The 72089-nt window shown below is 35.5% G+C and overlaps 5 protein-coding genes across 10 annotated transcripts; 3 read left to right on the top strand and 2 right to left on the bottom strand.

The window, feature by feature from the left end:
* Positions 1–25333: 25333 nt before the first annotated feature.
* Positions 25334–27391, top strand: LOC136222679 (glucan endo-1,3-beta-glucosidase 14). The gene is made up of 3 exons (XM_066010408.1): positions 25334–25516; positions 25737–26773; positions 27033–27391. Exons 1-3 carry the CDS (start codon positions 25456–25458, stop codon positions 27096–27098), a joined length of 1164 nt encoding a protein of 387 aa, XP_065866480.1. The 5' UTR covers positions 25334–25455; the 3' UTR covers positions 27099–27391.
* A 12290-nt stretch (positions 27392–39681) lies between these two features.
* Positions 39682–43525, bottom strand: LOC136221863 (uncharacterized). 2 transcript variants are annotated; one of them, XM_066009326.1, is made up of 3 exons: positions 43402–43525; positions 43028–43270; positions 39682–40194 (listed from the first exon to the last, which is right to left on the bottom strand). In XM_066009326.1, exons 2-3 carry the CDS (start codon positions 43193–43195, stop codon positions 40003–40005), a joined length of 360 nt encoding a protein of 119 aa, XP_065865398.1. In that variant the 5' UTR covers positions 43196–43270; positions 43402–43525; the 3' UTR covers positions 39682–40002. The 2 variants fall into 2 exon arrangements, with proteins under 2 accessions (XP_065865398.1, XP_065865399.1); XM_066009327.1 differs by having other exon boundaries at positions 43361–43458.
* A 1222-nt stretch (positions 43526–44747) lies between these two features.
* Positions 44748–47564, top strand: LOC136223489 (DNA polymerase II subunit B4). The gene is made up of 3 exons (XM_066011515.1): positions 44748–45066; positions 45163–45281; positions 47167–47564. Exons 1-3 carry the CDS (start codon positions 44849–44851, stop codon positions 47355–47357), a joined length of 528 nt encoding a protein of 175 aa, XP_065867587.1. The 5' UTR covers positions 44748–44848; the 3' UTR covers positions 47358–47564.
* Positions 47565–50228: 2664 nt separating this feature from the next.
* On the top strand, positions 50229–52435 carry LOC136223519 (receptor protein kinase CLAVATA1-like). 2 transcript variants are annotated; one of them, XM_066011559.1, is made up of 2 exons: positions 50229–50524; positions 50597–52435. In XM_066011559.1, the coding sequence occupies exons 1-2, from the start codon at positions 50272–50274 to the stop codon at positions 52249–52251; spliced, it is 1908 nt and encodes a 635-aa protein (XP_065867631.1). In that variant the 5' UTR covers positions 50229–50271; the 3' UTR covers positions 52252–52435. The 2 variants fall into 2 exon arrangements, with proteins under 2 accessions (XP_065867631.1, XP_065867632.1); XM_066011560.1 differs by having other exon boundaries at positions 50229–51926; positions 52040–52173.
* A 2064-nt stretch (positions 52436–54499) lies between these two features.
* LOC136222371 (heterogeneous nuclear ribonucleoprotein Q-like) lies at positions 54500–60995 on the bottom strand. 4 transcript variants are annotated; one of them, XM_066010080.1, is made up of 10 exons: positions 60835–60986; positions 59395–59492; positions 58733–59195; positions 58530–58649; positions 57854–57994; positions 57523–57693; positions 56694–56901; positions 56424–56599; positions 55870–55955; positions 54500–54830 (listed from the first exon to the last, which is right to left on the bottom strand). In XM_066010080.1, the coding sequence occupies exons 3-10, from the start codon at positions 59159–59161 to the stop codon at positions 54635–54637; spliced, it is 1527 nt and encodes a 508-aa protein (XP_065866152.1). In that variant the 5' UTR covers positions 59162–59195; positions 59395–59492; positions 60835–60986; the 3' UTR covers positions 54500–54634. The 4 variants fall into 4 exon arrangements, with proteins under 4 accessions (XP_065866152.1, XP_065866151.1, XP_065866153.1 ...); XM_066010079.1 differs by lacking the exon at positions 59395–59492 and adding an exon at positions 59815–59830 and having other exon boundaries at positions 60835–60976; XM_066010081.1 differs by lacking the exon at positions 59395–59492 and having other exon boundaries at positions 58530–58646; positions 60835–60995.
* Between the last annotated feature and the right edge of the window lie 11094 nt (positions 60996–72089).

Here is a 72089-nt window from a genome sequence, read left to right as displayed (position 1 = left end):
AATACCAATGAGATGAACAGTTGACAAGGATGAATCTACCCATCCTGTTATCTCAAGTCGGATCCCCAATCCTAATGAACAACGTTTCACCGGATCTATGTAACTGTCCAGATATCTATATATGTGAAGCTTGTGAGATCAGCTTTCTGTCGGACAGAAGACATTGTTACATACAAGTCTCAACTGTGATATATCAATCCTAAATATATCACTTGACTTGGGGTGGTTTTAAGTTTATTAGTTTATTATAAAGTTTTGTCTCACTTCATGCTTGTATGAACACTTTATAATCACTTTAAACAAACTTACGGATTTCCTTTTATTAGACTTTATTTAGTGCTTAAAAGGGATTGCCTTTATATAGTTATAAAACATATATCTCATTAAAACAAATGATATAAAGAACAATTCATTTACAATAAGTTTGTATCCTGCAACAATTGACTATAGGACACAAAACCCCAACATGAAGACGCCCGAGATGTGCCAAGGACGCATAGGATGCGTCCCAACACACAGGCACGACAAGGCAAAGACGTATGGAATACGTCACGACATAACTGGTATGCCTCTCGATGAACACGCGACGCTGGGGTCGACTCTTTCTCACATTCCTAACAAACACCTCCTAAGTCTACAAAACCTAGAATGGCTGCACGCAGTTCGGTTAGCATGCGACACTCTATATGGTATGAATGTAATGATTTGTTAAGCATAGGATGCATTATGACTTAAATCTGACTTGACTGATGTACAAACAGATAGAAATCCATACGAACAAACTAGTTAGCAAAAATCGTACATAATGCGTAATTAGATTGCAATGAGAAAACGTTAGATAACAATCACAATCATCACATCATCTCTCTTCCATCCTTATTCCTCCACACACTCGTTGGTCCAAGTCTCTTTCCTAGGATTTTGGTATGGGCTCACATCGTGGTCCAGAGGACGCGTGATGCCGTCGATTATTGCGGAAAAATAAATCATTCACCAAACAATACAATTCGTTTTAACGCATCAGCGTTCAGTGACTAAGATATCGACCAAATCGGATTGTCCTTTCGAATAACTCGTCTTTCGTTATTTCGCGAGATGCATTTGTTCGGGTTTTGACTCCTTTTTTAGCGTATCTCGGATTTTAGACGTGGTACGAGTTATTCTTCTGGTCCAATCGTTCGTTATTGACAATGACTCGTCCCCCTTTTATTCGCGTGGGTTCGTGTCTCGATTTTTAGATTACGACGGGATCTTTTAGATCTATCGAGAGACGTAATCACATGTTTGTTTAGTGATGATATCACTTTATTTTAGGGAACAAACTCATCGCGTAACGTGTTTGCTTTCAGCATCAAGAATCCGTTTGCTCGTTTTGGTTACGTGAAAAGACGGCGAGTCTTATTCGAGCTTACGATAATCTTTCGGCTATTAACAATTTTTATTTCTTCCAATTTACGGGATATACCATCCTAGCGTGGTTATAGAAAATCAACGTTTCGTTGAATCGCATGCTTATTCGAAGCAGGGATATTACCGTTCTTTTCATTCAGGCACGAGTTAAGCAAACATGCAGATCGGGCCATATTTCTTGTAGTTTGGGTAACGATCGAAATGATCGAGCCATTAGTCAAACCCACAGTCTCGTCCATATGGTGCAATCATGCGGTTTCTTAATTTGGCTTTATGATTTTAAGCGGCGTATATACCAGTTCGAGGCACGTATTTAACGATATTGGTTCATTTTCTTTAACTACTCTCGGGATTGACATATATCGTAGATACAGAATGATTTTGGTCGTTTCATTTTCTTTTATTTTTTAGTCACTTTCGTGGATACATCCATTTCTCTTAAGAACAACACAAAGTGTAACGTAAAAGTTCTTTTTTATTCGGAAGGGACGGGCCAAGTTCATGAAACCCTTTACGTTACAACGGAGTTGTACAAAACAGAAATGTTCTTCGTTTTCGTTTTGTCATAATCTCGTTTTATCCCAACGTATTTAAAGAATGTGAATAACGGCTATCGTTAATATAGTCTTTTGAATCGAGATACGACTATCCTTAATATCAAATCGATTTGTACTAATACGTGCTTACGTCACAACGTGTTTCCTGAACATGTGCCTTCTTCGGGACACGGAAAGGGACCAGGCGGGTCGCACAAGTTCACTCACACGAGATGACTAAGTCGTCTTTAGTTCGAATCATTTCGATGCTTTGGGGTAGTTTATATATCGGTTTAAGAGTATATATTAACGCATCGTTTCATTTCCTTTACATACTTTAGGATTAGACACGTATCATGGCAATTTGAAAACACGAACTGATTCATTCATCACATCAAAAATGGTAACGGGTAATCCTATGGCAACTTCTAAGGCTACTATATGCTGACACGGCTGACCGCGGGACCTCACATGACCGCACAAATTCGCCCCTAACGAATGGATGGGGACCCTTTGGCGCCTTACTGTAAGGGGGAACTTACACTAGCCTCTTTCGAGCGACGAATGGACTCTCGCTAGAGGTTTCGCAGAAATTACCCAAAAGGTTTGCAATAATGCGTATGAATGCATACGAAAAGAAATAATACGATCCGTCCCCATTAAGGGCTTAATACACGCCTTCCGGAATCAAATTTCTCGCTTCCCCAGCAGAGTCGCCACTTGTTAGACAAGGTGCCGAACGGCCTCGCCCGGGCGGACCGGGGGGTGGACACCTCATGGCGACGTAAGCGGTGATTGGCGCCGAAAGCAACCAATCATGGAATCAAGCTGCTCGGCAGGACCGGAGCCTGGAGTATGGAAGAGTCGCCACCCACGAATGGAAAAATGAACACTGATCCCTTGCGGGAGACCGGTGTGGGTTCGGGAAACTTAGGTACGAGCCGAGAAGGCTAGCTCCTTTTCGGAGAAAGGCTACTAGACACCCCGACATCGTCTGGTTATGAACCACCGGCCTCCTACTTAGCGTGTTAGGCGATAACGGACTAATCGCATATTTCTTTAAGTTTAAAATTCATTTGAAACCTTTTCTTTCTCTCTTTGAAAACCGTTTTGAGCATGTCATTAAAAGCCATTTTAGTAAAGAATCACCCATTTTGCATAAATTAAAAATACATAGGAGAGAGAGGGGGAGAAGAAAGAATTGATTTATTCACAGTGTGATTTTACGCTTTAGATCATACGCTAACTATAAGCTAATCTCATTCCCCAAAAACGAGTTTATTTACATGGTTCGTACCTTAATCGCTGTTGGAATGATTTAGGTACGTTTCAAAATCCCGTTAATGATGTTCACTCGAATTGCCGTTGGAACGACTCGAGCGTTTGAAAACGTCGAGCAAACAACTTTAATCTAAAAACGTGATTAAGCATACAAGTCAATTTATTTTGTACAAAATCATTTAGTTAGGAAACAATTCAAAACTTCATTATTTACAACGAAACAATTTACAATGTTCGCTTAATCCGTCGTTGGAACGGATTAAGGTTTCAACACGTGACGTTTTGGAAACGGTTTAAAATGACAAAAATCTTTTATTTACATTTGAAGAATATCTAGAAAAGCTTTAATTTAAACAAACAACTTGAAATCTCTTTTTATCTTTTATTTTCCCTTTTTCACTCAATTATCCTTCATTTGAACATAGTGATAACAATTAATAAATTAAATTGAAATTCACCCAATCAAAACATTTTCCCAAATAATATATACATATAGGAAGCTTAAAAGGAAAAGAAGAAAGATGTACATATATATATATTTTTGATAGAAATGATAATTATACATATACATTTAAAAGAAAAGGTAAATAATAAAGACTATGATTAATAGATAAAAATGACACTAATATTCACAAATGATAAGAAATTAACTTTTAACCCCAAAATAACTATTATGACAAGTATATATAGAAAATAACCCTTAATAATCCTAAAATGACAAATATGTATAGTTTAAATAAATTTAAAGGAAAAACTATATATATACATATAATTTTATCAAATCAAATTAATGAAAAAGTAATATCTAAACATGTTGAATAAATATATATACAAAATAATTAAAAATAATTTGAATGCATATATTACATAATTATACATATATATATATATATAAAGGACCAAAAGTCTAAAAGTTGAGAAAGAATGACCAAAATAGCATTTTTTACATTTCAGCAGCTTTACCGACGGAAATTCCGTGTAAACCGCCCTTTGTGACAGAAAATGGAAAATTACAGAAACAGTCCAACAGTTTCTAGATTTATTCAAAAGGCTTTAGACTTAATCTATTCTATCGTTTTGGATCTCCGAACTACCAAAATTGGATCATAGTCTATAACGGAGAATCCTAAAACGATGTTTTATTTTTAAAACGTTAATAAAAAATATTTTCAAAACCTTATAATTACAACGTTTCTTAATCCCGAACTACCTTTGAATCGGATCACGGTTCATATTGGGATGTTAAAACGAGGTTTTTTATTTCAAAACAAAACCAAACGTTTATTTAATACGAGACAAAAATTAAATAAATACGGAAGATTAAATAAAACGTGATAAATAAATAATTAACTAAATAAATAAAATTATAACATAAAAATAAATAAAGAAAGAAAATAAATAAAATAAAATAAAACGAGTCTAGTCCTCGGATAATACCTCAAGATCGGTATTGACAGTTGAAGTCGGTTGATTCCACGAGTTGCGTTTTTTGTGTTTTTCAGGTTTTTTAGTAAAAATTTAACTTTTAGGAAATTCGGACTTTTTGAGGAAAAAAAATATTTTCCTCAAAAAAATTCACTTTCTCTCTCTAAAAATGTCTAGAGTGAGAAAGCTCTCCAAAAAAATCCTTCCCCAAATGCATGGGGATCCGTGCCTATGGGGGACGCCCGACTAAAGTTGGGCGTCGCACAAAGTAGGTTGGGCGAACGCCCAACCTTAGTTGGGCGAACGCCCAACTTGGTTAGGCGTACGCCCAACTTCTGTTGGGTGCGCGCCCAACAGGCGTTGGGCGAACGCCCAACTTGGTTGCGCGTTACGCCCAACTTCTGTTGGGTGCGCGCCCAACGCAGGTTGGGCGTTCGCCCAACGTCGTTGGGCGTTTGCCCAACGGATGTTGGGCGTCCGCCCAACGGACGTTGGGCGCTTGCTCCACCTACGTCGGGCGCTCGTCGCACGTCGTTGGGCGCTCGTCCAGAGGCTGTCAGGCGTGCGCCCAGCAGCCGTCGGGCGTGCGTCCCGCGCTGTTGGGCGCGCGCACCCAGCGGTCGTCAGGCGTGCGCCCCGTACTGGCGGGCGTGCGTCCAACTGTCGTCGGACGCGCGCCGACTGCCGCTAGGCGCTCGCACCACGTCGCCGAGCACTCGTGAGCCGTCCACTCGACGATCGCAACTCTTACTGACCTCTCGTTTTTTTTATTATATTTTTGCTTTAAAAACTTCCAGAACCAACTGCTTCAACCGTCTCGTTATAGGTTTTTGTCATAGGTCCTCCGACTCGGTGTCTACAACAGCCTTTTCATCTTCCTGGTGAACATAGCTATCTCCTCATCATCTGTTGAGCTTCCATCAGTGGAGTCAGGTTTCATGACAAGGGACTTCTGCTTCTTGTCCTCAGACTTTTCCTTCACCTCGAAGTTTTTCATTGATATCTCATGGGTCAGCAGCGAGCCGATGAGTTCATCATATTTGTAGGTGGTTAAGTCCTGAGCTTCCTCAACAGCGGTCTTCTTTGCTTGCCAGTCTTTAGGAAGACTCCTGAGTATCTTCTTGACTTGTTCTTCCTCAGTGAAGATCTTCCCAAGTCTCTTGAGCTCATTGATTATGTTTGTAAACCTTGCATTCATGTCGGATATACCCTCATCATTGTTCATTTCGAACAGCTCATACAGTCTCGTTTGCTGGTTCACCTTGGACTCCTTTACTTTATTGGTTCCTTCATAGGTGACTTCCAGCTTCTTCCAGATCTCTTGCACCGACTCACAACCTGAAATTTTATTATATTCTGCAGCATCGAGCGCACAGTGAAGCATGTTTATAGCCGAAGCATGATTTTGTAGCTTCTTGAGATCATCCTCTGTCCATTTGGCCTCAGCTTTAACAACTGTTTGGCCAGCCACAACTTCGACAGGTATAAATGGACTTTGGACTATGGATAGCCAGGCACTCATATTTGTAGCCTGAATGAAATTTTTCATCCTATTCTTCCAGAAGGTATAGTTAGACCCGAAGAATAGGGGAGGCCGAGTAATGGACAGCCCCTCAGGTAAGATCTGAGTTGTCTGGTTTCCTGGGAGAAATCGAGTGCTGTTTTCAGACATAGTGGGGATCAGCTCAAGGTAGTTAAACCTTTAACGGTGAGCTTTTAGGCTCTGATACCACTTGTTGGTCCCTTATAACGTTACAAGTATAGTTCCAAGGGGGGGTTAGGAACTATTTAAACTTTTTGCCGTTAAGTCTGACTTCTTTTTCTATGAAAGGATTTGGACAGCGCGCTGAGTGAATTAAGACACTAGCTTAGTCAACTGGTGACTAAGTCAGCTTCTTTCGTTGAGTCAGGAGATAGCACTTAGAGTCTATTCCTGAACTCAGATACTCAGTATGCACAACTCAGCGTGACCTCTTTACTATATCAGTTTTGTTTTAAGCAAGCAATTTATATATTAAGGAGTTTAAGGTTAGAAAGATGTTACTCAGCAGATTTATCCAGGTTCGGCCTCTAAGCCTACGTCCTGTCCCCGGAACACGTTCCGAGCTTTTGAATCCTCTACTGAGCTCTTTAAAGGTAGAGCCTCAAACCTTTTACAACTTAGAAACTGAGTATGACAAGAGTACCTTCCTCTATACCTCTACTCAATCCTAATCTCACGCTGAGTACTATAACCAAGTACTCAACCTCTCCTTTCTAATCTCTAGAAATGATAAGTGTTTGTCCTAAACAACAATTGCTAAGACACTTTAAACGATTGAATAATCACTCTAGACTTTTACACAAAAGATATGAAATTTAGTGTAAGAATTTGCTTTGCTTTTCTTGCAGAACTTTGCGTAGAATTTTGGTCAGCGTAATGGCTTGATCAAGTTCTGTGTTGTTGAATGAAGCAACTGAAGGGCTCTATTTATAGAGACATCTGAGGCATCGGTCATTTCGAATTTTGAAATAACCGTTGGAGGGAAACGGCTTCCTGTCGTTGTCATCCTGTCTTGCTCAGAGCTCTCGGCCAATCAGATTTGAGTATCTTCTGTCCTCGGTCAGCTTTTGGTCAGCTCGACAGAATGTCTCTCCATTTATGGTAAGGTCAACTAGACAGCATTCTGTGTCTTCTGAACTTACACAAAGTGGAAACACTTTGTCTGGAAGTTGTTCTTGCTCAGCTGCTGTCTTGTACTCTTTGTCGAATCAACTCAGCAGCTTCGTCCCGAAGTTGTTCTATGAAGGTCTTCTAGATCCTTCTTCCGATGAGCTATGTTTTGTACAGAACGGCAGTGTTTTGACATACGCGGGCCGAGTGATCTTTGAACTGTTTGACTTGGGCTTTTTACTTCCGTATTGGGCCTTGGGCCTTTTAATCTTTGTGTCTTATAAACAATTTAACTCAACATTGAACAAACACATTAGTAGAATAAATCAAAGCATTTAAACTTAGTGTGTTTAGAATATATTTAATTTTACTTATATAATTTTGTCAAATCAAAATCATGTGGAAAGGTGTTTCAACACTGAGAACAACACTCGTTTCCTTCTAGGGAACCAAACAACACAGATACACCCTGATGGATTATCAATTAGTCGGCCTCCCCTATTCTTTGGATCTAATTATACGTTCTAGAAGAATAGGATGAAGAACTTCATTCAAGCCACAAACATGAGTGCATGGCTTGCAATAGTTCAAGACCCATATGTGCCATATAAAACTGTTGACAATGAGAAAATTGTTAAGAGTGAAACTGAGTGGTCAGAAGATGACCTTAAAAAATTACAAAACAATGCTTCGACTATCAATATGCTTCACTGTGCGTTAGATGCTGCAGAATACAATAAGATTTCAGGTTGCGAGTCAGCACAGGAGATTTGGAAAAAGCTTGAAGTAACCTATGAAGGTACAAGCAAGGTCAAGGAGTCAAAGGTGAACCAACATATGAGATTATACGAGCTGTTCGAGATGAACGACGATGAGGACATCTCAGGAATGAATGCCATATTCACCAACATCATAAATGAGCTAAAGAGGCTCGACAAGAACTTCACTGAAGAAGAGCAGGTGAAGAAAATTCTGAGAAGCTTACCAAAGAGCTGGCAAGCTAAGAAAACTGTCATAGAGGAAGCTCAAGACTTGACCACATATAAATATGACGAGCTGATCGGATCTCTGCTGACTCATGAGATCTCTATGAAAAATTTTGAAGCAAAAGAAAAGTCAGAAGACAAGAAACAAAATCACTTGTCATGAAAGTTGACTCAAGTGAAGCTGACTCATCAGATGATGAGGAAATGGCCATGTTCACAAGGAAGATGAAGAAGCTGTTCAGAAAGAATGAAAAGAACAGCAAGAGGCCATTCAGAAGAGGTGATAGGTACAAAGCTGAGTCCAGTGACAAATACAAAAAGGATAGCTCTAAGCCTGTCATGTGCTTTGAGTGCCATCAAACTGGGCACATTAAGTCAAGCTGTCCTAATCTAAAGAAAGACAAGAAGGGAAGCAAAAAGGCAATGGTGGCCACATAGAGTGACAGCGACGACTCAACATCATCTGAAGCTGATGCCACCGAGTCAGCAAACATATGCTTCATGGCCGATGACGCTGCTGACCACACTCGATCTGAGCAAGCTGACCTCTCTGAAGAATCTGAACAGGAGGAATACTCAAATGAGGTAACATCCTTACACTTGCTTAGAAATGAAATGATTAACGCCCTGAGTGATTTATATACACTGACTAAAAAGTGTAACAAGAAAATAAAGGCACTCAGCAGGCGATGTGACGAGATTGAAGAGGTCAAACTTAGTGACATTCGATATCTTCTCCAAGACAACTCAGCTTTGCATAGTAACATGGAAATTATGCACAAGTTCATCTTGGAGGTCCAATCAGATTCAAAGAAACTGAAAAAGGATGTCACATACCTACGGAGCCAAACTAAAGGCTCAAACAAAAATAAATCTCATGCTGAGTACTCAGGTACTAGTCAGCATAGACAGTTTACTCAAATGTGTGTTGGTATAACAAGCGGATTGTCCAATGTGACTTCTGTGGAAAGAAAGGGCATACCACTAAGGTATGTTGGCATGCTCAACACAATGGTGCTGACCAAAAACAAAGTCATCCCAAGAGGGTAACATTCTGTGACTTCTGTGGTAAAGCTGGCCACACAATAAAAGTATGCCGTCACAAGTTAAAACATGACTTTGCACCTGTTTATGCTAACCCACGAGGACCCAAAAAGAATTGGGTACCTAAAGATGAATGATCTAAAATGCAGGTGAGCCTGAGATGAGTGGAAAAATCGAAACTATGGTATATTGATAGCGCATGCTCGAGGCACATGACTGGTGATGAAACTCAGTTCATCACACTTGAGCTTAAACGAGGTGGAAACGTAAGCTTTGGACAAAATAAGAAGGGTAGAATAGTAGGATCAGGTACTATCGGAGGTAACCCCACCATTGAGTCAGTCTCCTTAGTTAAAGGTCTCAAATATAACCTATTGAGCGTAGCTCAGCTTTGTGATAGCGGTAGACAGGTTATATTTGCTGCTACTCAGTGTCGGATACTCGAGGAAAAAACAAACAATTTGATTTTAACTGCCCCTCGAGTTGACAATGTATACATGTTGAGTTTAGAAAAACAGTTTTCAAAAAATATATGCTTAGTATCTAAAGAGGATAACTCCTGGCTATGGTATAGGAGAATTGTTCATGTAAGCATGTACCTCCTTGCCAAATTAGCTAGAAAGCAACTAGTTGAGGGATTGCCCAAATTGAAATTTGAAAAAGATCAATTATGTAATGCTTGTCAGCAAGGTAAACAAAAGAAAAAGTCTTTTCAAAGTAAAAACGTTGTCTCAACTAAGAGACCATTGGAATTACTACATTTGGACCTTTTTGGACCTGTCCAGCCACTCAGCTTGGGCGGTAAGAAATTCTCCTTAGTCATTGTAGATGATTTCTCTCGGTATACTTGGATCATCTTGCTGAGTAGCAAGGATGAAACTTTTGAGATGTTCACAACATTGATTAAAAAGCTTGAAAATGACAAAGACCTAAAAGTAGCTCATATTAGAAGAGACAATGGTGGAGAATTCAAAAACCAACAGTTTGACGAATTCTGTGAAACCAGTGGTATTGACCATAATTTCTCTGCCCCTAGAACTCCTCAACAAAATGGGGTTGTTGAAAGAAAGAACAGAACAATTATCGAAATTGCTAGGACAATGCTGAGCGAAAATAGGCTTCCAAAGTATTTCTGGGGTGAAGCTGTCCACACAGCATGCTACATACTGAATAGGGCTTTAGTTAGACCTATATTCAAGAAAACCCCTTATGAACTTTGGAAATGACGAAAGCCCAACATCGGCTACTTTCGTGCCTTTGGGTGTAAATGTTTTATACTCAATACAAAAGATAACCTTGCAAAATTTGATGCTAAAGCTGACGAAGCGATCTTTTTAGGGTACTCAACTAACAGTAAAGCATATAGAGTGTATAATAAACGAACTCAAGTTGTTGAAGAGTCTGTCCATATAGAGTTCGATGAAACTGGCCTTGCAGGAAAGACAACTCAGTCCGCCGAAGATGAACCGAGCTCAGCTTCCGCTGACCAAACTGGAGCCACTGAGTCATCAGTACAAGGGCTGACCAAAGGTATTGCTGACCAATCTATTCCTGCAGATATTGTAGAAACACCTATTCCAGACAACTCAACATTACCTAAAGAAATAAAAATTCAAAGAGGACATTCGGAGAAGTCCATTCTTGATGCCGCTGCCAACAAGCTGATGACAAGAGATCAGCTTAGAAAGTATCTCGGGAATGTTGCATTCGTCTCAGTAAATGAGCCAAAGAACTTCGCCGATGCTGAGCATGATGAATATTGGATTAATGCTATGCAAGAAGAGCTTGATCAATTCACAAGAAATGAGGTATGGGATTTAGTACCAAAACCTAGGAATCAAAAGACCATAGGAACTAAGTGGGTCTTTAGAAATAAACTAGATGAGCAAGGCAACGTAGTTAGAAATAAAGCCCGACTTGTAGCTCAAGGCTATAGTTAGCAAGAGGGCATTGACTATGGTGAAACCTTTGCACTTGTTGCTAGGTTAGAGGCTATACGTATATTGTGTGCATATGCTAGCTATATGAACTTTAAATTATATCAAATGGATGTTAAAAGTGCTTTTCTTAATGGCTTTATAAACGAAGAGGTATATGTTAGTCAGCCTCCAGGGTTTGAAGATCCAAAATTTCCAAACCACGTTTATAAACTCAAAAAGGCCTTATATGGCCTGAAACAAGCTCCAAGAGCTTGGTATGAAAGGTTGACCAACTTCCTGCTGACCAGGAATTATGTCAGAGGCAAAGCTGACACAACCTTGTTCATTAAGAAAAAGGGTAAACATATCCTGCTGGCACAAATTTACGTAGACGATGTAATCTTTAGTGCTACTGATGAATCCTTGTGCAAAGAGTTTAGTAAACAGATGCAAACTGAGTTCGAGATGTCTATGATGGGCCAACTCAACTTCTTCCTTGGACTTCAAATCAAGCAAGGTAAGAATGGCATCTTCATTAGTCAGTCCAAATACGCCAAAGAAATGCTAAAGAAATTCAATATGGAAGATTGTAAACCCATATCAACCCCAATGGGTACTGACACTGTCCTATGCAAAGATGAGAAAGGTAAATCTGTAGATAGCAAGCTATATCGAGGTATGATTGGCTCTCTACTTTACCTTACCGCTAGTAGATCTGATATTCAGTACTCAGTATGTTATTATGCAAGATATCAATCTGACCCCAGGGAATCTCACCTTATAGCTGTAAAAAGAATTTTTAGATATTTGCAGAGCTCAGTTAATGCAGGTTTATGGTATCCAACCTCAAATGACTTCACACTCATTGGATACACTGATGTTGACTATGGACGAGATAAGCTTGAACGTAAGAGTACTTCGGGAGGATGTCACTTCCTTGGAAGCTGTGTAGTATCTTGGTTTAGCAAGAAGCAGTTATTAGTTGCCCTGTCTATAACTGAAGCTGAGTATGTAGCTGCTGGAAGCTGTGTTGCACAAGTCCTATGGATTAAGCAACAGCTTGAGGATTACGGAGTTAAAACAGAAACAATTGAAGTCAAATGCGACAACAAAAGCGCCATTGACCTATCTAAAAATCCAATCCAACACAGCAGGATGAAGCATGTCAGCATAAGGCATCACTTCATTAGGGATCATGTACTCAAGAGTGAGATCAAGCTGACCTACGTTCCAACAGATGAACAGCTTGCGGATATCTTCACCAAGCCTTTGGCTCGTGAACAATTCAACATACTAAGGGAAGCTATCGGTATGTCTAATCCTCTTCAATAATACTATGTGCTTAATTGAATGATGAGTGATTACCATGCTGAGTGATTATCTTAGGCTGAGTTACTAAAGCAGTATGAAAACCCTCTAAGTAAAACTGTGCACTCAGTACCACAAAACATTCAGTATACTAACAAACTGAGTAAAATTCACTTGCCCAATTAATGCTAGCACACGTGCCATAAATAGCCACCTAGGGTGACGTAATTGCAATAATGAAGAAAATGAACGCGCCGAACATGTCATAAATGCCAGGATCTTTGTCGATTGATCATCTCAAGGTAAAACGGCTAGTTCAAACGTTTAGGATCAATTCGAACTTCTATAAATAGTGGAAGAATTCCCACTTATCACTCTTTACACTCAAAATCCTTGGCAAATAGCTTTTCATCCCTCTCACTCTCCAAATCCCAAAACCTCTCAAAAATCTCTGAGAAAATCATGTCAGACTCTCAGAATATCTCCGGTGGTGATTACGACAGAAATCACTCCGATGAAAATCCTAAGTCTCCTCCTCAGCAGGAATATAGCGAGACTCCCACCAAAGGACAAGGTCAGCATAACCAAACTCCAAGCAAGAGCCCTCAAGCTGACCTCGCAACCTCTTCGAAAAAGAAGAAGAAAAAGAAGGACAAGCAGCCCAATGAAAAGATTTTCCTCCAAGTCTATAAAAGCGTTAAGAACCATGAGGTACTTCACTGTCGGTGGTTCTCTCCGAGCTTCGTAACGGCTGAGCAACCGTTCTGTGAGTGGATCTCGAAGAATGAATGGACTGGACTCTTCTCCCTTCCTGGTAAAACCTACCCTAGGTTAGTAAGGGAATTCTACTCCAACCTCTATGTTGACAGAGAAGATGCTGACCATCTGGTAACCCATGTCAAAAACTAGAAGATAACGATTATCCCATCTTATCTAGCAACCCTGCTAAACCTGCCAGTCAAAGGGAAAGAATTCAGGACTACCAAGGAGAAACTTGACCACACAGTGACGTTTTGTAAGCCGGCAGACCATAAAGGGGAAATATCTAGTACATGCATGGGTGAGAATCAAAAGATGGCTCACTACATCCTGAATAACTTTATCTTCCCAAAAATCAACTCAGCATCATCTGCTTCAAACTTCGAGCAGTGCTTCATCTGGCACATGCTGACCTATCAACCACTCAACATGCCCGTGTTTCTTATCGGTGCACTTCAATGAAGCACTAGGAAACTCAAGATGGGGTCCCTCATTACCAGAATACTTGAAGATCATCAAATAGACCTGATTAATGAAACAGAGACTTGGGGAACTGAAATCACAGCAGCGTTGCTGTTTGGGTTAGTATACAACCAACCCCTCAAGCCTAAGAAGGGAAAAGGGGTCATTGAGGAAAATGAGGAAGAAGTCGATGATGTATAGGATGTGCAACCCAAGGAATGGAAGAACGCCATGGCTGAACCTGCTGACCAAACTAAGCGAGAGAAGAAGAGGAAAGCCATTCAAACTTGTTCCAAAGATGTTGATGCTGTTCCGAAGAAAATCAGGTTTGTGTCAAAGGGGAAGAAAGTTGATGCTGAGCAAACGCAGGACACACCTAAGTCAGTAGAGAAGCGAGAAAGGCAAGATGAGCCTGAAGAAGAGAGTGAGGAAACTCCAAAGCAACCACTGCAGAAAAATTAAAAGAAATCTTCGGAGTTAAGTCCTATTGATGCTGCCCCTCTGGGTTTAGTCATCTCCGATAACTCACACTTCGCCAAAAGTCAAGAAATTAATCTTGATAAAATCCCTACTGACCAAGATGAAGAAGAGTTGGGTAATCTTGGAGGTCAGTTTGATGCTGAGGAGACAGCAAATGTTGAGCAACATGAGACAGTGGATGTTGAGCCAACAATGGCTGCTGAGCATGAACAGGCAGTCAGCATAGAGCAGGTTGAAGAACAAGCTGAGCCAACAGCAAAGGAACATGATGACCTTGGGGCAAATTCACCTTCTGAATCTCTTGATTCTATTCAAGCCAACCCTTCTCCTCCAAAGGCTAAGAAATTAAGGCGCCTCAAGAAAAGGCTCACAAATCCCCAGTTATTGACCTTCTGGGTGATTCTCCTCTCCGGGATCCCATCACTGATCTCTCGAATATGCAGTTCCAATTCTTCTCCAATCCCACTGGGCCTTCTCCAAATGAACTACAGAAAAAGCAAGCCTCTGTTACTCATCCTGAGGAACAAGCCAAGTCTCCGGAAAATCCAATCCCTGCCGAGTAAGAGCTCGAAGTCCAAGCTGCTCAAAGTGAAAAGCATGCAAAGGAAAATCCTGCTCAAACTGAGTTGAATCCTCCTGCACCAACTCTAACCAACATTAGGCAGGTCAATATCTCTGCTGATCCACCTCCCTCCACTCCAATATCGCAGAATGTTGAGAAGTCAGTTCATGCAGCTGACCTAAATAAAAGCCCAACTGTTAACCAAGCTGGCCCCTCTGGTTCCACTCGAATTTCGGCAACTGAGCACATTCCTGAAGCAACATATGCCTATCTTCATGCTACTGAGTCCGGGCGTCGCATTATTGACTCCGCTCAAACTATTCTTCAGGACTTGAATACTTCTCATGCCGATGCTGTTGGGTCTGCAAATACTGAGTCACCACAAATCTCGTCTGTCACTCAGCTCCTAAATGAGATCAAGGGTCTCAAAGATCTAATAAGTGTAATGACAACGGTCCAAACACAGCAATCCAAGCAAGAATCCATCGTCAAGCTGACCGAACTGCAGTTAATGATGGTGAATCACATGGATTCCTTCAAGGCCAAATTAATGCTCTTTCTGCAGTCAACACGGGCTATGCTACATCTGCTGAGTTGAATCAACATTTTACCAAGTTGAACTCTGAGCTGACCGGCACTCGCGAGCTAATCTCCTCAACTTCTCAATGTTCGGTCGAACAAATTAGCGAAGCTGTCCGTCTACTCAACTTGAGTAAAGAGGAAATGGAAACTGATCAACTCAAGACAAACGAACTGTTGCAATACTCCCGAGCCACCTACAAACATGTGCGCCACAAGAATGCTCAACGTCAGTTTTATGACTCGGTTTTGCTTAAGATGTACCATCAAGCTTATGCCATGCTAACTGACACTATTACATGGGTAGGAAAATCTCAAGAATATATATTGAGTATGCTTAGTGCCTCTATCCGAATTCCCCGTGATACCTTGGACGATGGTATCCCAGTTTTTGATGGTCTAAGGGAAAGCACGAAAAGGCTTAAAGCTTATTTCGTGAGGTTAACTCGTACTGCTCTCAATGACACCTTCGTTCCTCCTCCGCCCGATGGTGGCAAAACGGGGGAGAAAGAACAAGCTGATAGAACTCAGCACACAGGAGAAGCATCTGGCAGTCAGCAGCAACAAAAGGGAAAAGGCAAAGTCAATACTGCCCAAGTCAATAGGAAGAAATAGTTTGGCTAGTTTAGTTTGCTAGTTTTTATTCTTGACTTGTACTTTTTTGTGTTTCCCTTATCTGGCGTATTTTGTTTTGCTGACTATCCATAAAATCATGCATCTTTTATTCCAAATTGATTGATCTTATATGATGCTTACTTACGTATTGTGCTTTATGCTGATCTGTCTTAATTGAACAAACAAACAAACGAAAAAGGGAATATACTCAGTACACATTAGACTTGATACATTTGCTCTGAAAAAGGTTTTCCATAACTCTGATATCAAACTAACCATGTATCAAAACTGAGTCAAAACATATCCCACATATTGACCTCTTCTGAAAACTGACCTAGGCTCATCTGAATTAGATCTTGGAAGGTCTAGAACTGAACTAAGTTAGTATAAGCATGCCTTAACGTTACTCAATTAAATCTTAGAAGGTTTAGAGTTAAGGCAAGTCAATAGATGCAACCCTTACGGGGGAGTAATTTCAGAAGCATAAAAAGAATTTCAATCATGGGGAATCCCAATGCTGAGTTCCATCAATTAAATATTTTGCCAACATCAAAATGGGGGAGTTTGTTGAAACACTTTTCCACATGATTTTGATTTGACAAATTTATTTAAGTTAATCCATGATTAAGGGACAATTAAATTTATGTGCTTTGATTTAATTGTACTAATATGTTTGTTCAATGATGAGTATAAATATAAATACAAATAAAAATAAAAAGTAAGACATGACGAAGTCAGCATAAGATCACAGCACAAGCTGAGTAAAGTGGAACTCAACGTAAGAGAAGATAAGTCATCTTCAGAACAGAAGCTTAAAGATCAAAAAGCTGAGTGGAACGAAACTCAGTATCAAAGGGAGAAAAGTCTTCTTGAGAACTATGTCTTGCAGAACGAAGCTGACCATGAAAGCTGAGTAAAAGAGAACTCAGTGTATGTATTAGCAAACAATCACAAACAACGGCTATCAAAGATAAACTGAGTGATCTTCAGGACAGCATGAATGATCCGTTTGCTAAAAGACAAGCTCCGACAACTGTCTGCACCAATAATAGAAACCTTGGAATTATGCAAAAGCCAATTTCGAGATGCATGGGTCAACTGTTCGTTAGCTAAAAGACGAACTGGCACAAGAAGACGAAACCTGCAAGAAGAAGACAAACCTGACGCCTGCGGAATTCAGACGACAGGATTGGCCTGCAAAAACTGAAGCTGACCAGAACTTGTCTCAAAAAGGAGCCGTTTGGATCAACGGACAAATCCAAAGTTCAAACCATTTCTGCTTCAGACCTCAACTATATAAGGACATGATCATTCTTGGATCATTAGCCGACTACAACAAGAACAAAAAGTGTATACATACAAAAGCACACAAAAGCCAAAAGAGATCTTACACCAAATTTCTATCCTTGTGTAAAAGCTAGATTGATTTTCTGTAATCATCTAAAGTGTTCTTCATTCGAAAAGAACAAGTTGTATCAATTGTAAAATTGAGAGTGTTGTGCTGAGTACTCGGTGTTGAGTGCTTAGTGGTAGAGAAATCTAGGTGTTTGGTTATAGCACTTAGTAGGAGTTGAGTAGACGAATAGAGGAAGGTACTCTTGCATATTCAACTGCCTTGTAAACGGTTTGTGCTCTACCTTTAAAGAGCTCAGTATTGGATTTAAAAAGCCCGGAGGGATTCTAGGGACTGGACGTAGGCGGAGAGGCCGAATCAGGATAAGTCTTACTGAGTAATCTCTAACTCTCTCTCAATATATATATCTGTATGTGTTGCTTGTCATATTTACTCAGCATATAAAATTGTTTAAACTGACACTGAGTAAATAAGAGTGCTGAGTTGGAAGCTGACCACAATAGTGTCAATTCCCAACTCATACGTAAAATAGTTCTAGTCAACATCTGACTAAAGCTGTCTTACACTATAATCGGCCGTGCTGACCAAAACTGAGTTAACTAACTCAAGAAAATATATTAAGTCAGCTTAACTAAAACGAAAAAGTTATATTAGTTCCTAACCCCCCTGGAACTAATCACACGGGACCAACAGAAAAGATAGACGTAAAAGCTCTTATGAAAGTATCAATGATAATCAAGGCTGGACGCATGATAAAGTTATAAGGGGTCAAAGTTTTAAAAATGGTTACACGATGGGCTGGGGTTCAGCTGCGGGCCAAAATCCTTCGTCCACCATACTATAAATGTATGTTTATGATGGCTGGAGGGCAATTTGGGGATTTTGATGGAGGGTAAAAATTCTTCACCACCCAATCTGCATCAGATCATTACAAATATGCGTATAGGGATGTAAACGGGGCGGGACGGGGCAGGGATTGGAGTTCCCATCTCGTTCCCCGACTAAACAGGGAATCTCCATACCCGCCCCGTGAAACAAACTGGGACAAAACTCATCCCCGCCCCGCGGGTATCCCCGTTTATCCATTTAAAGTTTAAAATAATATATGAAAAAATAAATAAATTAAAAGAATAGAAAAAAAAAAGAATATAAGAGAATATGATGAACAAATAAATATAGAGTGAAATAGACGTAAAGCATTTGAATCGGACTAATCATAGGTTCAAGTTTTTCTATGCGTATTTTTTATTTTCTATGATTTTATCGGGGATTAAACGGATAATCCGTCGGGAATCCCCGCGGGACACAATACGGGGCGGGTTCGGGGATCCCCACGGGGCGGAGATACCCTTTCCCATCCCCGCCCCGTCCCCGCTAACGGGACACATAATAGTCCCTGTCCCCGCCCCATAATAAAACAGGACGGGAATTACCCGTTCCCGATGGGTAATCCCCGCTCCGTTTACATCCCCATATGCGTAGCCAATCCTAACCCTAAACTAGTCTAATTCTCAACATCTTTTTAAAATATTAAAAACAAAAGGTACAAATTTATTGAGATAATATAACAATTTTTTTATATAAAAATATAATGTAACAATTGGAAACCGAGGTTGAAATAATTAACATAGAATTTGACCTAGTTATAATAGGTTGGACCACTAGAGCTCAAATTGGCTTTTGCTTTTTGTACGAGTCAAGTTGTAAGAATCAAGTTTTGTATGATGCAATAACTTCTAACATTCCATAGGTCAACTATATCTTTAATAATTCAATTTTAATTTGGTTTGTTTCCTTTCAAAATAGCACTAGAAGTTGTTTTTTTTTAATGGAAGAGTATTATATTAGCGGATTAATTATTAGTTTTTAGTAAAATTATGATAAAGTGATATTGTTTATATAAAATATTTAATATATTTCTATTTTAAATTAATTAATAAATAAATTATAAAAATAAAATGTAATATACAAATTAATAAAATATTATTTAAATAATTAAATAAAAATTAAAACTAGTAATTTATTAATATAATAAAATCTTGTTCTGTCGTTAATTTTTTTTTATTGGAAGCGGGGATTGAGATCCGAATTCTGGACATCCCAGTTATACTGGCACTCTCAGAATCCAAGTCCGAGGATCCGAATGAATTAATTAATAAATAAAAAATGAAAGAATACAAAAAGATTCTGCCATATAGACGTTAAGAGAACCGAAAATTGTCTCTACCTATCAAGTCAGCTAAGACTAGGCTGTTACAAAAAGAAGGGTATTCACCCCACCACGTATTTGAGGAACCAAGTCTAGCCTGATTGGCCAATGCGTCGGCGACGCAATTACCCTCCCGCAGCGTATGGGTAACCACAAACCTCATCCCAGATATAAGCTTCTGACAATTATTCCAATCCTCCTGAAAAATCCATGGTACCGCCTGTAGCGGATTCCTGAATAAAGAGACTACGTAGGTGGAATCACTTTCTAACCAGATATTACGCCAACCTCGAGTACCTCTAATCTGATCGTCGATAATGCAGCTCGTAATTCCGCCAAATATACCAGCAGGTCTGCAGTAGTATCAGCAAAACAACCCAGAACATGTCCAAACTCGTTCCTGAATACTCCGCTGCAGCCAGCAGAAGAGCCTGAGACCGAGGCATCGCAGTTAGCCTTGATCCAACTCGTTGGTGGGGGCATCCATCATACAACGATTACCCTCGGAGCACGCGAGCAGCACGGGGTAATGTTCAAATTGCGCAGAATTACTAGTTCCGCAGTAGAGTTCCAAACATTACCAATACGGAAATGATCAGACCTGCTTATGTTGTTCCAAAGCAGTTTTAATGCGTGATGAATGTTAGGCGTGATGTCGTTAAATACACATTCATTACGAAGATACCAGATCACCCAAGCCAAATGAATGATTGCACTAGTCCAGAGTACCTTAATCTGCGAACTGAACCTTTGTCGTTAATAATATTATAGAGATAGAAATAATGTTAAATAATTTATGGAAATAACGACGATAAATTCATCAAAATGAAATAAATGTAAATATCTTTTCATGAAAGCTTTTCCAAAATACTATTGTTTTTATTAAAAAAAAATTAAAAACTATTGTTTTATAAACCTAACAAATACTATAATTTTTAAATATTCCGGAGTGAAATGCTTAAAGCTCATCCAAAAAGTTAAAAATAAATACTCATTAGGTATTTGTTTGGTTCAATTATTAGTAATAGCTATTCTATTACTAGTAGAATATCTTTAAAATAGTTGTGCACGGTTATTTATAGGTACACATCATTATTAGACTAATGATCTTTCATTTTTTGGTTCATTAAGTCTCTGATCTTTTATTTGGATACATTAAGTCCCGATCATTTATATTTTATCCCATTAAGTCATTGCTTACTAAATTAATAAAAACTTGTGAACATCTAGTTTTGTTAAAATGACGTTATTACTTTCATTTGTATTTGAAATTATATAAAAAAAATATTTTTTACAATCTGAATTAAAGTTTTTATAGTTTTTCTATAGTCAAATTACAATTCAAAACTGCTTTCAAATAATGAAAAAAATACAATTTTTGAATGTAGGTAAAATGAATAGCACCTTGTTAACCGACTTTTATGTTCAAAATTGATTTTTTTTTATCATCAAGACTTAATATGATAAAAAAATTAAAAAATCAACGACTTAATGTATTTTAATAAATAAAAAATAAAAAATCAGGAACCTAATAATAATGCTTTTTGCCTTATTTATATATTCTAATAAAAAAATTATTTTATCACTATTTGAGTGAAAAGATAAAATTAAGGCATAATACCAATTTAGATCCCCAAATTAAAGCTTTAAATTCAATTAAGACATTAAACTATTAAAATCATTAATCATATCTCTGAATTAAATAAAAATCATTAATTGAGTCTCCATCCTAAGTATAAATCATAAATTAAGTCCTTATAAAAAAAACATTCGGTTGGAACTCTTTTTCAAATTCATTTTGAGTCAATACAAATATCATTATAATTCATGTCAAAAGGTCATATTTTCTGATTATAGGATAACACATAAGGTTCAATTGATAATTTTTTTTTTTTTTTGCTTAATTCAGAAACTCACTTGATGGGGACATAGTTTAAGATCGAAACGAGTATTATATCTAAAATTAACTAAAAAAACAAAAAGAGTCATTATAATGTAATTAAATACAGTACTTAATTTTGATAAATTAAATAATTGTAATGTAAAAATGAAAGTCGGCTATCGACGAAGAAGAGACAAAAAAACGTGTAAAAGGGCAGAGAGGCAGCCGACTTTTTTTTCTTGGCGGTGGGTAACACGTGCACTCTACTAAGATTCCCCCATTTATTATTTCATTTAATTTATATTTTTTTGAACTTATTTTAATTTTCTAAAAAAGTTTGCCTTTTCATGAATTTGGCATTGTTAGATTTTCTTATCCAAACTTGTATATCACATTTCATATTTGGATTGCCACATCTCTTATAAAATTCGTTATATGGCGGAGTTTAGGCATTGCAAGAATTCGTTCTCATGTTTGTTGGTGTTTACTGTTTATTATTACGATTTTCTGTTTGTAGAAATTGAAAAAACAACTATTTTATGTTATTGAAAAATGTTACGATTCGTATATAAAATAATAACAATAATTTCTTAATCAAACATTTAAAATTCTTATTTTTAATATGAAAAATATAGAAAAAATAAAAAATTGAATAAACAAATACTTCTTAGAGCATCTCCAATGCAATGTGCTTAGACAGCTGTTTAATGAGGTAGATAATGCTTGAAAGATTGTCTTGCACAACAAATGTTGATGTAATGATTATGACAATATTGTCAATTCTTGGCACATTTGCTTTTACTTTTTTTAATATAAAAATGATTTAGTTGACTACTATTGGTAGAATTTTATGACAATATTTATAATTAAAATAATTATATATAAAATAATAATTTGTGGGACTACAACAACAACTTTTAGAGTTGCTTAGTACTAGAGTTTTTTTTTTTAAAAAAGTTATCAAATGTGGTGTGAGTGAGAGAAAAAATAAAATAATATATTTTGAGATAATGTGTTAAGTTTTGATAACTTTGAAAGGTGTTTCCATTGGAGATGCTCTTGAAAAGCTGGAGACTCATCAGACAACCTTCAGATAGATCATCACTCAATTAAAGTTTTCTGTATACACTAAAAGTTGAACCCAATATCGCTAGTTTAAACGATTCGAGACTCTTAATCATTCAAATCAATCTTAATTCCAACATTAATTCCTTGAAAATTTATAATAGTTTTACCTTTTGTGTTTAAATTTTATGTTTCTTATAATTTTAATAAAGTAAGATTCAATTAAAAAAAATTAAGTTTTAAAGCGAATGTATTTTGGATAGGATGGATTTGTTACTATCTTTCTGAACAAATGGAGCTTTTGAGTCGACATTTTGAAACGAAAGAAGTGTTGATTGTTCTGAAACAGATAGATGGATCTAAAGCTTATGGACCTGATGATATGTCTACTCTATTATTCAAAACATATTAGGATGCGGTTGATTATGATGTGCTTTCTCTTGTCCTTATGTCCACACACACACTTAAATCATACTTTATCATTCTTATTTCTAAAGTCTGTAAGATCTTCGTCCTATAAGTCTGTGTAACATTGTTTATAAACATGTCTCTAAAAATCTATTTAATAAGTTGAAGTTTTGTTTATAATCGGTCATCCATCATTCCCAAAGTGCCTTTGATCCAGCACGATTGATAACAAACAATGCTTTAATTAGTAGCAGTTCTATGATTCATAACGACGAGACCATTCTAAATGGCCATAGAAGACAGTGAAACGCCAAACTTGATCAGAGCAGAGATTGATATTGGCATCGATAAAATTCTTACAAGAATTGTTAATAACAACTGTATCTTTATCCAACCATATGTCCCAAACAACCACTAAGCTCAATATTATCCACGTTAACAACAAGCAAAACCCAACTTCCTAATAGCATTTGTTATTATGGACAAGATCCGAGAGAACTCCTACTGTCTGTAGGTTGTCTGGCTCACGATAGTTTCAAGCTAAGAGACTCATGATACTCTCAACAAGGAGAGAAGAGAACTTAACTCTCAACCATGAGAGAAAAACTTTTAAAAACGGACTATTCCGTTTTTTATTAAAAACTTAATTAATCACCATCATTTTTCTTCAATTTGCATCTATTTATAACTGTTACTTAACTCTCAATCAAGAGAGAGAAAAAACTCTTAAAAATTGACATTTCCGCTTTTTTATTGAAAACTTAATTAATCACCATAATTTTTATTCAATTTGCATATGTTTCTAGTTGTTACTTAATCTCAACTACGAGAGAAGAAACTCTTAAAATAAAAAATCTTTTCCATTTATTTTATTAAAAACTTAATTAATCACTATCCGTTTTCTTTTGCATCTGTTTCTAGTTATTACTTCAATCTGCATCTATTTCTAACTATTACTGGATTACTAATCTGCATCTATTACTAACTATTACTGGATGACATCAATTACTTCGATGTAAAATGAAGAATAGTCAATAGCGTTAGGCAACCAGAACTCTAAAGCGAGAGAAGAACGACGAGTCATCGGAAAACTAGTACGAGCAGAGAAAAGGAGAACCTTAAATTAAAGTTTCTCTATCCTCCTAGGACTTAATTAAAAAAACGGTTTTGATAAGCATTAAATACAATGGAATATTCTTTTGTATTTTCAAGATGTATATTTATTATGCATTGAACTTCTAAATACACCAAAAAGCATTTAATGCAATCATAAATTCTTTTATATTTTCTATATCTGCATTAATTTTTTATTTTTTATTTTTTCTAAAGATATCTGCATTTATTATTTCGACAGGTTATTTGTAACTGTGTTAGTAACAGAATAAAAGTTACAAATAACTTGTCAAAATAACACAATTACAAATAACCTGTCGAAATGATAATATTTTTTGAAAAGATATCTGTATTTATTATACATTGAACTTCTAACGTTTTCTAAAAAGTGCAAATTTACTCGTAACTATGAATTTGTGCAATTTTACCCCTAACAATGTTAAGTAAATTCAATTTTATCCTTACACAACAGAAAATTTGAACTTATTGATTTGACAGTTTGACAGTTATTTGACTATCACATCAGATATTCCAAAGAAGTTCGTCGATAAAATAAAGCAGTTAATTGTATTTTGACAGGTTGTATGCAATTTTTTGTGTGTAACTTTTATCTGTCAGACTTAAACATTATCATTTCGACAGGTTATTTGTAACTGTGTTATTTCGACAGGTTATTTGTAACTTTTATTCTGTTACTAACACAGTTACAAATAACCTGTTGAAATAATAAATGCAGATATCTTTTGAGAAAATATAAAAAAATTTATGATTACATTAAATGATTTTTGATGCATTTAGAAGTTCAATGCATAATAAATATACGTTTTGAAAATACAAAAGAATATTTCATTATATTTAATGCTTATATGCAGCCCTAAGGGCCGCATATATCAAAACCGTTAAAAAACATAACACGAAAGTTGATTTGAAAACATTTAAGAGGGATCTTAACTCATGTAGAATTTGAATTTAATTAGAGTAATATCTCAGTAAGAGTTTTATTTTAGTAGACAATAGATTAGGAGTATTTAATGAAGCAATTAAGGCATTAATACGGGTCAATAAATTAGATACGACTACATACTAGGATAACGACTCTACACACAATTAAAATTGTACACGTGTAAGCAATCTAGTGGGGACAATAAAATCATCATAAAAATTAACGATAACAGTAAAAATCATGCTGGAGCCTTGTCAGCACTGAAAACTGAGTTCACATGTACTGTAGCAAAAACCGCCAAACTGGAGACACGTTATTATAAATATGAGCAGAGCTTCAATTTAGTTGATAAACGGTGCGTTTTTGCTCAAAGAAGAAGCTGGTTTTCGTGGCGGTGCACCGGTGGTGGTCCGGTGGTCGTCGTCGTTGGTGATTTTTTTTTTACCAAAGATCAGATCAGTTATGGCCTGTAGTTCTTCCTTTTCTGTTATCAGATTGTTTCTCTTCATTCTCTCTGTTTCAGGTTTGTTCTAATTTTCTTTGTTTTTTTCTGGATTCCGCCATGGAAGTTGAAACAAAAAGCTTGAGAGTTTGTTATTTTTGGTTTTCAGATGTTCATGATTGAGAGTTTCTTGCTAATTGAGCGTGATTCTTGTAATTTTTGTGTTTTGATTTGCAAATTTGTTGCGTCTTGATGATGTTTGATTAAATGCTTCTGTGAAATTCTTTGTGTTTTGTCGCAGATTCATTAGTGAGAATACAGAGTAATGGAATTGGGATAAACTACGGCCAAATCGCCAACAATCTTCCATCTCCATCACAGGTTGCTGTTCTTCTTCAATCTCTGAACATTACAAGGGTAAAACTCTATGATGCTGATCCAAATGTGTTAACTGCGTTTTCTAATTCGAATGTTGAATTCATAATCGGACTCGGAAATGAATATCTTCATACCATGACTGATCCAATCAAAGCTCAAAATTGGATTCAACAGCATCTTCAACCTCATCTTCCCCAAACAAAAATCACTTGTATTGTAGTAGGAAATGAGATTTTCAGTGGCACAGATACTCAATTAATGTCTTATCTTGTTCCTGCAATGCAAAATGTTTATAAAGCTCTTGTGAATCTAGGGCTAGATAAACAAGTAGCAGTTTCAAGTGCACATTCACTCACATTTTTAGCCAATTCTTACCCTCCATCCTCCGGAACTTTTAGGCCAGATCTTGCACAATACATTCAACCATTGTTGAACTTTCATTCTGTGTCAAAATCACCATTTTTAATCAATGCATACCCCTTTTTCGCGTACAAGAACAGCCCGAATCAGGTGTCCTTAGACTACGTCCTTTTCCGGCCTAACGAAGGGCTAACCGATCCAGTAACTAACTTGAACTATGATAACATGTTGTATGCTCAAGTAGATGCTGTGTATTATGCAATTAAAGCAATGGGGCATAATGATATTGAAGTAAGGATTTCGGAGACGGGTTGGCCGTCGAAAGGGGATAATGATGAAGTAGGAGCTTCACCTGAAAATGCAGGCTTGTATAATGGGAATTTGTTGCAGAAAATACAGCAGAAAGAAGGCACCCCAGCAAAACCATCAGTGCCTATTGATGTTTTTGTGTTTGCCCTTTTTAATGAGAATTTAAAACCTGGTCCAACCTCAGAAAGGAATTATGGGTTGTTTTACCCTGATGCTTCACCTGTTTATAACATTGGATTTCAAGGGTATCTTCCAGAGTTGACTTATTCATCATCAGGATTCAAGCTTAATGTAAGAACTCAAACTTTCAAACTTTTTCAATTTTCATTGTTATGGTTGATTGATTTCAGAGGGCGAGAGCCTTGGCGCAACTATAAACGTTTCACGGGTTCGAGTCTTAGAGTTGCCTCTTGTCAAAAAATTGGCAGGGAAGGGTCGCTCCCAATACACTCTTGTGGTGGGACTCTTTCCCGGACGCGTAGTGCACGGGGCCGCCCTTATGGTTGATTGATTTCATGTTTTTTACTAATTTGTGTGATTTTTTTTGCAGGTTTTGTCAATGTTTAGTGTACTGATACTTGCTGTTCTGCTACAACTACAATTCATCTGTTCTTAGAAGGATCCAGGTTTCTTCATCTGTAGAGATTTTTGTTTTTTCGAATTCTTACAACATTATATAGATGAAAAGTGTTATTTTAGGTGAGATTCAAGTTCTTTTAGGATTAGATTAGAACAATAAATTGCTTCTTAGTTCTATGTATGTGAAGTGAAAAAAATACAAAAATGGAAAAAGAAAAAAGGCTTCTGGTCTAAGAATATTATGCCTAAAAATCCAAATCTTGATTGAAATTAGGTGTATGCATTGTAAAAGTTTGCTTCTTTGATAGAATGATCAGTTGAGTTTAGTTACCGTTTGAACATTTGTATATTTTGCTAATCTATTGATTAAAAGCGGGAGGCGGGAAGAAACGCGAAACTCATAAATTCCAACTAGGTCGGCACTAATCTATGAAGAGCTGTAATCGAGTTTGTTCATGAGTTTTGCTCCTGAACAGCTCATTAATTCTGTTCATGAACTTTTCTTGCGAACAACTTATTAATTATTTATGTTGATTTACCTATGGAAGTAAAGTTATACAAAACTATGGTGTTTTAATACTATTATTATAGATTTTCTCTAATATTATTATTAAAATAATAATCGAACCAACTTTGTTCATGAGCGTGTTTATGAACATTATAATCGATTTTGTTCATAAACCTATAATCGAGCCTGCTTGTGAGCTTTCTAACTGAGTTTTGTCATGTTCAAGTTCGGTTCGTTTATAAATCGAGTCGAACACGGTCGAATTTTTATCGAGCCGAACAACCCTACATTTAAGTGACTAGATTTAAATATTATTAAGAAAAATAAAAATAACACAAATACAACCTCGAAAGGCAGTTCAACAAAACCTATACTGGCCGACACTAGAAAAATCATCATAAATAAATGAACTATAAAATTGGAGAAAAGTTCTTCCATTCTAGGGCATCAGCTACTAAACCATGATGAGCCAAAGCATTAACAATCCGATTAAAACACGTGTAGCTCATAGTTCCATTTTATTAATGAGAGTAAGATAATAGATTCATTCTTGTCGTATACCTCGAGAGACATAAGTTGATTTTTTTATCGAGGACCTCAACAACATGGCTAGAATTTGCTTCCAACCACAATTTATGCCAACATGAGCCTATGCTTCCTTAATCGCAATAAAAGTGTAAGAGGAAAGAATTGGAAAGCCAACCCCGACATCTCTCGAAGAACCCAAAGTCGAGTCATCTATCAATATATCCTGCTAATTCGATTATTCGGTTTGAGACTACTTAGACATTTTTTTGGTGGATACTCTTCCAATTACACCTACCTAGACTCGAATTCGAGACCTCTAGCTTAAGCTAGTTGAGATTTTTAACCATGCAAAAAAACCTTAATTAGTTGTATCCTAAAAATCTTTACAATCATCTGGAATTTATACCACTGAGATTTTGTTTACCTTTTGGAGCATGCGAATTACGGGTGACAATTATGTACATAATCCGCCAGCATGAGAATTAAGGGTGACAATTATACACAATCCACCAACATGATATGAACTCACCACTGATTTAATCGGTTAATGTTTTATTAAATAGGATGCTAAATTAACACACATTTTTTTATTGGATTATGGTTGCTTTTCTAACTCGAATTGATACGAATATTTAAAACTAGCATTATATGCCCTGAACAGAGATAATTAATAATAACAGTACATGTGATTTATAATCACATGATACGATATGATATGATCTCACATTTTCACATGTCATCTTTAATTGGGGTTTGCTTAATACATCATTTGCCCTCTGAACTTGTCTAAAAAAGTTGATTGACCCCTGAACTTTTAAAGTGTTCCAATAGCTCTCTGGACTTGCATGAAATGTTCAGTTAGCCCCCTAAACTTGCAAAAAATGTAATCAATTGATCTCTCGATTGCAAAAAAGAAAAGAAGTTAAATGCGAAAGATGTATTGCATGAGTCTTAAAAAAAGTAAAACGACCAAAATCGAGGTATACGGTTCTAATATTAGAGAAGACAAAGTTTTATAGTTGAATAAGTAATAACTTCATTTTTAATCTATTTTTGAATTATGTAATAACATTTTAAGATACGTGGAATACATCTTTCTCATTTAATTTACTTTTTTTACGACTGAGTGATCAATTGATTACATTTTTTGTAAGTTCAGGGGGCTAACTGAACAATTTATGCAAGTTCAGGGGGTTATTGAGACACTTTGAAAATTCAGGAGACCAATCAACTATTTTGGACAAGTTCAAAGAGCAAATAATGTATTGAGCCTTAATTTGGGTTTTGTTAAATAGGTTTGAATCATAATTTTGGGTCAATCAGGAATAATATGTCAATCTGAAACAACATAAATATTTAAAATTATTTTATATTTTCTCAAATATTTATATGTCATAATAAAAATAGTAAAATTACGCATGATCCGCGATTACGATAAAAAAACAACAAGAATCCTATTATATTGATATGATTTAACACAAACTTTATCGGATTGGTTTAAGGTTTACGTACTCATTCAATACTTACCCGATAATTAATACGATAATACGATCTAATTAGAATCCATAATGATAAGGTTGGAGGGGTCTAATCTTATGGACGGTTTCTATTGAATCATATTATTATTATTATTGAGTAAAGATATGGGGAAAAATGGATCTCCATCCTTTTCTTATCTCTACTTGCAATCATGCATGTGAATCTTTTCAATTTTTTTATAAAAATTCTTGATATCTTCCACTAGACAAAAGTCCAAACTTGCTTCTATCAGGAAAAGACATTAAATTATTATTATACCTTCTTCAGCATCTGGTTCACACATTTCCTTTTTTTTCCTCTCTCTTATCATCATATTTTGTGTTTATTGAATCTTATCTTCAAAGGTGGTTTTTTTCTGTTTGTATATGCCCTTTGTTACCATCCTAATACATAGAGTATCCACCGATCAACATATTTTGATTGTTTGATGTTACTAGGGTTGTAAACGGGGCAGAGATTTTCCGTTTCCATCATAAACGGGAAATCCCTGATTAGAATCCTCACGGAGCAAGAATGGGGTTGTTTTGTTCCCCGTAAGCGAGGACAGAGTACCGATGAGGATAGGTGTCTCCATCCCGTAAGGATCCCCAACATGCCCTTTATTACCATTCTAATATAAAGTATGCACCAATCAATATTTTAAACTGTTTGCTGCTATTAGGGTTGTAAACGGGGATAGATTTTCTAGTTCTCGTAGGAAACAGAGAATCCTCAATTAGAATCATGCGGAGCAAAAATGAGGATTGTTTTGTTCCCCCCTAAACGGAGACATGACGGGGACGGGGATAGGTATCCCGCCCCGTGAGGATTCCCAGCATGCCCTCGTGGGAATTCTTGCAAATTTCCTGTTTAACATTTATTTTTTGTTTTTTTATATATTTTTTTATGATTCTTTTTAGACTTATTAGGTTAGGTCAATTTTATTCTCTATGGTTATACCATGACAAATGTCTAGAAATTTGAGGAAAAATATAATGAAACGAGAAATGAGGATCCTAACAAGGACGGAAAGATAATTGTTCCCATTTAAGTTTCGGGGACAGGGAATCCCCGATAGATCAGGAAGAGAGGTGGAGAATATAATCCTCCATCCGTTTACATCCCTAGCTGTTCCACGTGAATATTGGTTGACTTTTCTTCCAATCGTTTTTTTTTCAATTGTAACTAAACAAATAATATCCTAAATAATGGCATAATACTCATTTGACTCTCCAAACTAAGAACTAAGTAAAAATCATCAATTGAGTCCATATTCTAAATAAAATCATCAATTGAGGTCTCATCGAAAATCATTCGGTTGAACAGTTTAATACCCTCTTTCCAAACTCATTTTGAACCAACACAGAGATTATTACAGTCTATATCAAATAGTCACAGTTTCTAATTTTAGGATATGATAAAGACTCAATTGATGATTTTTGCTTAGTCCAGGGACATGATTGATGATTTTGATAGTTTAAGGTCTTAATTGAACTTGAAATTTTAGTTTAGAGAGCCAAATGTGTATAATACTCTAAATAATCATGGTGGGATTACCAAGGAAATTCTCTCATTTACTTTATATCTAGTGTCTAAAATAAAATAACAAAAAGAAGCTATAGTAGAGATTCTTGCATCAAGTTATAATTGTGATCTTTGTTTCTAAAGATAACATTAGGTGAATTTGGATCATATACTTGGACTAAATTGTCTCAAAATAAACTTTAGGGATCAATTTAGTCTATAATTTGACACATGTTATTTTAGACCGGTTTAATGTTAAAGGCTTGTTACTAAACTTTTAAAATATTCTGATAGTCCTCACAATTTTTATAAAATGGGACCAATTAATCAACTTGATTATAAAAAAAAGTAAGTTGCATGTGGAAAATATATTGCACGTATTTTGGAAAAGTAGAACAACTAAGATCGTAGTATATAGAGTTCTAATATTAAAGAGATAGCTTTTACAGTTGAGTAAGTAAGAACTTCATTTTTAATATTTTTTCTATTCTATTAATTATGTAATAACATTCTAACGTGCGTGCAATACACATTTTGCTTGTATTTTGTTTTTTTTTTTTGTTTTGTTTTTTTTTTGCAATCAAGTGACTAATTGGTTACATTTTAAGCAGTTTGAAAAGGCTATTGAGATACTTTAAAAGTTTAGGGACCAATCTAATTTGTTAGATAAGTTTAGGGGTGGATGATGTATTAAACCAATGCTAAAGGTTCCGAATTGACCATTTATGGAATTTTAACAAGAAAAAGTAGTATTAATGTCATTTTCTTAATCTGCCCACTTTTCAACGTTCAAGTCCAAGTTTGCTTTCTAATTAATTAATTAATTAATTAATATTGAGTAATTTTTAGTGATTCTTTAAGTTATTGGTGGCTTCAATTCAATTATAAAAAAGAAACACTAATTTTAAAAAAATGATGATATTATGGTTGAATTAAGTAGGCAAAAAGCATTATGTTCGTGGTTTTTTGTTTAGATATATTAAGTCTCTGATTTTTTTATTTTCGATCACGCTTTAAATTATCTAAAAATAATAATTTTGAATATGAAATTCGGTTAATAGATTTTTTTTTATTTATTTCACATATCTTTGAAATTTTATTTTTCACAGTTTGAAAGTAGTTTCTAATACATGTAATATAACTATAAAAAACTGTAAAATCAGATTTCAAACTGTAAAAAATATAATTTCAAATATAGATGAAATAAATAACGTCTTTTTAACAGAATTAAATGTTTAAGGCTAACTAATTTTGCAAACAATGGCTTAGTGCAACAAAAAATAAAGGGTAAAGTAAAAAGAAACCATGTGATTTCATATTTTTTCAAACTGGTATCTGTAAAAAAAAAAATTTGTCCAAATGAGGATTGAGGTTTTCGTTTTTCTAAAAACGATGATCGTTTAGTTTGACACTATAAAAATGACAGTTAACAACCTCAAAATAGAAATTTTCAAGAATTAAAGTTGTTTAATACCATATTTACAATGGAACTGGATTTTCTATTTTTCAAAATATCATTCAGGCTTTCTCTCTCTAAAACACTCACTTACTCTCTCCTCACCAAACAATGTCTAAATGACCTTAAAATTAAAAGTTAAAAAATTAAAGTTGCTTAGAATATCATCAAGTCTTTGAATTATCAATTTAGAAGTCACCTAAATGGTCCTTGTTTTTAGTAAAGCGAAAAACCTGAGTCATCTCCTGATCGCAAACAAAAACACCGGTCACCGCATGGACAAAGAAAAATTTATAAGTACCAGTTTGAGAAAACGTGAAAATACATAAGTTTTTTTTAGATTCTATCCAAAAACAAATGATCAAGAGTTTAATGTGTTGAAAAAAAAACGAGGGCTTAAGGAGCCTAAGGGAGTGTTTGGTTGTTCGTTTTTATATTCTTGTTTGTCTTTTCACTTCAAAATAGAGAGTTTTAAGTGTTTGGTTAGTGTCTCATGTTTGCCTTTTATACCTGAAAAGTAACATTTTACAAAAATAGAAAATCTCTGCTTTTAACAACAAACTGCAAACAGTAACAATAACGGACCCTAACGATGCTTTTAACCAATTAAGTAAATAGCACAATGTTATAATTGAAAAAATGTAACATCAAATGATAATTAAGAGAATAAAGTGGGGGATGGTGGATATCAACATCATGGGGCACATAGAAAAGGTAGATGCCATAAAAAGTTAGCATCATCAATGACAATGTCTTGTTGGGGATAAGATTGACAGATAGATGACGATGATGATGTCCATTTTTGCCGACCATAATTTGAAAAATAGCGACGCCTTAGCTTACAATTATTATATCATCAAAAATAATTTCACTCAATTTCACCCACTTTCAACTTGTCTAAATACCATGAATAATGCAACATACAATGATATAAGTCAAGAAAAAATATGAGTTACTAGGACAAATTGTTGGACATAAAAGAGAAATTAATTAGGAAGAGTAGCTTTAAAAGATTGTGTTGCAGGGAGGATCGGGTCCTGGACATAGGCCAAGAGTACGGCCGCCCAGGGCCCAAGACCAAAAGCTTTTCTACCTGATTTCATCATTCAAAAGCTTTTATACCGCATATTCACCAATTGATATGATTTTTTTTTTTTGCTTCTCTTGCATCATTATTACTACTTGTTTTAAGGCGATTTGATTACTACATTCTCAGTGACTTTCATAAATCAAATCTAGCCAACTAATGTTCATCTACCAACGTCTAACTCAGCTAGATAATATCACTGCTCATATTTGTCAATTTATGACATTTCACATTTCTAATGTAAATCAGTCCCTACGCGTGAGAATGTCATGGAATTTTCGCATGTCATCGTCACCCCCATCATGGCCAGCTCTAAAGAAAATAAATTTTCTTTTATGGTCAAGTCGTAAAATTCATACCAATGAATTTTCTAGACTTTTATTGTGGCTTATACATTGCCACTGGTACAAGTAGGCCTACTGCCTCTGAAGTGACCATGTTCTTAAAACTGGATCCATCTTCAATTAACACATGTACCAACACATGCCAAAAGACAATTAATCTGATTAAACAAACAAGTAATTAACAACTTTCTTCTCTTGAAATTCCAAACAAACCAAGTTAGAATAAAGAAATTATAATCTATTTAAACAAACAAACATATAACAAATAATTAACAAAAATTCTGTATTAAGAATGTTAAATTTTTAAGAAAACACAATTTTTTGTCTTAAGAATGTCAGATGTGATTAACCAAAAAACAAATCGAACACAGAAAAACATATGAATAATAAAACTAGAAATTAAAAGGAAAGAGTTAGACAAATCTGAGGCATGTATTAGCAGTTTTTTTAAGACGATATCATCGCTATTGATGATCGTCTCCCATGATACATCAGATTACGCAAGCGAACTCAAACCTTGTAGACTCGTTATCACCGGAGTAGAAAAACAAGAGCACTATGAACAGACAGAGAGCAGTAAAACTTCCAGATAATATCTTTTTTCCACAACTTATGAATTTGACAATCCATTCTATATAAATAGACTTCGAAAGGATATGTCTTTTCACGAACGAACATGATTGTATACGGACAGACACGACAGTTCACGTACGAACACGACTGTTCGTAAAGGATACGACTATTCATGAAAAGAGGTGTTTGTAGGTATTTAAATTAATATATAGTTTAATTCAAAATTTTCCAACATAGAATTGCTCTTGCTAGCTCCATCACGATTAACCTTTATCATTCATACTCCGGCGGTTGCCACGCAATAGTAACACTCTAGTCTAGGAATTTTCACATGCACCTTAATGAGTAAGTGAATTTGCTCATTCACCGTAAGACTGCACTCTAATATCTACCCGAAGTAATACTATTAAAGGAAAGTAGGCTTTGGTTATATTCAATGATCAAATATTACTAAAAAATTTAGAATTAAAAAATTAACCTGAAGAAAAGTTAATTAATTAATATCTACTAAAACGTTGTAAATATGAAAATTCTGATAAGGATGGGAAATGAAAACAATATTTAAGGCATCTTAATGTGTAAAAATGTATAACTACTTTTATAGAAATGGTCCCAATTGTGACATTTTCATATCATAGCCTGAAAGGTGTGTGAGATTCTTATTAATTAATACTACATACTTGGGCCAGACCTTGTTGAAAAAATATAATTAATTTTTTGAAAATATTATTTTTAAAATTTAATAAAAAAATTTATAATAAGCAATCTCACTAGTGGAGGTTAGTATGGTAGGTCATCACTTGGAAAAGGGTTGATACTATTTTTAATATCAATATTAATACAAAGGATAAGCTACAAAAAATATCTTTAATGTTTATGATCAGGAACAATTTTATTTTTAATATTTAGAATTGTACAATTTTATCTATAATATTAAAAAATTGGTTTTAATTTGAGTAATAATTCATCAAATTGTTTTTCTCGGTCATGAATCTTGTTATCTACATTTCAAACGTGCGTTATTTTATCACTAATTAGTACATATCACAAACATATGATTAGACGTGAAATTTAAAAAAAATTAAAAATACACATTGTATTTTTTGTGGATTGCTATTCGTCGCCCCTATTTTTCTTACCGTCGCCTCCTGTTTGACATTTTTGCCCTTTTCATTTTTCATTCAAAAAAGTGAAATTCTCTCAACCACGAAGAACAAAACGAAGAAAAATCATGCCTCCAAAACAAGGAAAAATAATTGAACATCTAAGTTTCGTATTTACCAATAATCTGAAATTTAACGAATTTAACTTAAAACGGAATTTTTTTTCGTTGAATTTGCACTAAACGGGTAGCCCATACGGTCCGGTCCATGGACCGATAGCATGAACTACCCTATTTCACCTAACCCGTTTTGCTTAGGCAAAATAGGGTAGTCTACCCGTTTTGCTTTAGAAAAAATGGGTTTATTTATTTATTTTTTTAATTATAATAAATATTAATTATAGATAAATTATGCATTGATTGGAAATAAAAAAATACGTATTGAAGTGTCCAATTAATTTTTATTTGGTAAATTATATTTATTTACCTTTTAGAACATAATTTTAATTATACGTAAATTATGTATTGACTGGATAGAAAAAACGTATATATAAATTATTGATTGGAAATAAAAAATACGTAAATTATGTATTGCACGCGTTAATACGTAATTTATCTATAATTAATATTTATTATAATTAAAATAAATAAATAAATAAATCTATTTTCCCTAAAGGAAAACGGGTAGCCTACCCGTTTTCACCTAGGCAAAACGGGTAGGCTACCCTATTTTGCCTAGGTGAAATAGGGTAGTTCATGCTATCGGTCCATGGACCGGACCGTATGAGCTACCCGTTTAGTGCAAATTCAACGGAAAAAAAATTCCGTTTTAAGTTAAATTCGTTAAATTTCAGATTATTGGTAAATACGAAACTTAGATGTTCAATTATTTTTCCTTGTTTTGGAGGCATGATTTTTTTTCGTTTTGTTCTTCGTGGTTGAGAGAATTTCACTTTTTTGAATGAAAAATGAAAAGGGTAAAAATGTCAAACAGGAGGCGACGGTAAGGAAAATAGGGGCGACGAATAGCAAAACCCATTTTTTATGAGTTAGGAAAAAAATTCAAAATTTTTACCAGGTTTAAAAATATTAATCTTCAATTCTATTTATTAAATCATAAAGAATATAAATTTTTTTAGAACTAACTGATACGTAATTTGTACAGGAACAAAACATCTGTATTTTATAATAATGTTTGAAATTGACCAAACTTTCGAACGTTAGGGATAAAATTGCTCTTGACTGCTAACATTACAGGTAAAATTTCTCTTAACTGTAAATATTATAGATATTTTTATGCATTGTCCCTTAATATTAATTATTTAATAGCTAGTTTAATATAAAAAAACTCAAAAGATTAATTATATTTTCCAACCAATTTGCTTCTTTCAAGTTTGATAGTTCAAAGGTTTGCTATTTTTAATAATAATATTAATTATTATTTTGTACTTTTCTGATCTCATCTGGAAATAATAAATAATTATCCATGTGATTAACTTTTCTTGAAATTTGTAATATCTGATAAATTATTATTATTAATATTAATATTTGAATGTGACATGGACAATTTAATTGTTAATTGTTAATTTTGTATCTTGTTATTAGATTTTGGTACAACTTTTAATATAATACCCAAATGAAAAAATGGGACCACATTTTTATACAAATTTGATAATAACTAGGCTACATCTTAAGTCTTAAAAAAGAAAAAAAAAAAAAGAGAGAGAGAGAAATAACAAAAAGATCTGCTATTGCTTTCAACTCCAAAGGCAAAAACCTTTATTACATGAAATCATGTGCAAATAAATTATGTTATAAAGAAAGAAAATAAAGAAGTTTATGTTCAAGGGAAAAAAAAAGGCCAACTTTTTTTTTTCTTGTAATGGAGGGCTATAAACCCAGAAAACAGAAAACAAAAAAATTAGGACCGAATCATCCGTAGATGATCCGTCCCACAATAATCAGAAAAAAAGAACATCCTGGAAGTATGTAGGAGACTCCTCGCACCCGTGAAAACCCAAAGATAGACGTCTTATGAAGTTAGCCATCTAATTCGCAGCGTAATTACCTTCTCGGTACACATGCACTAGCCGAATCTCCCAATCATTTGCATACAACCTTCGACACTCATTCATAAGCCAGTAACAACTATGATGGTTCTCAGTGCCCTCCTGAACCAACTGGACCACAACTTTAAAATCTAACTCAACCACCACCCGTCTGCACCCTTTATCCCAAGCAACCCGAAGTCCGAAGTAGAGGCCCCACGGTTCAACAAGGACTGTCGAAGACACCCCAGATTCACTGTAAAACCCGTAACCCAGCAGGCATGAGCATCCCGCACCGCAACACTCCTCCAGCCGACGCCAATCCGGGATTCCCCTTGCTAGCATCGTCGCTGTTCAATTTAAACCATCCAACCTCTGGCAGCCGCCAACGGATGAAAACCTCATGCCGATCCCCCAACCCTCGTGTGCTCTTTAGAGAGAGAAAACTCCAAAAATGATGATTTTGAAAAATTAAAAATGATACTAAACAACTTTAATTTTTGAAAATTTTCATTTTAAGGTCGTTATCGGCTAAATTTGACAAAGTAAAAAAAAAATGAAAATTTTACAAACCACATGGTTCGATTTGTAACAAAAAAAACCACATATACCGATCTGTAAAAATATAAGACCATTGGAATTTTATTTGAAACTAACCTAGAATTAATTACAATGTACTCTTAAAGTTTGATTAAGCTTATTAGGAAAATTCTTTGAATTTCAAATCATTAAATTAACAAAATATAAATTCCAAATATTATTTTTCTATAAATATTAAATCTGTTTAATAATAAAGGCTTGATAAACACTAAAAATAAAATATTAAATTTAAACATATTAAGATTTTTTAATACATGCAAGTTACTTTTGTAATAACTTTATTTTTAGATTCGTGCCTACAACTAAAACAAATCCTAATCATAGAATAAATAAAAGATATCAATATGATAAAATAAAACTACATTAATCCTTGGAAAATGATGAAATTAAATGTTTTTTTTTTTTGAAATTAAATATTTAACGACTTCAAGTTGTTTAAACTACTTTTTTTAATTCAAATTCTAACATACTCAAAAAAAAAAACTTTAATATGAAGAAAAACTAGCTAGATCTCAAATTCAAAAGTTTTTTACAAACAGAGAATCATGTGAGCGTTAGAATACAATAGTCAAACTAAGACTTGTTGGACATGTTTAGTTCAACGGTTAACTAAATAACACTTTATTATTAGCTAATTAATTATTAGTATTTTATAAAATTATAATTTATTGTTATTGTTAGTATATAAAATATCTAATATTAACATATTTTAAATAATCAATAAATAAAATATAAAAATAACAATTATAGTACACAAATTAATAAAAATAATTTAACCAAGTAAAAATAAAAAAAAATAATTTATCGAACAAAAATCTAGCAATTAAGGATAACGTGTAAGAAGAAATGTGTTTTATGAAAATAAGAAGGCAAAAAACATTATTAGGTCCATGATCTTTCATTTTTGGTTCATTAAGCCTTTGATCATTTATTTTTAGTCTCACTAAGCTCTTAATGACCAAAAAAAGTAAATTGCAACATAAAATACAGCTAAGAGACTGTTATTCATGATAAAAAAAAAAGGTAATTTTCAACATAAATTTTGAAATTTGTATTTTTTCACTGTTTGAAAGCAGTTTTGGATGTATAATGTGACTATGAGAAAACGGTAAAAACCTTAATTCAAACTGTAAAAAATATATATTTTTAATAATTTCAAATACATATGAAATTAATAAATTACATATTCACAACTTACCAATTTGGTCATCAAAGGCTTAGTGGGACCAATAAAAGATCAGAGGTTTAATATATCCAAATAAAAGATTAATAGTTTAATGAACCAAAAAATGAAAGATTAAGAGCTTAATGATGCTTTTTGACAAATAAGAATGGTGGTTTTGTCAACTACTATTTCTATATAAAAAAAGGCTAAAAAGTTGTTTTTATATAAATCTAACCGAACAACATATTTACTGCGGTATGGAGTGAAATGCTAAATGTTGTTCCGAAAAGCTAAAACAAACACCTCCTAAATATATAGATGCAATTGCAGCGACCTTAGACTCTCTCTATCTCTCCAGACGGAGGACCGCCTGAAACCACCCTTTCAGCCGGAGGGTGCAACGGTCCCCGCCACTCCTTTCGCCTCTACGAGCACCAATGATCCAATATGACATACAAGCAACAAAAGATAGTAGAAATTGAGCAATCTCAAGGCAACTTGGGTGATGATTTGTTATTTATTTGCTTGAAAGTAGAAGGTTTTGTGAACCAAGTAGTATAAAGAAATTGCTTGTGAGGTCCAACATGGTTGCAAATTAACCTCAGCTTTTGCCTCTCTCTCATCCATCTCAACACTATTTTCATGTGGCTTTTCCCTTTCAATCCTCTCAATCCAACTTCCTGCAAATATTTGTACACCAAAAAAAATAATCAAGCTGATAGAAAACAAACATCTTTTTCTTCAAATTGCCCTGTACCAAGTCAGGGCGGTTCCTTACGTTTTTAGGCCGGGACGAGATAACAAATTTGGGGCCGTCATACATACATTCAACAATTTTTATTATTATTAAAAGCTAGAGAATAGATGAAAACGAATCTCAACTTGTTGCCACCCTTAACGAACTCCACAAAACATCTAGACCGGATTTTATTAGAACAAAAAGAAAAAGAATAAAGAGTTAAGAATACCACCCCCAAAAGGGGCTAACAAAACCTGCTCTAAAGCACTAAAGTCATCACATACATTCTTAAATTTTAAACGGGTAAATTACACCCATGGCCACTGAACTTTGCTTTTTTTTAACGGTATAGCCTCTGAACTTCAAAACTTAACATAAAAACCACTCAGCACTCATGGCCACTAAGCTTTAACTAACTCCTCAAAATGACCCTTAACAATCTCAAAATGAAAATATTTCAAGAATTAAAATTGTTCAGAACGACATTTGTCATGAAACCACATTTTTTATTTTCCAAAATCACTATTTTTTGAACTTTCTCTCTCTAAAAATTCACCCACTCTCCTAACCAAACAACAACTAAATGACCTTAAAACGAAAATTTTCAAGAATTAAAGTTGCTTAGAATATCATTAATTCTTAGAATTTTTTTATTTTGAGGCCGTCAGTGGTCACGGGTGTTAAAAAGTGTAAAGTTGACTGACTTTTATATTAAGTTTTGAAGTTCCGTGGTCATACCATTAAAAAAAAAAAGCAAAGTTCAGCAGCCATGGGTGTAATTTACCCAATTTTAAACACATAATCCTTACAAAACATGAGATCTAATTTCTTTTATCAGCCTCTTAATTATTATTTGTTAGTTTTAATTTTTAGAAACAATTACTAATCATGCACCAATCTATGTTGATACAGACACTACCTGCCGTGTCTGTATCCATTTCAGCTTCCGTTTTGAAGGCTATATTATGAAGAATATGTTTTAGAAATAGCGTTTTCCGGTATCCGTTTTTGTTTCAGTGTCAATTTCCATTTCCATGTAACATAGGCACAAATGTAAAGGTTCAATGCATTGATAGTCACCCAACGTTCCTTAACATTTCAATGTGGTCAATTTGTGTCAACAGAATAACTAAAGTTTTATTTTTGTTTCACTAAGGTCACTTTGACACAAACAATAACCTATGTTGTATGGAAACAGAAAGTGAAACAACAGACACCAAGAAATGTTATTTCTAAAACATAGTGTTCTAAACAGAGCCAGGAACGAAAACTGAAATGAAAATGGACACGAAACACGGAAACGCTATTGAAGAGGACTTTCGTGTAACGTAACAACATATAGCAGATTACTGATATTAGCAATGCGACAACATATGCCTGCACATAAAATTCTTGCAAATCACAAACTATACCTATCCCCTATGTTGCACGGACGCGGAAACAGACATGGACATGGAAATGGAAAAAGTTATTTCTAAAACATAACCTTCATAAAATAGCCTACAAATAAAAAGACACGGACACGAAATGCAAAAACGCTATTAACTAGAAGTGTTCGTGTAACATAGCCTATCTCAGTAGGACAGTAAAGAATCAAGAAACAATGTAAAAACAAGCATTATTTTGGCATTTGAAATCCATCCAATCCCAAGCATCACCAAGCATAGAAAGAAAGTCTGGATATGAAATCCATCTCTGTGTGCACTAAAAAAAAACGTTGCTTTTAGAATATCTGTTTAAATTAAAAAAATTCATATCAAATTCCTCATGTTTAATAGCTCATCCTCCTTGTATCTCCTTCTCAAATGCAAATCTCTAGAATCATTTCTATTATGGATAAGGTCTAAATCCGCCCCTATTGTTTTTGGAAAGCGCGGATTTATCCTTTAAGTACGAAATGGTAAAAATGTACCCCTAACAATTCCAAGCAATATCAATTTTACTCATACATACATCGTGCCTTTCAAACAAATTTATCGATGAAAGGAAACAATTTCCGGTATTTTTGGCAGGTTGTTGAAACTGTGTTAGTAAGACTGACCGTCTTTCCAAGTTCGGGCTGATTCTGAGACAGATCAATGGTGGAACTCCTTTCCATCTTTCTGTTCTAGTTCTGTCTTTTTTAATGATTTTAATAGAACTACCTATGTTGGGTTAATTTGGCTTTTTGCCTCGTTTTTATCCTTTCATTTCATTTCCTTTATTTTTTTTTCTGGTAAATGACAGCTTAGTCGTTAACATTTTGACAATTTGTTTGTAACTTTGTTAATAACACAATAAATGTTTGGAAGGAATAGCTATCAAACCAAAGAATTAAGGGTCAAAATGGCTATCAAACTTGGAAGTCTCGATTAATTTAGCTCTCAAATGAAATTTAGATATCAACTCAGCACTCAATGGCTAATTTTAACAAATTGACCCAATTTTTTTGAATTATTGTTTTAAAAATGATTGTATCCAGATCAATTTATCAAAATTTACGAACTTGAAGGCTGACGGTTTGGGCTAAATTGATCATGGATGCCAACTTTAGAGATCATTTTGAACCTTAATTCCAAACCAACACATTCAAATTTTTGGTTATCTAGGGTTAAATTGATCTTAGTTGTTTAACATTTCGTAGGTTAGCTACAAATCTCCACATCCCAAAAAACAACAGTGTTACGTAGAGGGATTAACCACCACTCACTAGCCTGTACACTAACCTTCTGCAACTGAAGGAAATATAACATTTTCATGAGCATCATAAAATCAAATAGAGATATGAAAAATACCTGGAGTTTTTCCCAAGTTTCTGAAACAGTAAGAGGACCATGCTCCTTTACAATGTCGAATATCGCCCTTGTTATAGTCTGAGTCTGCTCCGGTGGTGATTTGAGCTCTATCGGTTTCATCTTTGGCTTAGGTTTCGTCGAAAAGTATCTACACGCAGCCCGAAACATGTTTCGCCGTCTTGATCAATACTGATTTGGCTTCAAATTGATCTAGGCAAATTATCAAACACCTTCTAGGCATCACTGAAAACAACCAAAAAAAGCACATAAATCACTCCTAATCTTCACCTGAACAATAAACAATAAAGAGATCGACTCTGTTTGGATTCATACATTAAAATTGAATAAGAACTAGAAAGGAACGAAGAATTTACAGTTCAATTGATTCTACGGCAAGAACTGAGACATGGCACAAATCACTCCGTAGCCGTAGAAATTCTTATTTTCCCTTTTTACCCTCTTTTTCTAATAGAGGCTAAATTGCACGCATTTTCTCCGTATGACCACTAAACTGAAAAAACGTCACATAAAAGTACAATTTTTAAGATTATGGCTAGGGGTGTTAATGAGCTAGGGTGGATCGCGAACTATTCGAGCTCGGCTCGGTCAAAACTCGGTCAAAGATCGACTCGAGCTCGCGACCGGCTCAAGATATTAACGAGCCAATACCAAGCTTAGAGAGGTTCGGCTCGAAAGCTCACGAGCCGGCTCGAATATTTTAATTAATATTTTATTAATATTTAATTTATAGTATGTTATATATTTTATTATTAATAAATATGAATGTAGTGTATAATTTGTTTTATAAAGTTCAAATTTAGTTTTAAACTATTACAGGATAAAATTAATTCAAAAAATGTGAAAAAAAACACTTTTAAATACAGATGAATCGAACTCGCGAGCTTTTTTCGAGTCGTGCATGTGTGAAGCTCGATTTGAGCCTAAAAATTTCAGGCTCGCGAGCTCGAGCCGAGCCGAGCTCGAGTAAAAATTTAATCGAGCCGAATCGAGCCTGGCAGGGTTCGGTCTCGGCTCGGCTCGTTAACACCCCTAAATTATGGCAATCAAATTTTAATTAAAAAATAATCATTTTTTATAATTTATCCAATTTCTCGGTTTAAGGATCGTCAGATACCATTTTGGTGGATTCTCTTCCAATTAAAGCTTTTTATGTACATTGGGACTTGAACTCAAAATTTAGTTTAAGCAATTTGAAATCCTTAACCACTCAAACCAACCTTAATTAGTACAAATAAAATAATCATTAACAGTATCAAAATTAAAATTGTTTGGAATGACATTTACTATACAACTATATTTTTTATATTTTAATATCGTTATTTTTGGAGTTTTATCTCACTAAAAATTCACTTTATCTTTCTAATCAAACACCTAAATAACTTCAAAGCGAAAAATTTGAAGAATTAAAGTTGCTTAAAAATATCAATAATTATTGACATTTTTCATTATAAGATCGTTAATGATCATTTTGAGACGTTGATTGAAGTTTGGTAATCATAATATCACAAAATATAAAATTGAGTGGATTTTATATTATGTTTTGAAGTTTATCACCGTTAAAAAGTTTAATGGACATATCGTGAAAACGAGTAAAGTTCAGTAGCTTAAGTGTAATTTACCCTATTCAGAGTATTAGAAAGCCATTGAGGCCCAACGGATCAACTGAACCCAACCCATTATCGAACCTCTCCAAATGGCGGGAAATTTCACATCGAGAATCGCTTTGCCCTAGAAATGGAGTGTCAAACGCGCGCAGAAAAAAGAAAAACTGCTCCATTTTGGTCCCTTTTCCCTTGACTGATGATGGAGGAAGATAAGGAGAAGGCGGTGGAGGTGGAGACAGAGGAAGTGGAAAAAGTAATACAGGAGGTGGATGAGCTTCCTAAGGCTATTGTGCGCCGAGTTGTTAAGGATAAGCTCTCCGATTGCTCTGCCGATGGGGATCTCAATGTCCACAAAGACGCTCTCCTCGCATTCTCTGAAAGCGCACGAATCTTCATCCATTACCTTTCCGCTACGTAAGGAAGAAGAAGAACTTCATTTCTGGTTCTTCCCCTTTTCAATTCAATTTTTCCCCCAATTTTAGTTTAATTTTCTTTGGAAATTATGTGCAGAGCTAATGATATATGCAAGGAATCAAGGAGGCAAACCATAAAAGCAGAGGATGTGTTGCAGGCTCTTGAAGAAATAGAGTTCCCCGATTTGGTTGGGCCTCTCAAAACGTCCCTTACTGGTAATTTGCTTGTCTTTCTCAGTTTTGGGGATTTCTTTGTCACTGAGGCATTGTGAATTGCTTGTAGATAATTAGAAGACAAATAGGGTTCTTAGTTTTGGAATTCTAACATATGAAAGTGTTATAATTCTTATTTTTCTGTTCAGTTACTCATTTTGTGGTATCTCTGATAAATAATGAGACCTCCTAGTCTATACCAAATAAAATTGCTTGCTTCAAAAAAATTCCTTCAGTTCAAAATTGGTAAATTCCCAAAATTAAGCATGTTTAAGGTCTCAGTGTATTATGCATTTTGTTTGAATCCGTTGTTTTGCTATTGGGGACAAACTTCGAGCCTTGTGAAGGAAAACATTTATGGGCTTGACATCACGTCAAACCGGTATCGGGTAAATGAGTCTTTCTCAGTTATATATCCTTCAGTCAAGACCCACATCTAGGAAACAACTCTAGATTATCCTTGAATCACCATATAACTCTTCTTTCCACATGGAGGGCTAACCACGAGAGTATCACCTGCTACATCGTATTCATTCTAAACAAGCCATTGACTCTGATACAACTTGTTTGGAATCGAGGGGCTTTTGCCATTTGGGAGAAACATCCAACCTAAAACTTTAAGGTAGTGGTTTAATTAGTCATTCCCAAGTATATACCCTTCACTCGTCTCATATTCTTCTAATTTCGGATTTCCAACACCAACTTACACTTGCATCCGAACATTTGGCTTTAGTTACTGGTTTTGCTGAGAATTAGCTATATGGGAAGCATGAAGGTGAAATTTCAAAGCCATTTAGTAGAAGCATTGATCCATTGATCATCTTCTTTTTTTCTTCTTTTAATCGTCGATTTATTTTCTTCTCCTGTTTTTGGGTGGCCATCTGGGTAGTCGGGTTAATTCAGCTATCACCTATGTTGCACCGTCTCTCCTCTTAGCATTTCTGTGATTAGTGTCTGTTTATGTTTGGAAGCTATTTTATGAAGGTTGTGTTTTAGGAATAATTTTCCCATTGTCCGTTTTTGTTTCCATTTCCGTGTCCCATGTAGGCTATCACATGTAGTCTCCTGTAAGCCTCTATGGTTGTTCAGCTGCGTGCTCACCATCCAGTATCTCACCATTCCTCAGCACTTGAATCATTTAGTAGTTTGTTTTCAAGAATTCATATTCCATTCACAATATTTTACTGAGTACTTGTATCTCCTTATGAAAGTAAGGAGTTGGTGTTTGCATTGTACTTATATTAGATACATTCTGCTTTTTGGTAGTGAAAGTTTTAGGCTATGCTATGTTACATGGAAACGAAAACGATATTTGTAAAGTATATAGGAGGAAACGTAGGAAAGCATGTAAATAATGGAAAATATATGAATATATCTATAAATTTGAAAAATCATAGGAATGTAGCTTTAGTTTCTACATATATATAAAAGAAAGAACTATATACTAGCCACATAACAGAAGGAAAACAGAGATATTTTCTTTTTTAAAGCTTGTTTGTAAAAAGATGATTCAGAAAATATTAGGGATATACTGAACATGCGATTTGCATTAACCCACTTATGAAAACACATTACATCTTAAACTGAGTTTCCAATTTTTTATAAATTACGGAAATGTGATCAAAATGTTTTATACAAGGTTTTTTTAGGAGAACGCTGCTTCTGAAACATATTTGGCAACGTAAAACGATTCAAAATCAAAGTTGGCATGCAACATAGCTCATGGTTTTTTTTTGGCTCATTAATAGTTTTTCCTTTTCTGAAATCATGATTAGTTGCAGTGATTAACCAACAATGAATCGTTGCATTTGATCTGAGGCTCTTACTATCTATTTGTTGAGTTACTAAGAAAATATGCCTGGTTTTCTTTTTCTGTTTTTCGTTGCAGAGTTTAAGCGGAGAAATTCAGTAAAAAAGGCAGGAGCATCAGAGAGCAAAGAAGTTGAAAAGAAAAAGAAAGTAGAACAAGGGACACCAAAGAAAAAGACAGTAGAAGAAGAGTCACCAAAGAAAAGAAAACTAGAAGAAGGGACACCAAAGAAAAGTGGAGGTAAAAGCAAACAAAAGAAAAAGGAATGAAAAAACTGTGATGAAGATGCTATTTTTGCCTTCAGAAACTGGATTTTATCAGTTCTAAAATATATAAATGTGAAGATTATCTTAAAATGCCACAAACTTTCAAGCTTTTTAGCGGGTTTTTTCTCAACTTTTTGTATTAAAATTAACATGGTGTTTTGTTCTTTTGGACATAATGAAACATCAAATGTACCAATTTTTGTTGTCAAATTAGGTTTCGTTACGTGTGAATTTTATTTTCAGGCTCATGTATGGGTTGTTGTCATAGTGCATACCGAATCGGTGTTCAAAACACTTGTTTTGGAAGTAAAGAAAGTCATCTGGTTCATTGTTTGATGCTGCTGCTGCAACCGAGAAAGTTGCAGCAGTTGTTCTGACATCTGATATCGGTGTTTCAAAATGTTAGTTTCAGATGTCAGATGTCAAGCCTGTTAAATGTTAATATCTGACATCTATAACTGAATCAGGTGATGTAACTATTGGGTTCTTTGTTTTTGAAACCCGTGTTTTAAACACGGGTTTCATGATTCCTTTGCCGCAGTTAAAGCTTAAAATTAACATTGGAATGATTTTTTTTTTTTTACCTTTGCCTCAGAAGGCCTCGTACATCTGTTACTTCTTGTACTTTGGCTCAAAATGTTAACTGGACTCCTGAATTTTCAGAAGTTCCAAATGATCTCTTATTTTTGTCCAGTTGCATTCAATAACCCTCTATTTTTCAATAGATTTTGTTGGATGTAGAAAGTAGAAAACACGTTCTGTCCCGTGTTATAAAGAAAATGTCAAATAGATAAGTAATTCTGAACTTTTGAAAGCTCAGTAGGCAGTTGAAGTTTTGCGGTTATTAAATGCAATTGGATAAAAATACAGGGTTATTGAATGTAATTTATGTAATTTGATAAAAATAAAAATCATTTGTAACTTTTGAAAGTTAAGTTGAAGTTTTGGAGCAAATAGAAGTATTAGACTAGAATAAAAAAGGGTGGTCCGGTGCACTACGTGTCCCCGCTTAAACGAGGGTCCGGGAGGGTCCGACCACAAGTATTAGGCTAGAATAAGCAAGAAAAATTCTTTCCATTACTAACCACATTTGGAGAAATTAAAATTGCATAAAAAATGTTCCCACTTAATGGGAGAATAAGAAAAAGGTAAAAGGTTCAAGCATATGCATATAACAAGTGAACCTTTCATTACAGAACATGTGGGAATGAGATTCTCTGCTCAAAAGTTTCAATTTTCCTTTGAAAAAATATTTTGATTGCTCGAAATAGGTGACAACTCGAGGATAAAAATAGTTCGATGGAGAAATAGGTCACAAGTCAAGGATTGGAATTGTACCGACGATTACTAAAGTTTGGGGGTCTATGTCACGTGACACGATTGTCATGTGTTCACCTCAGCTCTAAAAGTTAGATATATCTAGTGTGGCGCTTGATTACTAGATAGTCAAGTGTCTTATATGCAAACGTTAGTTGTAAAAGTCAGATATGTTTAGTGTATCTTAGATTTTTATGAAACAAACACCAAACTTCAGTAACCATCGGTGTATGTTACCCGTCGTCAATTAACAAGTGAAATTTAAAACTTGACGTTTTAGGAATCTATGCGTTCAATTAGAGAATCTATATTGTTCACTCAAGGAATTAATTAACTCAAAATAAATTCGGCAATAAGCATAATTAAGCTCATGAACTTTATCTATTTTAAGGATCAAGTCTCTGATCAATTATTTTTCCACATTGAGCCCTTGATCATTGATTCTGCTATGGATTTAGCCTTTATTTAACTTTTCCGTTGAGTTTGGGCGGCAAACATCGTTAGAGTGATTCAGCCTTGACGTGGACAAATAAAAATACGAATTTTTTGACCAGGATAAATAGAGAGTAAAAAGTAAAAAGAAATTACGGAAATCAATTTCCAGTAGGTTCTTCCAAGCTCGACCTTCTCTTCTCCCATTTTGCGATTTTCAGCATTAAAATCGACAAATCGATCTTCTCCTTTCCCAAACTCAACGGAAAAGTTAAATAAGAGTTGAATCAATAACAGAATCAACGATCAGAGGCTTAATCTTTAAAACAGTTAAAGTTCATAAGCTTAATTATGCTTTTTGCCAATAATTTATAGAAGATTCCAATTTAATTTCTATACCAAACAAATGTTATCATTCCATTGATTGTTCTTATCTTTTTTTACAGATAAATAAACAAAATTTATTAGATAATTAGTAGAATGAGAACCAGATTCTCCAACTAATTGCACTAATTAAAGTGCTAAGTGGATAATTCTTGCATTGTATCAGCTTTCTCTTATATATATAAAGGGTAAAGTTGAAATAAAACCCTTGTGGTTTCACTAATTTTTAGATAAAGGACTGTGGTTTACTTTTTGTCAAAACGATGACTGAGGTTTTTAACTTTAGTAAAATAAGGACTTTTTCGATTGATACTATTAAAATCACCTTTAACAACTTCAAAAATGAAATATTTTAAGAACTACTAATATTCTAAGCAACTTTAATTCTTCAACTTTTTTATTTCGAGATTATTTAGATGATGTTTGGTAAAGAGAGAGAAAGTTAATGTTTAGAGAGAGAAAGTTCCAAAAAAGATGATTTTCTAAAATCGAAAATGTAGTTCCATATAAAATATGACATTGAACAACTTTAATTCTTGAAAATTTTCATTTTCAAGTCGTTAAAGATAGTTTTAATAGCATTATTAAAAGTGCGAAACCTCAGTCCTCGTTTTGACAAAAAGTAAACCACAGTCCTTTATCTGAAAATTAGTGAAATCACAGGGGTTTTATTTGAACTTTTCCCATATATAAATGTACCTATTCATAGTATAAAATACAAAACCCTCCCATTCTCCGGGTTTTACTTACACCGGTTTTATCTATTTTTCGCGGCTCAAAAAGTATGCGGAAAATGAGTATTTCACTGAAATTTCTTCTGATTTTTCTCATATGGGAAACAACCTCAGCTTACACTAGTGATTTCCAAGTACTTCTGAAGCTGAAATCCTCCTTGATTGATTATCCAAATGCCTCGGGACTCGAGGATTGGAAAGCGTCGTCAAATTCTTCCTCTGATCACTGCTCCTTCTCTGGAATTACCTGTGATAGAGACTCGCGTGTCGTGTCTCTTAACGTCTCCTATCTTCGCCTCTACGGTACGATTCCTCCCGAGATTGGTCTTTTGAGCAAGCTTCAGAATCTGACTTTGGCTTGTAATAATCTGACAGGAACATTACCTGCAGAGATTGGCAATCTCACTTCTTTAAAGATTCTTAACATCTCTAATAATTTCCTTACGGGCGAATTTCCCGGTGAAATCGCCCTTGGCGTGAGTCAGATTGAGGTATTGGACATCTATAATAACAACTTCTCAGGTTCGTTACCGACGGAGATTGCAAACCTGAAAAGTCTGAAGCATCTTCATCTCGGTGGGAACTATTTTTCGGGGGAGATTCCTGATTCATACTCGGAGATTCGGAGCTTGGAGTACTTTGCTTGTAATGGTAATAGTCTTTCAGGAAAGATTCCGACAAGTTTAGCCCGTCTGAAGAACCTGAAACATATGTTTCTTGGTTATTTTAACTTGTACGAAGGCGGTATTCCGTCAGAATTCGGGTCGATGACGTGGCTTGAAAGTTTGGATATGGCTAATTGTAACCTTTCCGGTGAGATTCCTGCAAGTTTACGCTATCTAGTGCACTTACAAGCATTGTATCTTCAATTGAACCGTCTTTCTGGGGCGATCCCACATGAACTATGCGGTCTAACAAGCTTGAAACAGCTCGATGTGTCGCTTAACGAACTTACCGGAGAAATACCGAGTAGTTTTTCAATGTTAAAGAACATCACATTACTCAACTTGTTCAAGAACAACTTAACAGGTCAAATTCCTGAATTCCTCGGAGATTTGCCGAATCTCGAGATGCTTCATATATGGGGAAACAACTTCAATTCTGAGCTTCCAAAGAGTCTCGGACGGAATCGAAAGATTACATTTCTTGACGTTTCTTTCAATCACCTCACCGGACCGATTCCTCAGGATTTATGCAAATCAGGAAAGTTAATAGAATTGATTCTGATGAATAATTCCTTCTCAGGACCGATTCCTGAAGAACTCGGAAACTGCAAGTCCTTGGTAAGAATCCGAATTTCGGACAATAACTTCAATGGAAGTATTCCTGAAGGAATCTTCAACATGCCAGAAGTGACAATCTTGGAGTTAAATGACAACAATTTCTCCGGACAACTCCCGAAAAACGTCTCCAGTCGAAAACTCGGGAAGTTCGCACTCTCAAGCAATAGGATATCAGGAAAAATTCCGTCCGGGTTAAGCAACTCGCAGAAATTGCAGAGTCTATTACTTGACAGGAACATGTTTGAAAATGAAATTCCTGAAGAAATATTTCAGCTCAAGTTCCTGACAACAATTAATATAAGCAGAAACAATCTCAGGGGTAAAATCCCTCCTTCAATTTCTAATTGTTCGTCGCTAAATTTCGTCGATTTTAGTCAAAACAAGCTCGAAGGCGAGATTCCCGACGAGATTGCTGCGCTGAAGTATGTTTCAGTGTTGAACCTTTCTCATAATCAGTTAACTGGACAGGTTCCTAGTAATGTTCAGTTCATGTCATCACTTACAACATTTGATATTTCCTTTAATAATTTATCAGGAAAATTACCTGCAACGGGATCATTCTTGTTGTTCGGTGACAGTTCGTATTCGGGGAATCCTAACCTCTGTTCTCCATTCAACAATTCTTGCGAATTTCCGGCACATTCAGCCGCGGCTCGAAGTGTTGGCTGCAGAGAATTATACAATTCCTGGAAGGTTATATGCACCATCATTATACTTAGTTTCCTATGTAGTTATAGAAGTTGTTAATAGTCCTAGGGGGAAAACTGAAAGAAGAAGAAAAAATGCGCATATTCGCAATTTGTAAGTAGCGTATTATGGTATTTTTCTGAAAAAAATTACGTGCTTTTACATTGTTGGCAATTAAGAAATTTGACCAATATTGATTAAGTCAACGTGACAAAACAGGAAAAATAAAAAATTCACGACAACAAAAAATCAACAAATTAATATGTCATGTTAATAAAGTCAATGCATTAACACTCTTAATTAAATCCCTTTTTTTATTAAGGATGTAAAACGCGGTTTGTTTTTGCATTGCAAAATCTTATGTACCTTGTGCTACACACAATTTCAAGAATAAATAAATATTTGCTGCATTACTCATTTGGATGGATTAAGAGAGATATATTATGGATTAGGAGATGGGAAAAGAGGTGAAAATTTCTAACATGATAATACGATTCACAGAGACAATCGTTGGCTGCGCAATCTATTTGCATTGGATAAATATGGAAAATGTATTGGATAGATATGGAAAAAAACATAAGAATTAAATAACCAACAAAATCCAAGAAATGGCATTTCTAAACATCCAATATTGACATACACATAAACTACTATTCCATGATACATGTCTTTTAAAATTAATATACACTAATTAAGAAATGCAATTAATTTTAAGTAAAAGACTTTGTTACTCTTGTATTAATTACATCTACTAGTAACTTTATCTATTCCCAATGAAAAAAATCAACTTAAACAGGAGTATATTTGGTAAAAGTAAATTAATGTGCATAGATTGAAACAAAATGACATGTATTGTGGAACAAAAAAAATCTCTAGAAAGACATATATTATGGAAGGGAGGAGTACTTCTTAGTGATATACAATGCATTCTCCACTCTGCCTCAATACTTGCAGGAATAGATACAAGAATTCAAATAAAAAAAAACGTTCTCATCTCTTTCTTGTACGAGTCCTCATAGATAACAGAAAATCTCACCCCGTTGCCACCCATACTTCTGCAGGGTGGGAGGGTTTCCAGAATTTCAATCATTCACTAAGTGGCAATAAAATTCTCCGCTTCTCGTATGCTACAAATGTGTTCTAAACCATGCCATGGGAGCATTAACATAAGAATAAACACTTCTGTAATGCACTCATCATATTAGAAAGGCTAATTATTTCAGAACCAAGACTTCAGGACTTCAATCCTGAAAGGCATACATATCGACAGAAAGTGCCTATCGGTAATACAATACGACCATAATGACCGGAACTCATAGGTTTACTTCACAACAAAAAACATTGCTTATAGCAAAAAGGCATTTCAAAAGATTAGAAGGGTGTATTCAATCCGAACTGCTAATGAGCAACTTAGTGTTCAAGTCAAAAAAAATTCAATTATGTTCTGCAAAACTCGACTTGAAAACTCGTAAGCTAGCTTGATTATAGGTTCATGAACAAGCTTGTGAGCAACTCAATTATAATGTTCATGAACACGCCCATGAACAAACTTGATTCAATTATTTGTTTAATAATAATATTTCTATAAAAAGGAAATGTAAAACAATATACTTTTTTTTGTGTAAACTTTAGTTTTGTAGATTTCATAACCATATAGCCTTTGTTAAAAAAATTATAATTAATAAGTTATTCGCGAATAAAGTTCGTGAACTAAATTAGCAAGCTGCTCAAGAGCAACGCTCAGAAGCAAACTCGCAAACAGCTCGTGAGCAACTAACAAACAGAATGTTGAGTTCGAGCTCGTCTGTTTTCTGATGACCCGGGCAAGAACAACCAAAACTCAACACGATTATAGCTCAATATCGTCCTGCCTGAAATGAAGGATCATCATCTGCAAAATCAACAAAACTGACTGAGAAATAGCATCGTCTACTAAACAGAAGGACCTTGTACCGTCTTGTCTTGCTTGCTTCTAGCGAAGAATGGATCCGGATACTCCCAAAACTACTGAAACGGAAGGATGATTACGGTCATTTTCGTCAAAAAGCAAAATAATATAGACAAAACTTTGATCCAAGCAGCGTCCATGTTAAATCTGAATTCTGCAAGTACATAACCCATCTTTTCCATCTGAAATATACGGCGTTGCTGCCCTTTGTTAACAAGATCCGCCCTAGACATGATCATACACAAGTCCGATAACAAAATAAAGTGCCAAAAACTTTCAGGCTTGAAAGTTATCAACCTGAAAGTAATAACCGGACAAACAACAAATGGAACTACCAGCATCAGCATGACACCATCTACAAGACTACAATCATAAGCTGAACATAAAAATCTTGATGCTATTCAATTTTTGGTTTTATTGTCATATTCAAACGAGAAACTGAAGAAAACGGAGAGCACACTTAACTAAATGATCACAAACATACAACAGAAGAAACTAATACGGGCGATACCTACGCCCATTGCTTCCATCACGCCCATCGCTTCCATCACCACGCTGTTGTCTATCCCTGCCCCTATCACGCCCATTGCTTCCATCACGCCCGAAACTTCTGTTTGATCCCCCACTGCCATTTTTGCTGTAATTCCTCTGATGTGAGGGTGGAGTGTGTTGTTGTACTCCAGGCTGCTGCCTACAAGGAAAGGAAAAAAGAAACGGAGGAACTCTCAAAACTAAGGCACTTAAAACAGCTCAGTTTCTCGGGTGAAGTTTTTACTAGCAAATTCCTTATTTGGCTTGATTTTTCACTATTGCAGGTGTATTTATTATTTATTCCAAATCCAAGAAATTCAGTAACCGACACTGAGTGCAAACATCATATTTATCAATACTACATGCTATAGCTTCCAAAAGACCTGTTAAAATGACCATAGATGAGGTGTGTACAGTGCTATGTTGAATGTAAACTTTGATCTCAAGAGTTGCATGTTTCCCAAACGTTACGGATACTTGTATTGACCGTTCCGGATCACATTTTGTAATTTAAGAAAATTGGAAACTCGTTGGTTAGAATTTGGAAGCTCGTTTCCTAGGATGTAATGTGTTTTCTAAATACTAATTGCCTGTTCAGTAAATTCCTAACGTTTTCTAGACCATCTTCTACAAGCTTTAAAAGTGAACAAAAATTTTTTTGCCTCTATTATGTAACTTCTATGTAATTTTTTAATGTATACATACAAAAATAAAAAAACATCCTTATAATATTAAAAATGTATAGATATACCCTTGCATTTTAATTATTTACACGCTTCCATTCCCTATATTTTTTACAAATATCGTTTCTCGGTGTCTATTTCCGTATCAGTTTCCATGTAACATAGGTTAACACTATTAAGATGGCTTGAAACACTATTTGCTCCTTGACCTATCCAAAATGCTTGTTGTTGCCCCTAACCTATTATTTGGTAACATTTGTCCCCCCCCCCCTCCCCCGACCTATCCAAAATTGTTGAAATCTCAATCACTGGCTGATTGAGATTTCACCAATTTTGGAAAGGTTAGGGGACAAATGTCACCAAATAATAGGTCAGGGAGAAAAGACAAACATTTTGATAGGTCAGGGGCAAGTAGTGCTTTAATCTCTAATAAGATCCATGCCAACTTTCAACTGTAAGAGTAGGAAGATAAACATCTAAACAAAAAAAAAAAAAAAAATAATATAATGAGCTTACAGGACATAACCAATCCGCCCATCAGGTAGCAGCATTGGCATCATTGCCATCCCTGAAGGAGTTGGGCCCCTTCCATAAATCATTGGCTGCCAAAGGTCATATATATACACAAATAATCAGTTAGAGCTACAATCTACAAGATTTATAGTAGAGAGTAAGAAGCACGTAAATACTTGATATTAAAAGCAAGAATTACCCTAGCATCCTAGAACTTTAAGCAAAGAGGCCTGAATTATAGCACAGTTTGATTAGAAATTTTTGCGCATTATGCATTAATAAGACGGTTTGGAGATAGATATTATGTTTATGCAACCTCTAGAATGGGCAATAAAACAAAATGAGGGTAAACAGAACAAGTTTCTACTATGTCAGTAAGAGTAACAAGGAATTTCATATCAAGAAGTTCGACGAACACATGCAATAATTTAGTAAAAGTTGAAGAAACTGGACTGTTGAAATGGCTTGTAGACCATTACCAAATAGACAACTGTCTGGTTTTTAACTTCACATTACATTGTAGACTCTAATAAAAAGACATGCACACATCTTCTCACCTGTGCAAAGCCTGCAGCACCATATCCAGCTCCAATAGCACCAAAAGCTCCTCCAACCAAACCATAACCAGCACCAGATGGGTAACCTGGAAGTAGACCCGACTTCTGTAAATTAGACATTCCAACAGTTTTCTGGTCCGCTTGAGGTTTCGCAAGAGAACATTCCAAAACTTGGCCTACAAAATCAGAAGACAAATAAACATAACTGACTAGTTTAAGTACATAATCCAGTCGTAATACAACAATATATTTCACAAAATAAATGATCACCATCAAGCTCATATTTTTCAGTATTCTTCAATGCTTTCATAGCACTAGACCTCTCTGAAAAATGAACGAACCCAATTCTATTCTTCTCCTGTCCAGATTTGGCAGGTGGCAAAACTACTTTTGTAATCTTTCCATGGTGTTCAAATAGCTTCTTCAATTGATCTTGATTAACATCTTTTGGTAAATTCTTCACATATATCGTTTTCACCTGTGCAAGACAAGCTGAAAAGTGAGATACAAACAATTCAAAGTCCAAGCAGTCGAGTCTTCCCAACATAAAGAGCAAAAACAGCTAGAATATAGAACTAGTTTAACAAAATTCAAAACAAACGTAGCAATCAAAATTGATTTATGAATAGGTCTAACATAAAAAATAAGAAGACTGTAATCATTTGATAAATTAAACTGGAGTTAAGCTTTGCACAGCATTGCCATTGACCCATCATCATATTGCTCCATTGGCTCACTACCAACACTTCAATCATTATACCTATATCACAATAGTTTGCTTAAACTATTTTTCCTGTCCCATTTCATGACAGCATAAATTTATATCCATTCAAACACTAGACTTTTAGCGTTCTAATTCACATTTCCATCTAAAATAACATTTAGGCCCACCTCAAGACAAACTATTCGTTAGCCATAAATGAAAGAGAAGAGAATTTGGCTGTCACTGGAGAGGTGGAAAGGCCACTGCTTCATGCAGTGGTGACAATAAGCCACTAAGGTCCAGCCACATGTTACAGTACAAAAATCAGTCTCTGATGACCTCTCTTAGTAGATGCACATACAACTAGTAAACCAGTAAAGAGATTTCTTTTGATACCTGTGAAGAAGCTGAAGAATCACCAGTCTTTGAATCAGCCCAGCTGACTGTAGGAGCATTATCACCTAGCTTAAATTTCGGGTTCATCATTTTCTGCCTTGAATACTCAGCACATGCATTATTATAATAGTCGATGAAAGCAAAGCCTCTATTATTGTTTGTCTTCACATCCTATGGCCAAATGTCACAGAAAATAAGAATAATATATGATGAACAGAAATGGGGTGAATGCCAGCAGCAGAAATAACAAGTAAAACCAACCAGACTCAGAATATGATCAGAAGAATAAGTATACATCTAATAGACTAAAAGCTACATTCGACATACTAACCTTGACCAATTGCACAGCAGTCACCCCAGGCCCAACCTCTGTCACAACCTTCTTCAGATCTTCCTCTTTCCAGCTTCTAGGAATATTACCAAGGAACAAGCGATGCTTTGCTTGAGATGTTGAACATTTAATTCTTTTACCCTGAGAGAGAGAGAGAGAATAGACTATAATGGCATTGAGCAATAAAAGCAGAAAATCAGCAAACTGGAGCATCAACAGAAACCATCTAACAAAAACAAAACAAAAAAAACTGAACTGAGGCTCAAAATTATTCTAAACCCGTAGTTATTTAAGCACAAGGCACACTAAAATATATATATATATATAAATGACAACAGTTAACATTTCTAAAATACAACAAATAGTAAAAAACCACAATTTTAATCATAAAATACATGAAATAAATTTCAAATTAACTGTTAACGCTTACATAATTATAATTCATATTCATAATAAAATTTGAAATCTAAAAACTCTGTTCTGCAACAGGCACCCCAGGCGCACGCCCGATGAACATCGCCCGCCTCTCTGCTGCAGAGGCGCTAAGCCCTGAGCCTAGGGTCAGGCGCTCCTTTAACAACTATGTCTAAACCTTAGGCATAAAAATGTAACATTTTCTGCTTCACATAATCCACACAACTTCATCACCAGGTAAATTCATAAAAAGAAAACGCACCTTGAATTCAGTATTGTTCAATTTATCAATGGCTTGAGAAGCCAAATCCACATTTCTAAAGGTCACAAATGCAAAGCCCTTGTTTTCATTTGAATCCTTGCCTTTCATTAGTCGAACCTGCTATTATAAACAGAAATCATTGTGGCATTCACCTTTATCAGAAATATAAAAGCATATCATCCATAAATAGGAATGCAGCTTACCTCCGTGACTACTCCAGCAGTCTCACAAAAACATCTCAATTCCTCCTCAGATGCATCAAGAGGAATACCACCAACATATACTTCAGAACCATGAGGAGGTCGCGAAAGAAGCTCGGCTTGTATTCTCCTTTCCTGCTCATCTTCAACCATTGTGTATGTGTCATCGTGTATAATGCTTTTGTGTGCTCTAGATTCATCAAAATTATTAGCATTATCCTCTTCCTCGTCGTCTTCCATCTCTATGACTTCCTCCTCTTCTATTTCTTCCACCTCTTCCTCTACTTCTTCATACTCAACCTCTTCATCCATTGCCTCCTCGGGATCCTCCTCCTCATCTTCATCTAGATCTACCTTCTCATCAGACTCAATAGAGTTTTCAGGTTCAAATGATTCAGTGGCTGCTGATGTATTCCCCTTGGCCCTTGGCATCTTATGTATCTAAGTAAACAAGCTTGCAGGGAAACTGTGAAGAAGGCACAGAGGCCAGAAGAATTCATGGGAAGCAGTATACACATATTGAAAGGAGGTAAAAAAAATCAAAGGCCAACAGGAGTTGCAGATTATGAATCTCAAATAGAACTCATGTGATGAGATAAGACTCAAGGCGGTTTTAATGTGAAAGTCTTCCAAGGAATAATGATAAAATTAGTAGTAATACTAACAGAGATAGGTAAAAGAGATTTCTGATGGCAATTAAGAGGCTTATGATGGTGGTGCAAAAATATCAAGAAAAAGAACTTCTGAAATCAGAACACGACCTCTGTCCAAAAAATGAGAGCCAAGTTTAAGCATTTATTAGCTTCTCTCCACAGGGCACATGTAACCCCATAATAAAAAAATGAGGAAAGAAAGTGAACAGCATTATAGAATTAAGAATCTAATTAAAAGGTAACAGAAAGGCATAAGGCATCAATCATAATGCTTCAAGCATGACTAGACAAGTACAAAAAATAAGTTTCTGTGACTAATTTTATAAGTCATCTAGCTCAATAAGGAAAAGGATTTGGTGCAACAAAAAGGAGAACTAAGCCATAATATGATCCAATCTCACAAAAACTAAATGAGTTCCAAACTAAACATACCAATCTGTGCACCTTCCTGCAACAAATTGACAATAAAGACTGAGCGAGGAAGAAAAAAATATATCTTCGTTCATTTTACAAAGACTGCAAAGTATTACAATTTTGCAACAACATAAGTTTATTGCAGCTCCAAGAAGTCAATAGAATCTAAGAATTGAATTAAAAAGATTAAAAAAAAACAATATTTCCCATTTTATCTAGTCTGAAGCAGTAAAAATTTGTAACTACATAAAAAGTTTGCAAGAATTTTAAGTCATTCAAAACATCATAAGAAAAGCAACTTAAAAAAACAACAAGAAGCTTCAAAACATTAGTAAACAATTGCATGAAAAAAAAAAATAATCAAGATGTAATCATACATGTAATATTTCCTTCTCTCTCCAATACACAAACAAAAAAGGGTACAGTAGTTGCCTGTAAAACTCTCACTACAGGCCAAGTGATATCCTGATTAAAGTTCCAACCAAGGCATCTTTTTCTCCGAGTCTCCTAATTAAGTTGAAGCAAACTGCTAAGCTAGCTAAAGCACATACAAGATGAATACAAAGACAAAAAATACCTTGACATTAACTGTCCAACCTAAAGGATTTAGGTATAATTAAAAGAAATTGAATAAGAAATAAACCTCCAATTTTTCAGGATTTAGTATCAGCCATTCCCAAATACCCTCGTTTCAATATTTTATACAATACGTCAAATTTCTCTCAAAAATCTACTGGATAGGTTCGTCTCAGCGCGCCTAGGGTGGATTTCTAGGAAAATACGTAAGGAGCAGCCACTAAAATCAGCACAAATCAACTAGATCAGCAAAATCTGAGGACCGGCGAAGTACATTGAAATCCTTATCATTCTCCTTACAAAAATCATAGCATAAGACAACAACGCGAGACGCAATGCAGATTGAACAAAACAGGTATTCGAAAAAAATTGAAAAAAGAGAACAGACAGAGAGATAAAGCAGCAGCAGCAGCAGCAGAAGCAGAAGAAGTGAAGTCGAAAGATAGAGAAAAGAGAAAGTACCTGAAGAGAAGCAACGCGGCAAAGGATGAGAAAAAAGGCGGAGAAGATAGGAGCAACGGAGAGAAAAATTGCAAAGCAACCCTAAGAGCTCGCACAGTTTTCCGGATTCAGAAGAGTCACCAGTTGAATTGGAGATTCCACGATTAAGATTTAAGTGTGGTATTAATATTGTTGTACAAATAATAAAATAATAAAATATTACGACGACTACTTAAGTACAAGTAACACTTTATTTATTAGAGGAATAATTTTTTTATGAATATTGGAGGAATAATTAATGATTGGTTTATTAACAAGAAACGAATTAAATGCAGCTTTATTAAGACAAACTATGGATAATTCCATTAATAAAAAAATTACAATTTTCGACTGATTCTTTTTTATTAAATGCAAATGTTAATCGAAATGATGTGTTTGTCAAATAGCGGCCAGCCGATTTGAGTAGCTGATTGTGTAATTTGTTTAGTAAAAATTAGCCGATTGTTAATAATTATTATAAAGGTATGATAAAGCATTTATTTGGGGTTAAATGATAGTAATTAAAGGTAAAAATGTTCATCAAAAGAGATGGAGTCATAAGTTAATTAAAAAGCGGATAAATTACACCTATGGATATTGAACTTTATCATTTTAATATTGAACTTCAATTTTTAATGGTATGGCCACTGAACTTTACACTTTTTAAACACCAGTGCCCACTTAACTTTAACTAACTCCTTAAAATAATGGTTAACGACTTCAAAATGAAAATATTCAAGAATTAAAGTTGTTCAGAACGACCGTTATCATGAAACTACATTTTTTATTTTCCAAAATCACTTTTTTTTGGAGTTTTCTCTCTCTACAAATTCACAATCTCTCTCCTAACCAAACACCACCTAAATGACCTTAAAACGAATTTTTTTAAGAATTAAAGTTCTTTAAAATATCATTAACTCTTTGAATTTTTTATTTTAAGACCGTCAACAGTCGTTTTGAGGCTTTGAATGACCACCGATGTTAAAAAATGTAAAGTTCAGTGATCATACCGTTAAAAATTGAAGTTCAGCGGCCACAATGTTAAAATAGATTAAGTTCAATGGTCATTGATGTAATTTACCTATTAAAAAGCTTCTAAAATCAGTTTTTTTCAAAATTAGCTTTTCAAATCTAATAAATTCTTTCAAACTTTTCATCCTCAATCACCACTATTGAAGATTTCACTAGTGGCTCAAATGTCTAATTTTTTTTTTTTTTTTAAAAATGTTTACAACATGGGCAAAGACTTTCTTTCCAATAAATATTTTTTTTGAAAGTCAAATAGTGTAGTTAGGTTGGCGAACAATTGTGAAGTTCAAATTGCAATTTAATTTCAAAGTTTTAATTATTTATTTTAAAGTTTGCATGACTTCTTTTTTTTTTAACTAATTGTACTATAAAAAGTAAATTTAACTCTAAAATAATAGGTGAAATGCAGATTTAGCCATAACATATGAAATAGTTTTAATTTAACCATAATGATTCTAAGAAAGATCAATTTTAGTCATATGTTAACAAAATTCTAAAAAGATTGATTTGACTGTGATTTAACGGCCACATCTAACCTTCTAAAAATCAATTACGTCTAAGATTTTGAATGTGTCACTAACACCGTTAAAAAAATTTGTTAAAGTGCTAACAATTAGTTCTATCAACAATGTATTTAAAATATTTACTATGTTACTAATATAGTTATAAATAACTAACATAAAAAAAAAATGTATGATACTGTTTAAGTTTATAAAAAAAAAACTTATTTAGAATATATGGTATGACAGTTCAATAATAGTCAAACCATTTTACACTTTTTGATCTTTTATCTCTAAATATTTAAGACCAATTTAACATTGTTCCCCCGCTTTGGTAAATGAAAATTTGTTTGCTTTAAAAATTAAAAAGATTGTAAAAGTAAGAAATTATTTGTAACTTTTCGATTTCGATTAGAAATGATGGATGACTATTGTTTTTAAAAGAGTAAAAAGAAATTGAATATAAAGGTCCGAAAGGTTTTACTATTTTCAAAAGAGTAAAACCCTTTCTTCAGAAAAAATATGTTTCTGCATAATATTTTTGTATAAACAAACGAAGCCTCGGTGTACATTATTTGGTAAAAATCGAATTACTGAACTGAAACAATTTAATTTTTCGATTGGATTTTTTTACTTTTCAATTTAGAATTTATTATATATATATATATATATATATATATATATATATATATATATATATATAGGGGAGGGATCAAGTGAGAACCTCCTCTTAGGTGAGGACACTTTCTTAGGTGAGAACCACTAAAACTACGTAGTTTAGGGGATGGATCAAGTGAGAACCTCCTCTTAGGTGAGGACACTTTCTTAGGTGAGAACCACTAAAACTACGTAGTTTTGAGTCTAAAAATTAAATAAAAAACACTGCTGCCATGGGGGTTCGAACCTTGAACCATTTGTTTACACTCCAAATTACTTATCACTGAGCCAATTACTTTCCTTATATAATATGTGCCGCGCTGATTAATATACCATCGCACTGTAGCTTTCATTGTTTAATATTTGACGCATGCACTTATTAATATTGATTAAATATGCATAATAATGAATTATTAATAGAAAAAAATGTGCATAATAATGAATTATTAATAAAAAAAATTCAAGAACATGCTTCAATTTCTTATTTATTTAATTCCTTTATATTTTGTAATTTATGTTATATAAGAAAATATATTTTTTTAAACATACGTTATAACATATAATTTAACTTTTTTTTTGAAACAACATATATTTTAACTTTTAAAACGCGAACTATGAAGTTTAGAACGTACGACATATTTTTTAGAACATACGTTATGTTTTTTAGAACATGTGTTATGTTTTTTCGAACATGAGTTATAAATTATGTTTTTAGAAAAAATGAAAAAACGATCCAAATATCTACTGATTTTTTTAGAACATTATACTTAATTTTTGGAACACAAACTACAAACTTTAGAATATACGTTATGTTTTTTAGAACATGTGTTATATTTTTTCGAACATGAGTTATAAATTATATTTTTGGAACAAATGAAAAAACAATCCAGATATCTACTGATTTTTTTAGAACATTATACTTAATTTTTGGAGCACAAACTATAAACTTTAGAACATACGTTATGTTATTTAGAATATGAGTTATAAATTATATTATAGAACAAATGCAAAAATGGTCCATATATTTACTGTTTTTTTAAACAACAATTGTTTTCCTTACCCATTATGGAGCGCGCTGATTAATATATCATTATCCATGTAGCTTCTATTATTTAATATTAGACATATGCACTTATTGAATATCGATTAAATGTGCATAATAATAAATTATTAATAGAAAAAAAAAGAAATGTGCATAATAACGAATTATTAATAGAACAAAAAAATCCAAAAACATGCTCCAATTTTTTATTTATTTAATTCCTCTATATTTTTTGTAATTTATGTTTTTAAATGTTAGACGATGTTCTAAATAATGTTACAGAATTCTAAACTTTATAATTTATGTTCTCCAAATTAAGTATAATGTTTAAAAAAATCAGTAAATATCTCGATCATTTTTGCATTTGTTCTATAATATAATTTATAACTCATGTTCGAAAAGTAGGCATCGGCAAAGGATACATGGGTATTACGGTAAGTTTTTCCGTTCAAACATTTAACGAATTCGTGATTTTAAGGGCTAAAAATCGGGATTAAAATCCCAGATTTTCAGCCAGGCGGGTGCGACGCACATGCTCCACCTACGGTGGAACGCATGAACTATGCGTTCCACCGTAGGTGGAGCATGTGCGCGACGAGCGATCCACCGTATGGTGGATCGCACGGCGCACGCGCTCCACCATAAGGTGGATCGCGCGGCGCATGCGCTCCACCGTAAGGTGGATCGCGCGGCGCATGCGCTCCACCATACGGTGGATCGCTCATCGTACGCGTTCCACCTTGTGGTGGAGCGCACGTCGCGTCCGTTTGGCCTAAGGGCCAAACGTTTGCGGCGCACTAGTCGGCCCTAAGGCCGACTGGTGCGCCGCACCCGTTTGGGCCTTAGGGCAGGTGGTGTAAGCCACCCGCCCAGGCCAAAAAGGGCCAAATTTTGATTTATTTTTTTTTAAATTTGTACGGACCGGGCGTAGGCAGACCCGAACATATATAAAAAAAAATTATGGTAAATTGAATATACTAAATAAATAATATTACAGGATCAGGAGGGATCTGACCCTAGACACACGTCTTCACGTCCTGTTACTGCATCTGCTCGGCGGGAGCGGGCGGAGCAGCAACGGTTCATGGCGGACGCCCGGAGGGCACATGCAGCACAGGCGGAGCGTGCTGAGGGACAGGATGAGGCGGCTGATATAGATATGGACGGGGATGCCTCTATGCATCGTTCTAGTTCTGATACTATCCCAATATATCGTGGCGTCGTGACGAGGGGTCGAGACGGACGATTTTCTTCTACCGCAGCATCTTCTTCTGGTAAGAAAAATTTAAAAATGTTTTATTTGTATTTGTTTTAATCGTGATTATTGAAAAATATACCAAAAATTTAATGTAAACCGTTTGCTGTAATTTCAAGTAGCAGCAAGCGATCGAGGAGTGTAGAGGATGACTGGGTTGTGAAGGACCCCGTCCCCGGGGGTCCATTTGATGGTGCTGTGATCTCGAGCTTTCTGGGACATATTGCATGTGCTATCTAGGCCGGTCAGGATAGGGGCGTCCTTAGGTGTCATACCAGATCAGGGTATTGCTCGAAGCTGAGATCATGGTACAGTGGTTCTTCCAGGACGATTCAGTCGCGTATCGAGTCATCTGGCATGTTCCATTTACCTGGTATTATGCACAGTCACATAGATGCTGCTCTGATCACGGCATTTGTAGAGCGGTGGCAGCCAGACACGTCATCATTTCACATGCCATTTGGCGAGATGACCATTTTGATGCATGATGTGTGGGAGATATTGCGCATCCCCGTAGATGGTGCCATGGTGACTGCTGATGCGACTATTGATGAGCTTAAGGAGTGCGTGATGGATTTGTTTGGGATGACTCGGGGTCAGTTAGATGCCTGTCATTATTCTTCTGGTGGTATACAAGCCGCTTCCGTCATGGAGCACTGTGGAGGTGATCGGATTCCTGAGACCCAGGCTATAGCTTGGACGTGGCTGATGCTCGGTTCCACATTGTTCGTAGACAAGAGTGGTGACCGCATCCGACCTTCTTGTCTGTTAGAGGTGCAGGACTCGGCGGCTGGAGCCGTTGGACTTTCTTGGGGATCAGCTGCACTAGCATATCTATACCGTCATCTTGGTATTGCTACCAGAGGAGATTGCGGGCAGATGACGGGTTGTATGACATTGCTCCAGTCCTGGATTTACGAGTATTTTCCTTGCTTCAGACCACATCGAGAGGCAGTTACAGTTGACCCGGATCTTCCTAGGGCTTCGTTGTGGCCATCTATATCGATGGAGAAGAGCGATGAGCGGCTGAGAGCATTTCGTGCCCGGCTTGATGTGTTGACAGCAGATGAGGTATACTTGCTATATAATTATAAATATTGTTCAATTAAAACAAATTTGTATTACTTGTATGTGTTAATGTAATTTTATACATCTGTAGGTCATGTGGATGCCGTATGGCCTTGATGCCATTACGGAGACCCCGAGGACTCTATATTCTGGATGGATACGGTATCGGGATGTGATCGAGCCGTACATACCGGGGCGATGCCTTCGACAGCTTGGACATGTACAGACCATTCCTAGACCGATATTGCAGCCTTCTAAGGCTGTTCGCCCGTGGACCAGTTTGAAGTATCGTGTAGAGGTGCCAGCTGTGATGGTGCAAGGTATTTGGGACTCTTTTCCCCAGTCGTCCGTCCTTATATTGTATGTATTCACTCCAGCACATACTCCATCAGATTGTGAGGATCAGTACATGCATTGGTACACCCGTCACTCACACCCTCGTCTACTTCCGGAGATTGTTGCACCCGGACCGACTGTTTATACTCGCTCGAACAGTGAGATTGTAAGTTATTTTTGGTTTTTCTTTACTGGTCTAGTAATGTGAAATGATATTTACTGAAATGTGAAGTGATATTAAGCTTGTTTTTTGTTCCTTACTTTTTACAGTGGGTTAGTCGATTATCTGGCTGGGGTGAAACTGTGTTGGATCACATGAGTCATCTGGACGAGGATGCTGCGATTGTATATAGGCAGTCGTTAGAGCAGATTATGGGTGCTTGGCATTTGGCCAAGTGAGTTATGACTGTATTTCGAAGTATTTTAGTACTATTATGACTGAATTTGGTATTTTGATATTTTAGTACTATTATGACTGAATTTGATTTTTTTTGTGGTACGTTTTGTTATTATTGCAAATTTAAGAATACATTAGAACGACATAAACGGCATAAACTGTAAAAATACATTACAACGACATAAACTGAAAAAATACATTACAACGACATAAACGGAAAAAAAAGACATTAGTCACTATCTTCTTCGTACTCGTCAATGTTTGGTGAAGATGTCGCTGGTACACCTGACTGTATTGCAAGGTATATCTCTTTCTCCTCTGCAATATTCGTCTCATATTCCACAGGAAAAATGTTCCATGGAGCATTTCCTCTATTTCTTGGCCAAGCTCGTCCTGTAACATTACAGAACCATACAGAATTGATCAGAATTCACCTGTAATATTACAGAACCATACAGAATTAATCAGAATTCATCTGTAACATTACAGAACCACACATAATTAATCAGAATTCAACCTGTAACATTACAGAACCACACAGAATTAGTCAGAATTCACCTGTAACATTACAGAACCACACAATATCAAATACTAATATCCCCTAAGTTTGGCCAATCTGGTCCACTGTGTCACCCTATCCTGATAGAAGCGCTCCCATCCTACAACGCTTTGGCCTCGGTGCACAAACCACCAGTGTACTATAGGGGGCACCGGAAAGTTAGGCGATAAATTTAAACGTATGTAGTGCTGGCAGTGATTCCCTAAATGAGCTATACAAATCTCACGTGATGGTCTTGTAGCAGTGGATGCGGCATACAATGGTAAGATAGTACCACACAATGCTAATATGTCCCCATCTGAGAAGCCAAATAACATGATAGCAGAATTGTACATTGTAGCAACCGGCCACAAGTCATCCCAAACGATCATCCAATAATCCGGCGTACAACCTGCACCGTCCCAACTTACTCTACGAAGAGCTGCATCAACAGTATCAACAAACACTCTTTGATACAGACAACGGTTAGCAATTACTTCATTTCGAATGTGATGCCTAACTGTCTGCCACGCTTCTTCGTCACCAAAAATGTAAGTTGCTACCGTACGGAAACCATAATTTCCATCACCTACAACGTCGTAGTATGATTCGACGTATGGTTTAATTATGCCAACTATTTTATCGGAATGTACGAAGTCAGAACCATAATACGTTTTTCCATCTGCATTCATGTATATTAGTGTAAAACAACTCTATATTGCAAAACAGTTATAAAAAAAAAGTTAGGTTTATCAGATAAACATTACCTGATGAGGCAGCATTATGTACCGAGGATGACGAGCTAATTCTGCCACTTCTACCACGACTCCTAGATGAACTAGTAGAACGAGTCCGTCCACGACGAGTTTCATTGTATTCCCAAGAACTCGGCATACGTTTTGTGGATTTGCTCACCTTAGGTCGCCCCCGCACGTTAATTTTGACATCGGGTTCGGTGTACTGAGCTTGATCAGGGTGTAGTTGATCATGGATAAACATTGAAATATTACGCATTACGGATGGGTCGGCTTTAGAGACTTGGTCCACTAAGGACTTAAAATATCGCTGCTCCTCGTTCAGATCATTACGCCCGTCATTTTCATCAGTGTGACCATGATTGATTAAAAGTGTTCTCCAAAACACGTGAACACTCTCAGAACTGATCATTTGTTCCAGATCACAAGCTCGTTTCAGCTCACATGCACATGGTATCTGATGCGATGTTCTCAATACACAACCGCAACGCACGTACACTTCATGGCTCAACCCTCTCATGCGCTCTAACTCTTGATTCAACAACTGCAGACAGTAATGAGAGACTTTGAATACAAGTTGGCTTAATGGGCGTCCGGCGAAAGTGACTGCTTGACGAAGCCGGGACTGCTCAAGCATGTACCTGATACGAAGACAAAATTATTATTAGTTAGTGAAATGATACAACCATAAATGCAAATTCCAAAATCGCAGTAGAAGAAATTGCAAATACCTTATATTGGTTGCTTGTGATTCAATCTGCTTGTGAACCTTCTGCCATACCGTGTCAAGGGACCCAGTTGCCGTATTGAGCCATTGCTTTAGACTAGCATGTTCGCTCTCCACTCGACAAGTAGTTGTGTTGCCAAAATGTAGGAACTCTTTTGTCCAAGCAACAACAAACTTCTCCTTATGCACCAACCACGTCTCCTCAACATACGAGATAACTCCTTTGAACCTGCTCATCTTTTCCTTCATCATCATAAGATTGGTCTCGTACTCCTCAATGGTTAATGATTCTAATATTGTTCTCCATTTGCCATTCTTGAATTTAGAGGCAAGGCCTTTATCTCCAATGATTCTATACACACGATCTTCCACATCCTTATTTATATGCCAAGTGCATAGCAAGTGCGCTGCTTGTGGAAAAACTTCTTGTATCGGCTTTAATAACCCAAGCTCCCTGTCACTAACAACAACGGTCGGGTTAAGATCATCCCCAAGCAAAATCTTCAGCCTTTGCAAAATCCAACGATAGCTCCCTTCGGTCTCGTCTTTAACAATAGCATACGCTATCTTGAAGTTATTATTGCATGGCGTCATCCCAACAATCTCAACAAACGGCATTTTGTACTTGTTTGTTTTGTACGTTGAATCAATGCCGATGTACCAGTGGTAAGTCCTGAACATATCAACTGACTCTGGATGTGCCATGAACACATACGTTATCACACCTGAATCAGCCTGTGTGTAATTGACATATTTGTTCTCCACAGCAATATGGTAGAATTGACTAGCCAGGTCTCTACCTTCAAACGCGTCCCTCCTCATTTTGTCCCTGTAATTATATATGTGTTTAAATTACTGAGTTGTCCTCTAGGTGTTTTTCTTTAACTGCTGCTAAAATAGCACAAGGCTTTGCTTGAGCTGAAGTCATATCACGCACAATTTGTTTAGATGCGATACTGAGTCCGCTCATTTGCCGACTTCCCTCTGGATACATACGCATTGTATGGTTATGCATTCCAGTTAACCCAGCGTTAGCCTTTATCCCCCATCCCGAAAGGTCTGCATGTTGATAGGCTTTAATCTGAAATTTACAGCGGCACGCTTTAGTTTTACTTTTCCTAATTGCAGGATCTTCATCAATTTTCACAACACCTCTATATCGTTCACCCCGTGAACAGCGCAACAACTTCTGTTTTCCCCCATGTTTGTGCGAAGATATTACAATTCTAAACCCATTCTGAATAGCTATCTTTTTTGCCCAATCAATAGCATCCTGACTTGAGGGGAAAACGGTATCCGTTATGAAACGCGAACTATAATCAATGTTATCGGGGTTCCAATCTTCTATCGGTACCTGAATATACGAAAAATTGACATTAAAATTACAAAAAAAATACTTCGGGGCTATTTCTCCCGTTCAAAATTAATTCGGGGCAATTTCTGCCCATTTTGGCCTGAACGGGCAGGCTGCCCGTTTCACCATAGGTGGAAACGGGCAGCGCGTACTGCCCGTTCTAAAGGTGGAGCGGGTGGCGCGTACCACCCGTTCCATGGGTGGAGCGGGTGGCGATTACCACCCGTTCCTTAGGCCGAACGGGTAGTTCATCCGTTCGGCCTAAGGAAAAGGTGGTAATCGCCACCCGCCCAGGCAAAAACCGAAATAAAAAAAAACCTAAATAACGTTTTTAATAATCGTAATATTACCTCGTGTTCGAACTCATTGTCTTCGGGAATGCTTTGATCCATTTTTGTCAAATCCGGGATTTGTGCTCGGGAGAGAAAAGTAGAGAGAGTTTTGAAGGTTTTGGGAAAAAAAAAATGACAAGGGTAAAATGGTCAAAACGGTGCGGTGAACCGGAATTTAGGGGCGGTATTTAGCAATACCCTATATTAATCAGCGCGCGACATAACACACAAGAAAAGTAATTAGTTTATGTGGACCGTTTTTTCTGATGTGTATAATGTGTGCAGGATCGCTCTTATGACCCTAAAAAGGGTAGGAAGACAAACGACTGCTGAAGTAAACATTGTTAAATGAAATTTAACATCCATAATATATTAAACCTTTAAGTGTAACTAATGATAACAAATTAATTTAATTAGAACAAGAGTTATAGAGGAACTCTAGTATACCTTTCAAAGCAATCCTCAGTGGAGACTTCTGAACTCTGCCTGACACCCTCTCATCATCATCATGGGTTATGGCTGTGTTCCAGCATCTCTACACACCTCTTGGATTCGTCTGAAGGCTAACTATTGTTGCTTTATCACTCTGGATCTTTTTAAACTAATATGCTATACGGAAGTTAAACTTAAGTAGTTAACAACTATGGATGCTAAAAGGGGAAATTTAGAAAGCCATGGATATAGAGAGAAAGAAAGCTTTTATTGCTCAAAGCAAGTTATATCTCATACATCATATGTCTTCTCCTTATATAGGTAGAAGATCAAAGGTGAAATTACCAAAAAGGAGATTACATCATCACAAAAGTTAAAAGTACAAACTTTTAGGTTACACGTGTCGAATGCTTCTTATTTTGCTCTTCCACCTCAAGCTTTACATCTTGCCACTAATCTCTAATGTTTCCACCTCATGCTTCTTCTTTGGACACATGTCTCTTCATATCTTCATGTCTTGCCACGTGTTGATCTTATTGCCACCTTTTCTTTAGGTATTGACACCTCGTTCTTATATTTCTTATATTTCTTATCCATTTTTATCTCATTTTCTAAATAAATGGATCCTCCTCTTTTCTTGGATGGGCTTCTTCTTTGGGCCTTATGGAGTCAATATTCATGGGCTCAGGTCTTATGGGCTCAATTCTAATTAAACATGATTTTCTTGGGCCATATATAGATTCATAATGGGCTAATGTATCTGAACTATGTTTATATTTCTTATCCATCAATTTCGTATGCATTTCTATCAAAAT

This window comes from Euphorbia lathyris, chromosome 3 (genome assembly GCF_963576675.1).
Source record: "Euphorbia lathyris chromosome 3, ddEupLath1.1, whole genome shotgun sequence".
Taxonomy (NCBI): Eukaryota; Viridiplantae; Streptophyta; class Magnoliopsida; order Malpighiales; family Euphorbiaceae; genus Euphorbia; species Euphorbia lathyris.
This window is presented reverse-complemented; position numbering and strand designations above follow the sequence as displayed.

Coding starts and splice junctions, on each gene's coding strand:
- LOC136222679 (XM_066010408.1), top strand. CDS start 25,456: ATGGCCTGTAGTTCTTCCTTTTCTGTTATCAGATTGTTTCTCTTCATT. Junction 25,517..25,736: donor CTTCATTCTCTCTGTTTCAG/GTTTGTTCTAAT, acceptor GTTTTGTCGCAG/ATTCATTAGTGAGAATACAG. Junction 26,774..27,032: donor CATCAGGATTCAAGCTTAAT/GTAAGAACTCAA, acceptor TTTTTTTTGCAG/GTTTTGTCAATGTTTAGTGT.
- LOC136221863 (XM_066009326.1), bottom strand. CDS start 43,195: ATGTTTCGGGCTGCGTGTAGATACTTTTCGACGAAACCTAAGCCAAAG. Junction 40,195..43,027: donor AAACTTGGGAAAAACTCCAG/GTATTTTTCATA, acceptor AAATATTTGCAG/GAAGTTGGATTGAGAGGATT.
- LOC136223489 (XM_066011515.1), top strand. CDS start 44,849: ATGATGGAGGAAGATAAGGAGAAGGCGGTGGAGGTGGAGACAGAGGAA. Junction 45,067..45,162: donor ATCCATTACCTTTCCGCTAC/GTAAGGAAGAAG, acceptor AATTATGTGCAG/AGCTAATGATATATGCAAGG. Junction 45,282..47,166: donor TCTCAAAACGTCCCTTACTG/GTAATTTGCTTG, acceptor TTTTCGTTGCAG/AGTTTAAGCGGAGAAATTCA.
- LOC136223519 (XM_066011559.1), top strand. CDS start 50,272: ATGCGGAAAATGAGTATTTCACTGAAATTTCTTCTGATTTTTCTCATA. Junction 50,525..50,596: donor CTCCTATCTTCGCCTCTACG/GTACGATTCCTC, acceptor ATAATCTGACAG/GAACATTACCTGCAGAGATT.
- LOC136222371 (XM_066010078.1), bottom strand. CDS start 59,161: ATGCCAAGGGCCAAGGGGAATACATCAGCAGCCACTGAATCATTTGAA. Junction 57,694..57,853: donor CTGCTGTGCAATTGGTCAAG/GTTAGTATGTCG, acceptor ATTTGGCCATAG/GATGTGAAGACAAACAATAA. Junction 56,600..56,693: donor TGAAAAATATGAGCTTGATG/GTGATCATTTAT, acceptor CTGATTTTGTAG/GCCAAGTTTTGGAATGTTCT.